Source organism: Lactuca sativa, chromosome 2, assembly GCF_002870075.4.
Source record: "Lactuca sativa cultivar Salinas chromosome 2, Lsat_Salinas_v11, whole genome shotgun sequence".
NCBI classification, from domain to species: Eukaryota; Viridiplantae; Streptophyta; class Magnoliopsida; order Asterales; family Asteraceae; genus Lactuca; species Lactuca sativa.
Genome location: NC_056624.2, coordinates 68,193,867 through 68,265,955, shown reverse-complemented (window position 1 = coordinate 68,265,955; position 72,089 = coordinate 68,193,867). Strand labels below are relative to the sequence as shown.

Below are 72,089 nucleotides of genomic sequence, written 5' to 3'. Positions count from 1 at the left end.
TGGAGGGTTGATGCATCTCAGGTATCTTGATTTGTCATATACGGATATCCGTGTTCTTCCTGATTCTATTGGTAAATTATACCACTTGCAAACTCTGAAGTTGCAAAATTGCTATTACCTTAACAAGTTTCCAGAATCCATGAGAAATTTGATAAGCCTGCGATATTGCAAGTCTTTTAGAAGCATTCCCAAGAATATATTGGGACAATTGACTTCTCTTAGAACATTAGTGCCTAATTCCTTCAGTTTGCTTAAAAATGAGGGACGCGGTATTAAAGAGCTAAGCCGGTTAAAACACCTCAGTGGAAAGCTCTGTATTTTCAATCTAGAAAATATTAGTAGCAAAGAGGATGCAGTCATGGCAGATTTATCTGGAAAAAAAAGTTTAAACGAGATTGAATTCAGTTGGAGTAGCAATCGAGGTGCTGACAGAAACAAGGATGTATTGGAAGGCTTGCAACCACCAAGAGATGTGAAAATATTGAGAATTGACTATTTTTGTGGTGATAATTTTCCAGATTGGGTAATGAAGATGGCAATCCATATTGAAGGGAAATGGATGCCTCTTGACAAGCTTGTGTCAATCAAATTATCTGACTGTAGGAGCTGCCTCTCTCTTCCGATGCTTGAGAACCTGCCACATCTTTGGGATCTTGTGTTGGAGCATATGGACAGCTTGACATGCTTAAGGAGTTCCGATGTTACTGGATCAGCGAAGCATTTGTCTCCATCATTGAGATGGCTCCGACTAGATGGTATGAAAAGACTGGAAAAGTGGATAGATGGAGCACCCAACAGCTCAAAAATGATATCTCCTGTCCTCGAGAAGTTGGAGATTTTTTATTGCCCAAAGATTATCGTGTTAGATGAATGCCATCCCCATCCTCTTGTGTCCTTAAGGATATGGTACTGCACAGGTCTGGAGTACATTAAGAGCATACAAGGCCTCACATCTCTTGAATCTTTAGTAATCGGCAGCTGTCCAAGTCTTTCGGTAATAGCCAATTTTCCCAACGAGTGTCATTCTTTGAAGACTTTGCGAATTGCCAATTGCGACAAACTGGCTTCCTTGCCACATGAAATGTTTGAGAGATTAGGATCATTGGGAGTCAATTCCTGAAGAAATACAGCACCTCACTTCACTGACTAGGTTAATCATAAGAGAATTTGGAACACGAAAACTGCCCATGTGGTTAACCAACATGTCATCTATTCGTGACATGAGTTTCGTTAGGTGCAAGTGCCTAACTAAAGAAAAGGTAAGACGGGGAGCACTGTGGGAAGCAACTAATGTCAAACTAGATTAAAAAGATGTATAAAAGTCCAACTGATGGTGTATCACTCATTCCTCCTCTGCCTCAATAATAAACTCTCTTTTCACTTTCTGAATCATATGTTGTAGGGTTCACCTCGATGGCTTGGTCCTTTTGGAATAAGGTACTCTGTCTCTAGTCATAGTCAAACTCACATAAATCCACCTGCCAATAACCATGTCACTAATATATGACTGTTTGTATGCTATGGATTCAATAAACAAACTCTGTTACATTAAAAAAAAATGCTTACAAAATAGAGCTGGTTTGTATATAAAAACAAACACTAGTAAATTTCAATCTCAATTTGAATATAAACAACTAAGAGCATAAGCGAGAATATATTGCATTTGGAAACATAATGATACCTTATAAATTACTTTTTATCTATTATTTTTTATAATTGTCATATGACATTTTATACTCTTATGTAAATAATTATGAAAAATATATTGCATTTGGAAACATAATCATATCAGATCAGGATCAATGTTTATAATTCTTAAATGATATTAGGCTGTGGTTTCCTTCTTTAATCTTAGCTTGCTCTTGCCTTACAACTCCAGCCTTCTGCAAGATAACAAATTATTACAATTGCTATGAGTGCTCAAATAAAAATTATACATTTTAGCAATTTACGAAGCCATGTTTCAAGTTATTACAATTTTATGCAACCAATTTGGTAAACTGAAGCATATCACTGATTTCAATATGAAAAATGGCTGTACAGATGGGTAAAAAAAATCAATTTTTATTGCATACATTAGAAAAAAGATGCAACTGCACTACAAAAATAAGTGTTTAACTATCATATTAAGACCAATAAGAAAAAAAAAAATCATCCGAAATAGGCATCACTGAAAAGCCATATTCTAGCAACAGTTTGGCATTGATTCAAACTTTAAAACTGCAAACTGAGAGTTAAGTTACCTTTATCATTGCCAGCATCATCTTGATCCTGTCAAAGTCGTCAAGTGAGTGCGGCTACAAGAACCTATCAATCAATAAAGAGAACTTCATAACAAGCATTCTAGACATGGTTCTTCCATATAAACAAACCCATATACCTAAAAATTAAACATAATCTGTTACTTATTAGCACATTTCTTAAGTATCCTGCTACTAATTTGAACATGGTAAAGATCAAATAACTAAATTAATCTAGCTCTGTAAAATTCAAAATGTTGGGATTTTGCTAGAGACAAAGCGCCTAAAATGAAACATGTATTTTTTGGAAAGAAGGGTCTCCCCTAACAAGGCAGTTCCGGCCTAAAAATGAAACATGGTTGCAACACCGAAGTACAAATTTCCTCCCTGAGTCATAAATTTACCCTTACCTCAACAAATATAAAACTGAACATAATCATGTGAAAATACGAATTACGGCTTAACACTATAATGAAATCACACAAGACAGAGGTATATGGTGTAAGAAGGAAATCTAATCATGCATATTTAAAAATAAATAAATAAAAATCACATCATTCAACTCCGAAATACCTTCACTCTCAATCACGAAATTAGACTCCCAAAATCAGTCACGACATCCAAATGTCAAGTAAAATTGGGAGCAGGGAGAAAGGTCTTACATGATTCTCGATGAAATCTGAAGATGAAAATGAACAATGTCTAACACATTTTTTTCGATGCTCAAATGCCTTATCTGCCTTGATATCGATTTCATTTGATTTCAGTACCCTTCTTTTAGAGGCAGCTCTCATTCGCGAGTCTGCTGGACTAACCTTCAATAAATCAAAACAAAATTCATAACGAAAACCTAGAACTAGAATATCAAATCACAAATTGGTTGCCGGCGGTGAACGCAGCACAAAGGATGAGATGGAGGATTTGGGGAATGATATTTTTCAAATTTTGGTCAGCAATTCATTGTTCCAAGATGTTGAAAGGGACGAGTATGGTCACATCACTCATTGTAGTATGCATGATCTGGTGCATGATCTTTTGTTATCACTTTCGAAACATGAAAACTTACGTCTGAAGGGTGTGAAGAATGATGACATTGCTTGTATTCCCCAGGTTAAGCATCTCATTTTTTACCAATTATATCATGAATTAGAAGGCAAGATTTGTAAGTTCATTGAAAGGGATACAGTGGCTAGAACTTTGCGCACATTGTTCATCGAGGGTGAAGTCGAGAAGAATTTTTCATTTGAACGATTCAAGTGCATGAGAATCTTAAAACTCAAAGGATACCATATAAATAAGTTACACGATTCAATTGTAGAGTTGGTGCATCTCAGGTATCTTGATTTTTCATATACGGAGATCCATGTTCTTCCAGAATCTATTGGTAACTTATATGTAACATCCTGAATTTCAGAAGTACGATTTAAGAGTTTAAAGTGTAATTTCGAAGAAGGGACTCGACGAGTAGGTACGCTTACTCGCTGAGTCGGAGCGTGTTTGGATCGCGAATTAAGTCACCAACTCGCCGAGTCGGAAGCTGGACTCGACGAGTTGGTTCTGGGATGAGAAAAACCAAAATCTTAGGGTTTGTACCCTATTTAAAGGATTTAATGTCCTCCCCTCAGCTCCCTTAGCCCCCTTTGAGATCCAGTAAACCCTAGCTCGTGTGTATAAGGCCATTGGAGGGAGATTGAAGCTTTGAGAGGTGTTCTAGTGGAAGAAACTTGAAGATCAAAAGGGTTTGCATCAAGAAAGTAGTGTAGATCCAAAATCTACTGCAGTTTTGGGCACATCTTGGAGGTAATGAGCTGTTACCTTTCCTTTGTTGCTTCTAGATTTATTCTTGAATGAGATTTGGGGCCATTTTGGTATGATTGAGGTCCACTTCGGGTTTGGAGTCCATATCTGAGGTTGCTACTTCAGATCTGGACTTGCATTGGTCTAGAAAGTCATAAAGCATCAGTTATTGAATTGTTGGTGAAGCCCTTTTGTCTAAAACCCAAGCCCTAGTGTGTTTTGGGCCTATATCTCTTTGGTTTCATGTAAAGTTTGCAACTTTATGTGAAGGATAGATTGTAGAAGGGTGGATCTACGGATTGGAGCCTCAGCATGGCTCGAAAAGCCTATGAATGGATTGAGAACTGAAGAGACTCGGCGAGTCACATGGGTGTACTCGACGAGTTGTATGAACACGTACATGGAGTCGACGAGTTGGAAGAACAACGCGGCGAGTTTGTTGAAGATTGCCTTAGACTCGGCGAGTCTGTTCTTGGACTCTGCGAGTCAGGTTGCAGAACCCCAACCTCTTTTGGTTAAATCCTTGGATTAGTGAGTCGGTTGGCGACTCAGTGAGTTGGACAGGATGGGACTCAAGGATCGTTGGACTCGGCGAGTCTTGGGGCGACTCGGTAAGTTAAGTTGTTTCATGAGAGTTTTCTAGGTAAGGGAACTCGGCGAGTCGACGGGGGACTCGGCGAGTAGAGTCAACCAGGAAGGTTGACTTTGACTGAGGACTTTGACCTTGACCAAGAGTTGACCAGTTTGACTGTGACAACCGTCAAATTCTGGTCAAGTCAAAGTCAAATAAAGTCAACAAGTCAGACCGGTCACCTCAGTTAACCATTGTATACTAGGGTTTACGTTATGTAATTTCTAAACAACTCGCTATTCTAATGAGAGATCATAAATTGAAAATTTCATACATCTAGATTTCCTTAACCAAAAACTGTGGTAAGTAACGAACCAAACCGATAAAACAATGTTGCATACTCATTGGGAGTGTGTAAGATCCTTAAACATGGCTTAATGGGGTTTACGGACCTTGCGTTGCGAAGCCGGACACTCACAAATGTCACACACGAAACCTCTCTCAATCGTTTTCACTCTATCTCTCTTTATCGAGAATCTCTCCAAGAATGAGGAATCTCTCCCAAATCTCTCTTTGTATGAGAAATCTCTCCAAGTATGTGAAATCTCTCCCAAATCTCTCTCAAAAGTTCCCGTAACTTTTTGAAAGTCTTTCGGGCCATCCTGACCCTTAACCGGGTCAAAAACCGCTTAAAACGGGGTAAAAACGGATAAAAAGGACTTAAGGACCCGAAACCCCTCTTAAGGATCCGAACCCTCTTAAGGACCCGAAACCCCTCTTAGGAACCGAACTTGTCAGAAGTGAACTTGTCAGAAGCGAAAGCATCAGAAGCGAAGGCATCAGAAGCGAACCCTCCCTTCGGACCGAACCTCGCATAAGGGACCGAACCCTCCCCTTCGGATCGAACCTTCGGTCCATTTTGCATCTTACTCCTTTCGCTCCATTTCGCCTTCGGCCCATGATCAGAAGGGACCAAACCTCGGCCAGGACCGAGAGGTCTCGCAGGGAAGCCCATTTATTCCTGGTTTTCGACTACGACTTCATTTTAGCTTCGTTTTTCATCGTTTTAACGTGGGATTTTCACCCAAAATTTTATTTTAACATATAAGGCCCCCTAATTATTGATTAATCATGTTTTTGGGAATAAAACCTTATCCAAGAAGAGTGGGTGAAGTACAAAGGTTGAGTGTTGACTTTTCTTTGTATTATGACACAAGCAACCCCCATACCCACTCCATGAATAACCCACACTCCTCCCTACCATACCTTGTCACTTCCTTGTACTTTTTACCTCTATCACAAGTTATTCCCACGTTTTTAGAGCTGGTCACTCAACCTCTCTCCTCATTTTCTTTCACTTGCTCTCATTTCACCAAAAATCAAACACAACTTATCTCTCAAACTCTTTCTCTCTATTTCAAGACTCCAAGGCTGATCTTCAAGCTTTATTCTTCTCTTGGTAAGTATAATTCATCCTCCTTGTGATTATTGCACTTCATTCTACTCAAATCATTGATTGCTTACACAAACTCCATCACTTTGATGTTAGATTCTCGAAAATCTTCAAGGCATCTTCAAGTGTTCTTGAGTTGATCACTTCTATTCTTCAACAATCATCTACTGAAATCACATCAGGTGAGTTCATACCCCTGTATTTTCATGATTTTTTAAGTTTTTAGGGTGGGAATACAAGTTAAAACACCAAGAACATAACTAAACTTTTCTAACAGCTTTTATCAGAAAAGTTGGACTCCATTCACAGACTGTTTTGGACAACTTAAACATTTTAGTTTTCAAAACTGTTTTAGGTGCAAGTAGTTCCAGTTCGTAGCTTTAAAATGACTACTTGCACATATCCACACGATTTTTCTACAATTGATGGTGATTTTTACAAAACAGCCTATCTTTTCAAACACAAATCCGGATCAGTCTGTGAATATGAGCATTTTAATACGAGTTAAAAACTTCCAAAAATCATGATAAAAATTATGAGTAAACTAGACACATTTTAGGAACTCTCAGAATTTATGGATTCAGTTTTCGACTTCGTATGATTTTTCTATGATCTTTCTAAAACAGTGCAGAAAGGTTAAGAATTAGTTAACAGCTTATAACTTTCAAAACACTTTGTAACATGTTGAGCAAGGTTTTAAATCTTTGATGACTTCATATATTACATGTATTTCTTGTAGTGGTATAATTATATAATAGAAAATACTCACTGAATTGTAAGAATCCTCCATCATTACCATTAGTACAAAACAAAGCAAGATAAACATAGCTATATTGTGCTATACATTCGACTTACATAGAAAAGGGTTCTTATACACCACAAATAAACTTACTAAACTATAATATGTATAGTTAGGTTGCATGTACATTTCAAACATTTTGAAAAACTATAATAGGTATAGTTTATGATCATTTACATTACAAAAGGTTTTCACACGAAAAGGGGTACAAACACAAAGTACCGGTTTTATACGAAAAGGGGTACAGATACAAAGTACCGGTTTTATACAAAAAGGGGTACAGATACAAAGTACCAGATTTTCATACAAAAAGGGGTACAGATACAAAGTACCAGGTTTTCATACGAAAAGGGGTACAAATACAAAGAACCAGGTTTTCATACAAAAAGGGGTACAGATACAAAGTACTAGGTTTTCATACGAAAAGGGGTACAGATACAAAGAGGTGGTTTTCATACGAAAAGGGGTACAGATACAAAGAGGAGGTTTTCATACGAAAAGGGGTACAGATACAAAGAGGAGGTTTTCATACGAAAAGGGGTACAAATACAAAGTACCGGTTTTTATACAAAAAGGTTATAAATACAAAGTACCAGTTTTTTATACAAAAAGAGGTACAAATACAAAGTACCGGTTTTTATACAAAAAGGGTACAAATACAAAGTACCAGGTTCACATAAAATAGTTATTATGATATTAAAACTATATTTCATTTAGAATTGTTAGACTTCAGCTATAATCGATGAGCATATATGCTAGAGTCGTATAAGAATTTAGTCTTGATCGGCTTAGAATTGGTGAGCCCGCCTCATCTCCTGTTCCTCGTTGGGTTGTGGACCCAGGGCAGACCCACTATATTCAACGGTTTATCTAACTTAAATCTTATATAACTTATATACGATGGACAATTATAGGAGAAATCTACGGGTCTTTCTAGGGTTCATTATCATATCATATAACAATATTCTTTTCACACTTAACTAAGAAAATATTGGATTTTCTGGAAATCAAACTCTATCGATTTTATAAGGAAAACGGTTTCTTCCTCAAACAAAACTCTTATGAACTCACCAACTTAATTGTTGACACTTTTTCAAAACTACTTGTATTCTTGGGAAATCAGTGAAACAGGAAAATTTCAGCGCTTTGAGGATGGGACGTTAAATCGTCAACAATTTATTTTGTCATCATAATGTAATTGATTTTGAAACATGTAAACATATACTTTGGTGTAACTTTTTCAATTATATTTATGATGGTTGTATTTACTTTGAGCACTATTATACACGTTGTTGTGATACTGTACATGAAGTCCGCCACCCCCGGACGTTTCCGCCATCCTTGGTTCGGGGGTGTGACAGATTGGTACCAGAGCATTGTTTATAGTGAACTAAGTATATCGAACCACATAAGATATACAAACTATACATGCATTGGGACTAAAGTCTCTGATTTAAAGTTTTCAAAACAATTATACTTTTAGAAATAAATAATTTCCTATTAAAAGTATACATGCATGCATACATACTAAGGTCAGCATCATTCTAGAACAAAACAAAAGTAATGATTGTTGGATATCACAGGTAAGCTCGAGGATGTATGGTCAGTCTTGGGGGTGGCATAGCCTGATCAACTATGCTGTTCCGAGGAGTGATTAGCACATGCCCAAGAATGGTTTTGATATGGCAACAAGTCTAAAAACTTACCAACACTACCACAATGAGAACATTAGAACCAAACATAAAATTTAAAATACTATAGGAGTATTTTGTAATATCATAACTTATATGAAAACTAAATAGATCTTAATAATAGATCAATAGTCACTAAGTGGATACTCTAAAGTTATATATAACTTAGAAATCATAGACTTAGAATTTGTGGTCATTGCCTTACTTCCTTTTCCTTGTTTGGATGTGGACTGAGGGTAGGATCACTTATTCGAAGGTCTATCATATCTTGTTATATGTAATTAGTATGCACTATGTCATTTTAGAAGTAACTAATAAGGATCACCCCTATAAGTAATTAATTATAGAATTAGACGCCTAGTAATTATCTCTTCCACTCCTATTCTCGCACGTACAACATAGCAAGATCCTACTTACCAAACGACCCCTATTTTTCCAACCCGAGAAAATGTGGATGGTTATGAGGAGAATCAGAAGCGGTAATCAACCCTCCATGCATAACAAGGGTTCCCGCGAACCGTTTCGACTACATCGAACTCGTGCCCCGTTGGGCAACCATGAGCAAGGGTTGAAGTCGACAGCAATGACAGCAACCACCATGTGGAGACCAACGAGGGTGCTATGAACCCAACCACGGGGGACCGACTGACAGGGCCCTCCCAGCAAAGACCCGGCAGATCGCGAACATCGAGGATTTAAAACAGGGAGACTGCAAACCAAGTTTGAAAGTTGCACGCTACTACAGACCCTATCGTCTCATGTACCCGAGACTCGGAATTAGACTACTATTCCCGAGACCAACTCTCTTTTTAGGACCTTATCACCGCTCATGAAGAGGAAAGAGTGTAACAGGATAGACACACGACATTCAAAGAGAGGATGATTGCAGCCAAACGTCGATTGGCAAAGCTGCAAGATGCATCGACCTCGCCTCAGGCATCACAAGAAATGGATCGTCATGAGTAGAGTTCATACCGCTTACAAGACCTGGTAAATTAGGATCATGAGTATGCGTTGGTGCTACTCTATTCTAGGCGTAAGCATGACACTGCAAATTAAGTGGTCATAATAATTGAGAAGATTGAGTTGTTATAAAAACTTTTCCTTGCATAGAGGTGAGACATACCTGCAATTAGGTCAAAAATTTCTCTGAAACCAAAATCTCTAGAATCATATTAACAAAATGGGTTTACGGCAGATCCATCAGACTCAAGGGTCTATTAAGTCTTAATCATACCACTAAGCATACATCAAATAGTCGTAAGAAAGGCCTAGCTTGGATCAAATTTCAAGGTTTCACTTGGATACAAAACCTACTAAGCTCATGAAATTCATTCATATGGACTTCCTTTATGAATTACATGCAAGACATTCTTAAATCGGAGCATAATACAGAAAAATCTAGTTCAATAACAACCGACTTGTCTTTACTATTGGGAACTTACCATCTGATCATTTTTTTTTGCAAACTTATGACAGAACTATGCCACCAAGGAAAAGACCCAGACCTTCCGGCAGCACAGCACCACCACCTCTAACGCCACCTCCATAGTTTGATCCCGCAATGTTCCAAGCTGCAGTAACAGCAGCCGTGGCAGCTGCAATGTCACAAATTGGTACAAATGTTACTGGTGGTGCTGGATCTGGAGCCACAAACTCTAACCACGGGGACAGTACAGGACGCACAAAGTAACGCACTTACAAGGACTTCACAAATGGCAAACCCGATTCTTTCAATGGAAGCGGGGGCGTCATCGCACTAATGCAATGGTTCGAGAGAACCGAAGCAGTCTTCAAAATTTGTGCTTGCCCCGAAGCGAGCAAAGTCAAGTACGCGGCATTCACCTTCATCGGAAGAGCTCTCACTTGGTGGAACGGCAGAGTTAAGTCACTTACGCTTGCAGTGGCTAACTCGTTAAGTTGGGAGGACTTAAAGAAGATGATGCTGAAAGAATATTGCTCAAGAGGCGAAGTGAAAAAGCTAGAGCAAGAACTATGGAATCTCAAAATGACAGGCTCCGACCTTACAACTTACACCAACCGATTCTGTGATCTAGCACTCCTTTGTCCCGCTATGGTCACCCCGGAAGACAAAAAGTTGGAGCGATACCTTTGGGGATTGTCCCCAAAAATTCAAGATAGCGTGTTGGCCTTAAGACCAACTACCTTCAACAGCGCCAAGGAGTTGGCACAACAACTCATCGACCATCATGCCAGCCATGACACTACGACAACCACCCTTAACCAAGCAAGAGGAGGGAACAACAAAAGAAAGTTTTGGGACAACAAGAAGGACCCACCAGCCCAAGACTTTGCTAAGAAGCAACAGATTATTGCTGTTCATGCTGCCACGACCCTCACCACGCCAACTCCCATAAAACAATATGCTGGAACCCTTCTGAAATGCAACAAGTGTAACTTCCATCACATTGGGGCTTGCCGATAGATGTATTGCAACAATTGCGACAAAGAGGGGCACATTATCCGTTTCTTTAAGGCACCAACACGACCCATCAACCAGGTCCCTGGCTTTGGAGTAAGCCCAACCTATTACAAGTGTGGAGCAACGGGACACTTTAAAAAGGACTGCCCAAGAGAAAGAAATGCCAGTGATGGTGGAAGGGTGCTTGCGATCACCGAAGGAGAGACCACCCCGGAACTGCCCGCAAATATCAGTACGTGTTTCTAACATCGACGTTTAAATTCTAAATTTCTTTATATGCTAAATCTAGCATCAATTAAAGTATATCGACCATGAATCTCAAGAACACGGCAAAACTCAAATAAGTCTTATCACGTATATAAAAACACAAGGCTTTTACTAGTGAGTTTATAATGGCTAGTGTAAACATTATGGTCATATATCATTATGATTCTATGGACTTAGAATGCGTGATTCCACCTCATTCCTTGTTCCTTGTTTGGTTGTGGGCTTAAGGCGGGGTCACCCATCCGAATGCCCTTGCAATCTTAATGATATGCGACAAGTATACACCAAGCGGTTATAAAGGAACTGGTAGGATTTATAATACAAATTTCGTCACAATTTGTGAAACATTCGTAATGATGAAACTCGCTAACTACGTTATAAAGTATTCATAGTAGTAATGCCAAGGATTAAACAGAGAGCATAAACAATGTCACACCCCCGAACCAGACGGCGGAAACGTCCGAGGGCTGTTGTGACTTAATTGAATACCATAACATGGAATATGTATGAAACATAACATCATTCGTCACCATGCATTAATATAATACAACCGGTAAAGTTTACATTGAGTACATTGTTTTAACATTACATTCCCAAAAACAAATTGTCTGATTCATAAATAAACAAACTGCAAGTCATCACTGAGTACGTTTCCTTTAATTCACTTGTTACCTGAGAATACAAGTATTTTGAAAAACGTCAACATATGAAATGTTGGTGAGTTCATAAGCGGTATTTGAAAAAGCAACGTGTTGTATTATTTTGAAAACCACCAGAAAATCCGATATTTTCTGAAAAGAGTTTCTGAAAAAGTTTGTGAAGATCCATAAGTATGCTTGTTTATTTCTATAATTGTAAAAGTGTTCGTTGAACTTGTGTACATTTCGAAACTGTATGTATTGAAAAACCCTAGGAAAACCCGATGTTTTCCTAACACTTTGAATTCCATGTAGTTGTTGTGCATTCGTGGCATGTGAGGTCATTGATTCCAGGCGACGTCGGATTATTGCGCATTGTGAATTATTATAAACACGCGTTACGCAAACGACCAGTTTACAATTATACAAACGATCCCGTGGGTGTCGTCCGTACTATTCACGTAATCCAACCGCCCTGACTTCTTGTAGTCCCGCATCCGAAGAGAAAGAGGGCACGAAGACCTCGGTAACTCCACTAGCCGGTTGGGGATAAAAAAAATGTACGAAGGGTCCTTGACCCACTCGCATGTGAATAACCGACTTTACTAGCAGTACCAAAGGACCCTTGGGGACCAATAGTAAAAAGCCATTGAAAGTCCTTTTACGCTGTGTTGGATCATGTAAGACCCAACAACTCGTAAGGTTGGAGTCTTCGGGCCTAAAGATCAGGTCATCGGGCTAGCTAGGCCCAACAAACAAGATTTTACACTTTTGGGCCCAAAGGTGGTGCGTAGACATCTGTGCACTCTCACGTGTGTATTGAATTACCAAATGTTTTCGTGTATGAGTCGAGTTATCGTCGTGTTAGTAGTTTCGGATTGTTATTGATTCGAGACCGAATCAATTCGTTTAACAACGATTTTTGGTATTGTTGTGTATTGTATTACGTCGATAGTCGCGGTGCCAATGTTTGATCACAACGGATGTATTGAATTAACATTTCAGCTTTTCTGTTACAGCCCCTCTTTTTGTTGCGAATTTACTTTTTCAACCCTTTATATTAAAAAATTACCGGTTTGGTCCTTAAACCATTTTTCTTGACATTTTAACACCAAAACTTATTGAAATTGATATTTTTCAGCATATTTTTAGTTGAAAACAGTTTGAGTCCTTGAAAATTCGGTTTTCTCGGTTATAACCCCTCTTTTTCAAGGCGAGACTTTTAACAGTACTCGATCTCCGAATTGAAATTCTAAGGGCTTTCGCCGCTTATCGGGATAGCTCTTTTGTCGGTCGCGCGACGCTTGCAATTGAGCTCTGATTTGAATGATCTTTTCCGTGGTTTCACGAATGATCTCCGGCCCCGTAAGCGCCTGATCCGACGTGAGTGCTTTTGCTAGCTGGGTGTCACCTACTTCAGCCCAACATAACGGTGATCTACACTTACGCCCGTACAATGCTTCGAAAGGAGCGACCTTAATGCTTGAATGATAACTGTTGTTATATGAGAGCTCGATTAAAGGTAGGTGGGTATCCCAAGACTTCCCAAAGTCTATCACGCATGCGCGGAGCATGTCTTCGAGCGTTTGGATGGTTCGCTCGCTTTGACCATCCGTTTGTGGATGATAAGCGGTGCTCATGTCGAGGTTTGTTCCCATCGCCTTATGAAGTGATTGCCAAAATCGTGAAGTGGACCTACTGTCCCTATCCAAGATGATAGATACTGGTATTCCGTGGAGTCTCACGATCTCTCGAATGTACAAACGTGTCAATCTTTCCATCTTGTAGGATTCTTTTATAGGTAGGAAATGGGCAGACTTCGTCAGTCGGTCGACTATTACCCATATGGTGTCCAGTCCGTCCGACGTCTTGGGTAGTTTGGTCACGAAATCCATAGAAATCCCTTCCCATTTCCACTCAGGGATTACCGGTTGCTGTAACAATCCTGAGGGTTTCTGGTACTCCACCTTTACCTTGGCGCACGTAAAGCACTTACTAACGTAGGTCGCAATTTCCGTCTTCATGTTAGGCCACCAATAGTGTTGTTTAATGTCCAAATACATCTTGTCTGAACCGGGATGAATGGAGTATCGTGTCTTGTGGGCTTCCTTCATAACAACCTCCCTAAATCCTCCGATTTTTGGGACCCAAATTCGGTTCATGAAGTAGTATACTCCATTCTCCCTTGTCTCTAGGTTCTTTTCCATTCCGTGCAGTGCTTCACTTGCTTTATTTTCCGTCTTCATGGCCTCCGACTGGACCACTGCAATTTGAGTGGTCAGGTGAGATTGAATGGTTATTGAGAGAGTTCTTGCACGACGATTAGAGTACTCCTTCCGACTTAATGCGTCAGCCACCACGTTGGCCTTGCCTGGGTGGTACTTGATCTCGCACTCATAATCGTTTAGCAATTCAACCCATCTTCGTTGCCTCATGTTCAGCTCCTTCTGGTTCAAGATGTGTTGGAGACTCTTGTGATCCGTGAAGACGGTGCACTTCGTACCGTAAAGGTAATGCCTCCAAATCTTTAGGGCAAAGACTACAGCTCCCAACTCTAGGTCATGGGTCGTATAGTTTACTTCATATGTCTTTAGTTGGCGGGATGCGTATGCTATCACCCTTCCACGTTGCATGAGAACGCAACCTAAGCCCTGATTTGACGCGTCACAGTAGACTACAAAATCTTCCGTTCCTTCAGGTAGAGATAGTACAGGAGCGCTACAGAGAGCTTGTTTCAAGGTCCGAAACGCAATCTCTTGTTTGTCTGTCCATTTGAATGGTATGCCCTTTTGCGTAAGCGAGGTAAGTGGCTTGGCGATCTTAGAGAAGTTTTGAATGAATCTCCTATAGTAGCCCGCTAGGCCTAAGAACTGACGAATTTCTGTGGGCGTCGTCGGGGTTGCCCATCCTTCAACAGCTTTGACCTTAGAGGGATCCACATGAATTCCATCTTGGCTAACTACGTGACCTAGGAAGTTCACACTCCGGAGCCAGAACTCACACTTGGAGAGTTTGGCGTAAAGCTTTTCCGATCGTAGAGTTTCTAGGACTTGTCGGAGATGTTGGCCATGCTCTTCTTTGCTTCGAGAATAGACGAGGATGTCATCGATAAAAACAATGACAAAGTTGTCGAGGAACGGTCGACAGATTCGATTCATTAGGTCCATAAATGCGGCAGGGGCATTCGTCAGACCGAAGGGCATTACGACAAATTCATAATGTCCGTAGCGAGTTTGGAAAGCGGTTTTTGGGATATCCTCTTCCCGGACTTTGAGTTGGTGGTATCCGGACCGTAGATCTATTTTTGAAAAATAACTAGCTCCTTGGAGCTGGTCGAATAGATCATCGATTCGTGGGAGTGGGTAGCGATTTTTAACAGTGAGTTTATTTAACTCTCTGTAATCGATGCACATTCTAAAAGATCCGTCCTTCTTTTTGACAAAGAGCACCGGAGCTCCCCATGGCGAGTAACTAGGTCGGATAAATCCCTTGTCCAGAAGCTCACTGAGTTGGCTAGACAATTCCTGCATTTCAGCAGGAGCCAGCCGGTAGGGTGATTTAGCGAGAGGAGTTGCTCCTGGAACGAGGTCGATTCGGAACTCAACCTGTCTCTCTGGGGGTACTCTCGGAAGATCTTCAGGAAACACGTCTGTAAATTCACACGCTACCGGAATATCTTGAATGTTAGTCTCTTCCCTGGTTTTATCCACTATGTGAGCTAGAAATGCCGAATCCTTCTTTCGTAGGTGCTTTTATGCCTTAATGCACGAGATGAGGCGAAGGTTCATGCTGGGTTTGTCTCCGTAAATTACTAGGGTTTCGTGATTTGGGAGACGAAGACGAACGGCCTTCTCGTGGCACATAATTTCAGCATGGTGGGGGCTTAACCAATCCATGCCGATGATTACGTCGAAACTCCTAATTGATACAGGCATTAGGTCTATTCGAAAGACGTGTTGGTTAAGGGTTAGGGTACATCCGATGTAGATTTCCCCAGTGGATTCGGTCTTCCCATTGGCCATTTCCACCGTATAGGTTTCATTTAGCTTTTGGGGTTGTTGTCTTAGTAAATGCTTAAACTTATCACTTACGAAACTTCGCTCCGCTCCGGTGTCAAATAGGATGCATGCATAAGTGTGATTTAGGAGAAACGTACCGGTCACAACTGTGGGGTCCTGAACCGCCTCTCCTTGGCCCATGGTCAGCATCCTTCATGTTCCTCTGTTCCCGGGATTGTTGTTGCTAGGGCAGTCTCGGCGGAAGTGCCCAGTCCTCCCACACCCGAAGCAGGTGTGGCTAGGCCCTGCATTATTGCCGCTGGCATTGGTGTTGTTGTTGCGATAGTTGTTGTTGTTTCCTAGATTTTGGTTCTGGGGAGGGTAAGTCCTGCAGTACCTCGCAGTGTCTCCCCTTCGATTGCAACTGGTGCACTGAAACTCTTTGCATTCTCCATGGTGATGGAAACCGCACTTGTTGCACTTGGGAAGATTACCAGAATAAGGTTTGAAGCATTTGAAGCAGCTGAGGCTGGAGCATGTGGGGTGGCTGGAATCGGTGCAGTGGCAGCATTAACCGCCACTATCTGCTGCTTTTTAGAGTTTTTGGGGCCCTGACGTCCCTTCCTCTTGTTGTTCTTCCCTTTCTTGCCATCACCTTCCTTTTTGCCCTCAGTCTCTGCTGGCTTCTCACCCTTCTTGGTGTTATGGTCATACAACTTCTTCGCCAATCTCTTCGCGCTGTCAAATGTTTCCGGGTTTGCAGCTATTACGTTTCCTTGAATGGGTGATGTTAGTCCCCAGATGAATCACTCAATCTTCTTTCCTTCCGAGGTGATCATACCCGGGCACAACAGAGATAGTTCACTAAATCTCGATATGTAGGCATCAATATTCGCATTCTGCACAGTGAGGTTCCATAGCTCTTGCTCCATCTTCTGTATTTCGCCTCGTGGGCAGTACTCAGCCATTAACATTTCTTTCATCTCTGCCCACGGCATAGAGTTGGCTACAGGGAGCGTCATGGCTTCTACGTGTCCGTTCCACCAAGTGAGTGCTTGGTCCACAAAAGTGCAGGCCGCGAACTTCACCTTCATCTGCTCAGGGCAATCGCATATCTCGAATACCGATTCCACCTTCTCGATCCATCGCTTCAGAGTGATCACCCCTCCAGTGCCGTTAAAAGTTCGTGGTTTGGCGTTTGTGAAGTCCTTGTAGGTACATGTTTTGGTGGGTCCTTGATTCATTCCGTTGTTCGAACTTCCGGCTCCTTGTCCATTGACTCCTCCATTGTTCTCTTGATGAATTTGTGCAATCGCTGCAGTGACCGCAGCAGATACAGCTGCCTGGAACGCGGCTGAGTCAACTTCAGGTGGAGTTGGTCCTGGGTTTCCGTGAGGTTGTGATCCTACTGACTAGGTGCATGGTACGAACTGGAACACTACTTCCCTTGGACATTCAATCGTAATTTCTCAACACATAGCAATTTGGAATATCATAACAAAGCACATAAAAGTTTATTAATATTATCCGCATTTGATACAAGAAAATTTTGCTCGTAAGAGCATACATGAGTGACACTAATTCGACAGCATAACGGCTCTATGAGTAGTGTAGTCACTTAAACATAGAGTCGGGGTACATAGCATAGTTCCTACCGATCTACTATAGTCAGTCTATCCCTAACCGCGATGATTTGCGTCCTACGTAGCGACGGGGTCATATGCCGAAATGTTGCGCTACTAACTAAGCCATCTCCGTCATGTCTTCAATAACCTCATCCCTCTCATGCTCAGCTCGCACTGCCCGAGCTTCCATCGCATACAGCTGTTGTCGCAGTGCAGCGATCTCAGCCTCGGGGGAACGGTTCTCCCTTGGGGGGTTCACTGGTGGAGCGGGGTGGTCTGGTTGCACCTCGTTCTCACGGAGGGATATGGTTCGTATCCCCGTCTTGGCCTTCCTCGACGTCGGCGTCGGTCTCTCCAAGTTCGTAGTCGTTGTCTATGTATTCGTCAGGTCTGACGTCGTGTGCTTCCTCTGGATTCCCTTCTGGTTCATCTTCAAGCATTCCGTGAGCCACTAGGACTTGATGGAACTGAATACCCAGCTGCTCTCCCTCCATGACGACTGGGGGAAAGTATAAACTATCGTCACTCTCACGACTACGATATCTAGTAAATAGACGTTCTCTTTTTGGTACTAGAAGGATATAGTTTTAGGTTCCCTAGCTATTCTGATCTCATCAAAACGTGTGTTAGTTGTACTTTGGAGAGAATGTAGTTGATCAGGCTACATCCACTCCTTGGTACCCCTAAGAACAGTCCTGAATTAACCGGGATACTAGCATTATTTTATTTGGTTCGGCGTTAAGTTCCTATTCCTACTGCAAGCAAGGGTGTTTTATTTACTTGTTTTGTTCAGATTTATGTTAGTCCCTCTTTTTGGTTTATAGTTGCATATCAATGTGTGGCTAGACATTCTAGTTCACTATAAACAAAGCTCTGATACCAACCTGTCACACCCCCGAACTAGACGGCGGAAACGTCCGAGGGCTGTTGTGACTTAATTGAATACCATAACATTGAATATGTATGAAACATAACATCATTCGTCACCTTGCATTAATATAATACAACCGGTAAAGTTTACATTGAGTACATTGTTTTAACATTACATTCCCAAAAACAAATTGTCCGATTCATAAATAAACAAACTGCAAGTCATCACTGAGTACGTTTCCTTTAATTCACTTGTTACCTGAGAATACAAGTATTTTGAAAAACGTCAACATATGAAATGTTGGTGAGTTCATAAGCGGTATTTGAAAAAGCAACGTGTTGTATTATTTTGAAAACCACCAGAAAATCCGATATTTTCTGAAAAGAGTTTCTGAAAAAGTTTGTGAAGATCCATAAGTATGCTTGTTTATTTCTATAATTGTAAAAGTGTTCGTTGAACTTGTGTACATTTCGAAACTGTATGTATTGAAAAACCCTAGGAAAACCCGATGTTTTCCTAACACTTTGAATTCCATGTAGTTGTTGTGCCATCGTGGCATGTGAAGTCATTGATTCCAGGCGACATCGGATTATTGCGCATTGTGAATTATTATAAACATGCGTTACGCAAACGACCAGTTTACAATTATACAAACGATCCCGTGGGTGTCGTCCGTACTATTCACGTAATCCAACCGCCCTGACTTCTTGTAGTCCCGCATCCGAAGAGAAAGAGGGCACGAAGACCTCGGTAACTCCACTAGCCGGTTGGGGATAAAAAAAAATGTACGAAGGGTCCTTGACCCACTCGCATGTGAATAACCGACTTTACTAGCAGTACCAAAGGACCCTTGGGGACCAATAGTAAAAAGCCATTGAAAGTCCTTTTGCGCTGTGTTGGATCATGTAAGACCCAACAACTCGTAAGGTTGGAGTCTTCGGGCCTAAAGATCAGGTCATCGGGCTAGCTAGGCCCAACAAACAAGATTTTACAATTTTGGGCCCAAAGGTGGTGCGTAGACGTCTGTGCACTCTCACGTGTGTATTGAATTACCAAATGTTTTCGTGTATGAGTCGAGTTATCGTCGTGTTAGTAGTTTCGGATTGTTATTGATTCGAGACCGAATCAATTCGTTTAACAACGATTTTTGGTATTGTTGTGTATTGTATTACGTCGGTAGTCGCGGTGCCAATGTTTGATCACAACGGATGTATTGAATTAACATTTCAGCTTTTCTGTTACAGCCCCTCTTTTTGTTGCAAATTTACTTTTCAACCCTTTATATAAAAAAATTACCGGTTTGGTCCTTAAACCATTTTTCTTGACATTTTAACACCAAAACTTATTGAAATTGATATTTTTCAGCATATTTTTAGTTGAAAACAGTTTGAGTCCATGAAAATTCGGTTTTCTCGGTTATAACCCCTCTTTTTCGTAGTTTTTACAATTTTGGCCCAAATTGGAAAATTTTTGCAACTTTGGTCCTTTTAAATTTTGAAAAGCATTTTAAACCTTAGAAAAGGACTTGGAACACTAGTAGTCCACTGTTTTATAGAAAAACACAGTTTTGGCCCTTCAAAACAGAAAATTTCGCATATTGGGCCCTATTGGGCCGAAAATGTCATTTTTAGCCCATTAAGCTTGAAATTTATGTTTTTAATCCTCCAAAAAGTATATTTTCAGAAAATACATTATGGAAACTGTTTTGACTCATCTCACCCATCAGAATTCGAAATATTTCATTTTGGGCCCTTTAACTTTATATTTTTAACATTTTATGTCCAAAAATTGAGTTTTTAGCCTTAAGAAGAAGTTATTAAGCCATTTAGCTATTTTTTTCTTGGAACACTTTGTATGTAGAAATATATTTGAGGCTAGTATCATTTAACATAAAGTATATCTCGATTTTTAGGGGTTTATGGCTAGATCCAACATTATAAACACACAAAAACACACATATAAACATAGAAATCATACAAGGCATACAAAACACATATAGATCTACACTTTCACTTGTATTCCCACCCCCCCCCCCACAAAACTTATAAAACAGAAAAATAGGGGGTATGAAGCTCACCTTAGAGTGTGGTTTTGGTTTTTGAAGAAAAGATGGAAGAAAACTTGGTGATTTTGGCCTTAGCACCCTTTTCTTGAAGATCTCGAGTTTGAGGTGGTTCTAGGATGCAAGATCACGATTTTTGCATGGATTAGGAAGAGATTTTGATAAAACAAAGAATCTAAGTCATAGATCCAAGTATAACCTTACCTTAGATGAAGAGTTTGTGGAAATATCCCCTTGAAAGCCTCCTAATTTTCGAGATTTTTGAGTGGAGAGGAAGGATGTGTTCTTGAGTGTTCTAGAGAGAATTTGTGAGATATTTGTGTATGTGTGTGTGCTTCGGCCGAGAGTGAGAGAGAGGAAAGAAGAGAGTGACTTTGATAAGATAGATGCTTGGAAGTATGAGTTGCATGCATGGAGACCTAACAAATAAAAGTGAGGTGGCAATCCAAAGTCAACTCTTCCTTTTTCCTTGGGCTTGGGCCGAGAATGGAGAGGGAAGAAAGGATTTTTGGGCTTTTTGCCCGTAAGCCCAATATTAGAGTTAGTTTGGGTGAGTTTTAACCTTAAAGAAATATAACATGATTTTTACATTTTGTTGGACTAGTTTAGGTTATTCATGGATCAAAGCTTTTAATTCATTTCATTCTAGGTCCAAAATAACCCCAAAATGTTGAATTAAATTAATGTGGGTCCAATTAGAGCCCAATTAGGGTTCTAAGCCCATGATAGTCAAATTGGAAGCTTATTGGTCCATTTGGGTCCAATAAGGAAGTCCTAGTCCAAAATGGACCTAAACAAGAACTTCTAGGGTTTCCAATTGTTTGATGACTATTTGTAGTATTTGTATGATGTATTTGATTGAAGTTTTTGATGTCATAATAATAGGTATCACACATGCTCTTAAGTTTTTGATTCAACATTTACTTGAATGTAGTGATTACAAGACACAAAATTTCTAGTTGTGACAAACAATAAGAAATTCCAAGGCCGTCATGTGACATCAGGCGGGTTTTTCCTCACCATAATCAATTTCTTGTACTACGAAAAGTTTCCCCCATCTTTCCTCCGAATTCTTGGATCCCCATTCAAAATGCAAATTTCAGGATGAAATTCCCTCTAACGGGGGGATGATATGACAACCGTCAAATTCTGGTCAAGTCAAAGTAAAATAAAGTCAACAAGTCAGACCGGTCACCTCAGTTAACCCTTGTATACTAGGGTTTACGTTATGTAATTTCTAAACAACTCACTATTCTAATGAGAGATCATAAATTGAAAAGTTCATACATTTAGATTTCCTTAACCAAAAACTGTGGTAAGTAACGAACCAAACCGATAAAACAATTTTGCATACTCATTGGGAGTGTGTAAGATCCTTAAACATGGCTTAATGGGGTTTACGGACCTTGCGTTGCGAAGCCGGACACTCACAAATGTCACACACGAAACCTCTCTCAATCGTTTTCACTCTATCTCTCTTTATCGAAAATCTCTCCCAAATCTCTCCAAGAATGAGGAATCTCTCCCAAATTTCTCTTTGTATGAGAAATCTCTCCAAGTATGTGAAATCTCTCCCAAATCTCTCTCAAAAGTTCCCGTAACGTTTTGAAGTCTTTCGGGCCATCCCGACCCTTAACCGGGTCAAAAACCGCTTAAAACGGGGTAAAAACGGATAAAAAGGACTTAAGGACCCAAAACCCCTCTTAAGGAGCCGAACCCTCTTAAGGACCCGAAACCCCTCTTAGGTACCGAACTTGTCAGAAGCGAAAACATCAGAAGCGAAGGCATCAGAAGCGAACCCTCCCTTCGGACCGAACCTCGCATAAGGGACCGAACCCACCCCTTCGGACCGAACCTTCGGTCCATTTCGCATCTTACTCCTTTCGCTCCATTTCGCCTTCGGCCCATGATCAGAAGGGACCGAACCTCGGCCAGGACCGAGAGGTCTCGCAGGGAAGCCCATTTCTTCCCGGTTTTCGACTATGACTTCATTTTAGCTTCGTTTTTCATCATTTTAACGCGGTATTTTCACCCAAAATTTTATTTTAACATATAAGGCCCCCTAATTATTGATTAATCACGTTTTTGGGGATAAAACCTTATCCAAGAAGAGTGGGTGAAGTACAAAGGTTGAGTGTTGACTTTTCTTTGTATTATGACACAAGCAACCCCCATACCCACTCCATGACTAACCCACACTCCTCCCTACCATACCTTGTCACTTCCTTGTACTTTTTACCCCTCTCACAAGTTATTTCAACGTTTTTAGAGCTGGTCACTCAACCTCTCTCCTCATTTTCTTTCACTTGCTCTCATTTCACCAAAAATCAAACACAACTTATCTCTCAAACTCTTTCTCTCTATTTCAAGACTCCAAGGCTGATCTTCAAGCTTTATTCTTCTCTTGGTAAGTATAATTCATCCTCCTTGTGATTATTGCACTTCATTCTACTCAAATCATTGATTGCTTACACAAACTCCATCACTTTGATGTTAGATTCTCGAAAATCTTCAAGGCATCTTCAAGTGTTCTTGAGTTGATCACATCTATTCTTCAACAATCATCTACTGAAATCACATAAGGTGAGTTCATACCCCTATATTTTCATGATTTTTTAAGTTTTTAGGGTGGGAATACAAGTTAAAACACCAAGAACATAACTAAACTTTTTCTAACAGCTTTTATCAGAAAAGTTGGACTCCATTCACGGACTGTTTTGGACAACTTAAACATTTTAGTTTTCAAAACTGTTTTAGGTGCAAGTAGTTCCAGTTCGTAGCTTTAAAATGACTACTTGCACATCTCCACACGATTTTTCTACAATTGATGGTGATCTTTTCAAACACAAATCCAGACCAGTCTGTGAATATGAGCATTTTAATACGAGTTAAAGACTTCCAAAAATCATGATAAAAATTATGAGTAAACTAGACACATTTTAGGAACTCTCAGAATTTACGGATTCAGTTTTCGACTTCGTATGATTTTTCTATGATCTTTCTAAAACAGTGCAGAAAGGTTAAGAATTAGTTAACAGCTTATAACTTTCAAAACACTTTGTAACATGTTGAGCAAAGTTTTAAATCTTTGATGACTTCATATATTACATGTATTTCTTGTAGTGGTATAATTATATAATAGAAAATACTCACTGAATTGTAAGAATCCTCCATCATTACCATTAGTACAAAACAAAGCAAGATAAACATAGCTATATTGTGCTATACATTCGACTTACATAGAAAAGGGTTCTTATACACCACAAATAAACTTACTAAACTATAATAGGTATAGTTAGGTTGCATGTACATTTCAAACATTTTGATAAACTATAATAGGTATAGTTTATGATCATTTACATTACAAAAGGTTTTCACACGAAAAGGGGTACAAACACAAAGTACCGGTTTTATACGAAAAGGGGTACAGATACAAAGTACCAGTTTTATACAAAAAGGGGTACAGATACAAAGTACCAAGTTTTCATACAAAAAGGGGTACAGATACAAAGTACCAGGTTTTCATACGAAAAGGGGTACAAATACAAAGTACCAGGTTTTCATACAAAAAGGGGTACAGATACAAAGTACCAGGTTTTCATACGAAAAGGGGTACATATACAAAGAGGAGGTTTTCATACGAAAAGGGGTACAAATACAAAGTACCGGTTTTTATACAAAAGGGTATAAATACAAAGTACCGGTTTTTTATACAAAAAGAGGTACAAATACAAAGTACCGGTTTTTATACAAAAAGGGTACAAATACAAAGTACCAGGTTTTTATACAAAAAGGGGTACAGATACAAAGTACCAGGTTCACATAAAATAGTTATTATGATATGAAAACTATATTTCATTTAGAATTGTTAGGCTTCAGTTATAATCGCTGAGCGTATATGCTAGAGTCGTATAAGAATTTAGTCTTGATCGGCTTAGAATTGGTGGGCCCGCCTCATTTCCTGTTCCTCGTTGGGTTGTGGACCCAGGGCAGACCCACTATATTCAACGGTTTATCTAACTTAAATCTTATATAACTTATATACGCTGGACAATTATAGGAGAAATCTACGGGTCTTTCTAGGGTTCATTATCACATCATATAGGAATATTCTTTTCACACTTAACTATGAAAATATTGGATTTTCTGGAAATCAAACTCTATCAATTTTATAAGGAAAACGGTTTCTTCCTCAAACAAAACTCTTATGAACTCATCAACTTAATTGTTGACACTTTTTCAAAACTACTTGTATTCTCAGGAAATCAATGAAACAGGAAAATTTCAGCGCTTTGAGGATGGGACGTTAAATCGTCAACAATTTATTTTGTCATCATAATGTAATTGATTTTGAAACATGTAAAAATATACTTTGGTGTAACTTTTTCAATTATATTTATGATGGTTGTAATTACTTTGAGTACTATTATACACGTTGTTGTGATATTGTATATGAAGTCCGCTACCCCCGTGGGGGTGTGACATTGACTTCCAAGGGTACTTTGGTAATATTGGTATTTATGGAATTGGTTCTTTGGTAGTGTTCAGTGGTGGCGATCGTGTCAAAGGCCGGAGCAGCTTGGTCTTATCTTTTCAGTCAACAATTTCAGGTGAGTTATCCTCACTATATCAATAGGGTCTAAGGCACCAAGGCCGACCCTTTTAGTTGTTATCTTGGCTACAGTATGCTACATGTGGTTATGATCTGTTAGATTGGTATCAGAATAGACAGTATGCTGTTATGCTCATGTGATCCGTTAGGATTGGTATGTTAGTGACCTGGTTAGGTCGATGCCTTGGTCATGAGAGATTGCTATAATCGATGATCTATGAGATAATTATATCTGATATCTGTACTTGTACTGTTGATGTGCTTATTGATCTGTTAGATCGGCGTCCTGGTAATTGGGACAGTATTATGTCAGTAACCTGGTTTAGGTCAGTATCCTGGTATATATGATGATGCTATGTTAGTGACCTGGTTTAGGTCAGTATCCTGGTATATAGGATGATGCTATGTTAGTGATCGGTTAGGTCGATATCATGGTAAGGATGATGCTATGCTTTATGATCTGCTAGATCGATTTGTTTGCCTAGGGACTGTTATGTGATTTCCTGTTATATGTACACATTGTTATTTGCTTGATGTTTGGGTTGAGGCAGTCCTGCTGTGTGCTGAAGGCGAACATACCCTACGAGCGGTCCAGATAGATTGTAGGCCCGTATGGCGGTCCAGTCATACCAAAGGCTCGGATAGATCCAGATAGACTGAAGGCCCAGTGTGGGCGGTCCAGTTATACTGTAGACTCAGAGAGTGGACTAGGTGAACTGAAGGCCTGTTGAGGGCAGACCAGTCACGCTGCAGACTTGAGAGGCATGGCTGTTCCGTATTGTGATACGATATGTTATGATTATGGTTGTATGTGGTTGGTATTTTGGGGGTAACTCACTAAGCTTTCGGGCTTACAGTTCAGTGTATTGTTTTAGGTACTTCAGGAGATTATGGCAAGGCGAAGGCGTGATCGTACCGCTCCTCATGTTTTATGATTCATGTGATATGGTTTTGGGGGATACTCTGATGTTTAAACTATTTTGAAAATAAGATGTATGAACTTAATGGTTTTTGAATGAAATAAAATGTTTAAAATTGGCTCAAATTTTTGGTTGTTACATTATACCACTTGCAAACTCTAAAGTTACCTTATGGATTTAACCAGTTTCCAAAATCCATGAGAAATTTGATAAGCCTGCGATATTTCCAGGGTCACATAAAGATTCCCGCCAATATTGTAGGACACCTAACCTCTTTTCGAAATTTGTCTTCCTTCATAGTGCTTAGTAGTATGGGACATGGTATTTAAGTGCTACGCCATCTGAATTAGCTTAGTGGAAAGCGCTGTATTTTCAATCTAGAAAATGTTAGGAGCAAAGAGGATGCTATCAAGGCAGGTTTATCTAGCAAAAAAAACATATACGATATTGAATTTAATTGGAGCGAGTATAATGAAGGTGCCAACAGAAATGACAAGGATGTATTGGAAGGCTTGCAACCCCCTGGAGATGTGAAAATATTGACAATTAACAAATTTTCTGGTGATAATTTTCCAGATTGGACGCCACTTCACAATCTCATGAAGATGTCGCAGCTGCCTCTCTCTTCCAATGCTTGTGCACCTACCACATCTTCGGAATCTTTTCTTATCTAATATGGACAATTTGACATGCTTAAGCAATTCCAATGTTACTGGATCAATGAAGCCTTTGTTTCCATCGTTGAGATCGCTCGGACTAATACATATGAAAAGACTGGAAAAGTGGATAGATGAAACACCCAACAGCTCAAAAATGATTTCTCCTGTCCTCGAGAGCTTATCCATTCGGGATTGCCCGAAGATTGTTCTCTTAGATGAATCCCATCCCCACCCTCTTAATTCCTTAGAGATTAGAGCTTGCACAGGTCTCATGTCCATTAAGAGCATACAAGGCCTTAGTAATTTCCAGGTGTGATAGTCTTTTAGGAATAACCAATTTGCCCAACCAGTGTCATTCTTTGAAGACTTTGAAAATTACCTACTGCAACAAACTGAATTCCTTGCCTCTAAAAATGTTTGATTGTTTTGCATTCTTAAATAAGTTGAAACTTGGTCTGTTTTCACAGGAGCTCGATTATCTCCCAAGTCTCAAAGGTATCGACAAGTTAAGGGACCACCTTCACTCATTGGACTTGTAGGGTTGGGATGATTGGGAATCAATGCCAGAAGAAATACAACACCTCACCTTACTGACTCGGTTACAAATACATAAATTTGGAATACAAGAGCAGCCTATGTGGTTAACCAACATGTCATCCATCCGACATACTTTTCCATGATCGCAAGGGAGAAACGGTTAAACGAGGAGCACCTCATGAAGCAAATTTTGTCAGTGTAAATTATTCGAGGGTTTCCATAAATAGAGACGTTAGTTAGTTATTTGAGTGTGTTCGTGTATAATTAAATATGTTAGCCATCCATTTGTATGAGAGATCGTTGTCATTCAACATTTAAAAGAGACAAGTAGAAAATGTTGTGTAAAAGTCCAAACTTTTTATGAATTTGCTTTTCAAACACTTTACACTAAAAATCATAACACTCGGTCTTGCCTACCACTTATATCTATAACTTCTAAATCGCAATTAGTCAACTCCAACTTTGCAAAGTTCATTTCTGCTTAATTTTCTTGTATAATTTCATCATTGGAATTTTCTTGCATGATGGCTCTCATTCATTGCAAATGATTTGTACTACACCTAAAAAATTACTAATTTAATGGATTGCAAAATGCAAATCCAAGTCTCCTATTTCTATCACCAAACTACCCATCCTTCCATATGTTGACAAACATAAACTTTCTTAGCAACATTAGTGACAGAATATCACACTAATTATTAGATCAAGTGAAATACCAAATATGACATAATTGTGAACCAAAATCACCATGTAATGTCGTGTTTAACTCAAAAGATGAAGTGGTAGCATAGATGCACAAAATAACAACACAACCTCAATTCTTCAATTTTCAAATCCTCCCAACTTTGTGACACTTTTAGCAAATGGTATTGGCTTCAATCATTACTTGGTCCATTTGGAACAAAACTTTCTTTCTCCCTTTGGATTCAAATGTCTCTTTCCTTCCAGAAATAAAATTGTTGCCATATTTTGGTTCCATGGATGCCCATTCCACATTGCAGGGCATATAATTAACTTCTATAGATGTTTTTAAAAGAATAAGTTTTGCCATGCAAAAAGGGATTGCGGCACAACTTGTTGCTTGTTTACCCTGCTACATCTATGTAAATCTTCTTATGGAATTAATAAAGTTGTTAAAATAAAAAAAAATTAAAAAAAAAAAAACCTTAGATTGTAGATCATAGTATATACAAACTGAGAAAAAAAAAAGTCAAGTAAGACGATCCACTGCAGATATGGTTTACAAAAAGCTTTGCTATTCAGCATATCCAGCCACCAAAAGATGGCATTTCCAAAACACTTGACTTCATTCTATTAGGACAGGAGCAGCATCCATCTGTCAACATTGTAAAAAATTAAAGCTATTCCCATTTTATGAATGCTGCAAAATTAAAATAAACCAGCAGAAAACAAACTTCCAATACCAATTTACAAGATATATAAATGAACTTAAAAGATAAATTTTATTACAAACAAATGTCAACACATTAATTTGGGGCTGTTTTGAAGTGAATGACGGCTTTGACAAGTAGTATGATTACAGAGCAACTCATTATTTCAGAATAAAAAGGACAGTAAATATATGTAACTGTGATTGAATGATTAGATTTTTCTGTAGCTTCATCCAACATACATCAAAGATAGCATTGTCATGAGCAAACCCAAACCACTCACATAGCCTGCTTTATCTGTTAAACAAATCAACACTTCTAAACTTCATTCTAGTATGTTGTTTGGTAATTAAATGGATATTAATCATCCTCAGCAGTAATTCGGTTGATTAGATTCATCACCAAAAATGAGAAGTGTAAGTTTGGAAAATTAAGGTTTCAAAATCGATTCTTTTTAGAATCAGATATATATACAGCCAAACACGTCAATATACATGGAAATGATCAGATTGTGAGTTAAAATAGGTAAACCTTGTAACTGAAAAACCAGTCGGTCTCATCTTAGCCTCACGAGGACACTTCAAGTCGATTGAAACATACAGCGAAGAATCAGAATAGCAGCGATTCTAATTTTGGATGTCCAGGCGTTTTGGTCGCTGCCTCACGAAATCGAATCGAAGTCGCATGGAAGGGTTAGGATCAGATGGTTGATGCACTGGTTGGTTTAAGCAGCTCGCTTGATGTTTCATCTCCGCCTTGAAGCCGCGTGAATGGCTGAGGCGAGCGGTTTGCTCGTTGCCTCTGAGACCCTACGATGAGCGATGAGGCCGCCTGAATCCCCATCAGTTTCTGCACCAAAACAGAGAGAAAGAGAGTTTTATTCAAAACCCTAGATTTCTCAATTTACCCAAATCAGCCCCTTCAGTTGTATATCTCCTTATTCATTATCTTCATTTTTCACTAGGGGATCCGTGGTCTCTTTCATCCGTGATTTTTTCTGATTTGGTTTTCCATATAAATCCAGGTGTTTGTCTCAAAATTTTATTTAATTACTTATTATTTTTGATTCAACGATTCTCATTATATATCGGTGATTATCGTTAGTTAGAAGTTTTATTCCACATTATTAAGTCACTTCGGATTATATGGGACATTACATTTGACCTAGTTCATGAATATTATAAAACTTTGTTGATTGGCAAGTGTTTATTGGTTTTGCTCATGGGTTATTATCAACTAGGGAAGTATTCCTGTTTTGCGGAGTTAATTCACTCTTTACAAAATTATAAATACATTTCTTCGACCACCTAGGCTTACATGACCTCAATTGACAATCTTACACCTAAATCAGAAAAAAAAAATCACTCATATGAAAAATTGATACGTAACACTTATAACATGTACTGCTAGTAACACGAGAATCACGCTTAAAACTTGGATCAACGAAGCAAAAGATTGCTTAGTGATTATGATGAGGTGACGTCCAAGTTTTGTCGTAGAATTGGGTCCTCAACCTTGGTATGAACTACCTTAATTAATTTTCTAAGGATAAGTTTGGTTGTAGTTTTGCAAATATGCAAATAGGTTGATTGTGCACCTTATAATTGCATTTGTTTGGACAATTAGGATATATAAGAAACTCATAATTATCTTCATACAAATTTGATTTAAAAGCTTTAGAAAAGTCAATATATTAGTATAACTTAAACTATATACCATTGAAAACATAAACAAATTAAAGAAATGCTAAGATTAATCAAAATATACACACATAAAGAAATAGAAGCAAAGTGCAAATTGACCGACATGTGATGCATCCAAACTTAATAATGTATACCCCTTTGGAAGTATTTCCAACAAAAATGAAATCAAGAAATATCGGTATTCATGCTGAAAAAAGAAAATATTCAAATAGTTATCTCTTCTTGACACATGCCACTATAATTTTAAATCAAGAGAGTAAGATGTATTACCTGCATAATCCTGTTGTGGTATTTTTAAATGATGTTATAGCCAATAGTATCAAGAACTAGGCAATTAAATCTTCCACCGCTGCACCACAAATGACAAAATTAATAACACAGGATGCATTCTTATGCTCCCATAGATTAAATAACCCAAAATTCACCAATCTGAAAATGAGGTTGTAAAATCTTGATATGTAAGAAGCATACATGATGCAGAAGATAGGCAACATGAAAAAAAATTACCAAGAAAGTTGAAATGGCTTACTCAAGTAAGTTTAGACACAAATAATCAAGTCATTAGCAACACAATTGATTTGAGGTCAACAAAACTGCCCATTTTTTAATATGCCCTACAATACAATATAGAGGTCAAGAACATTCAAGAAACCCTTAAAATCAAATACATGCGTAATGTGTATAAATTAAAGATAGAAATTATACTTGTTCCCTAAGTTGCACGAAAACGGATACAACAACAGGAAACAGATACAGAACGAAAATGGGAAAAGACAAAACTCTAAAATTCAAGATACGGATACGGAAAAGATACAATAATATAGGCATAGGGCATGGGCATAGGCATAGGCATAGGCATAGGCATTGGCATTGGCATTGGCATTGGCATGGGCATGGGCATAACCATATGCATAGGCATAGGCATTGGCATGGGCATGTGCATGGGCATAGGCATGGGCATGGTCATGGGCATGGACTTGTGCATAGGCATGGACATGGGTATGGGCATGGTCATGCGCATAGGCATAGGCATAGACATAAGCATGGGCATGGAAATGAGCATGGGCATGGGCATGGGTATGCGTATAGGCATAGGCATGGGCATAAGCATACGCATATACATAGGCATAGAAATAGGCATGAGCATGGGCATGAGCATGAGCATGAACATGGGCATATGCACAGGCATAGGTAATGTCATAGGCATAGGCATAGGCATAGGCATAGGTATAGGTATAGGCATAGGAATCAACATAGGCATAGGCATAGGCATATGCATGGGCATAAGCATAGGCACAAACATGGGCATGGGCGTGGGCGTGGGCATGGGTATTGTAACGACCCAATTTTCACATCCAAAATTTTTTGTTTAAAAACGTTACTTTAGAAAATATTAATAACTAAAAACATCGTTTGATCAACCATAACATAAAGTGAACCATGTCTGAAAACCAAAACATACAACTAATCAGAATATCAGAGTATCAATCCCAGTGAAGCTCGTAAGTGCGGAAACCGGAGAGTGTGTGTGTGACATGCTGCTACCGCGCCGGCTCCTTTCCCCTAGCTGAGGAGGTACCTGAAACCAAAACTGAAAACTGTAAGCACAAAGCTTAGTGAGTTCCCCCATAATACCCCATACCATGCATACACATAATCAACCAATGTTCAGCTATGAGTTACGGGCCTTGCCCACACTCGGGAAGATACGGGCTCTGCCCACACTTCGCTAGCCGGGAGATACGGGCCTCGCCCACACTTGTGAAGATACGGGCCCTGCCCACACTTCGCCATCTGGGAGATACGGGCCTAGCCCACACTCCAATCCTCGGAGAGATACGGGCCCTGCCCACACTCAACCGCTAACCCATAATATACAAGCATCACACAGAAAACAAGTATAAGCAACTCTATCATATTAACGCATATATCGTACTTAACTACAACAGAGATACGGGCTCGGCCCACACTCTAGTACTAGCATCTCGTCTACACGGGTCGGCCTTGGTGCCTTAGACCCGTTCCTACTGGAAAGGAAACTCACCTCGAAATAGCTGCTGGTCTGTGTGGGAACTGATCACCTACTACTGCTGTTGCTACTGCTCCGGAAACCCTCCGGCTGCAATTCCCACAATATATTCAATCAACACTTTGCTCACTGACTTTTGGGTAAAAATGACCATTTTACCCCTGACCTTGCCCTAAGTCAAAGTCAGAGTCAACTTTCAGTTGACCCGACTCGCCGAGTTGGCCTCCCAACTCGCCAAGTCCCTACTCAAGCGACTGTCCTGAATCCCGATCCTACCCGTCGAGTTAGGCGACGACTCGACGGGTTCGCCTTCATGACCAATATTCAAGTCCTTCATCCTACTCGCCGAGTTGTATGAACAACTCGTCGAGTTCATCTTCATCCGAAGAACACTCATGCTAAGACTCGCCGAGTTGTATGAACAACTCGTCGAGTATGTTCTTGATCTAAGGAGATTGCCTTGAACTCGCCGAGTCAGGGCATTGACTCGCCGAGTACCTCCATAGATGGGTTAAGCTTCCGACTCACTGAGTCACACCCTGTGACTCACTGCTCACTCGACACTACGAAAAGGGGACAAACTCGAAGACTCGCGAGCAGACTCGCCGAGTCACATGAACGACTCGCCGAGTCGTTGCCATGCATTCCTAAAATATACCGATTTGCTCGATTCCAGTCCATGCCATTCATAGATCTGGACTTCTAGGACACGAATCACAGGTAAAGTTTCCAACTTTACGTGTGGATATTCACCAATATGGATTTTAGGGCTCAAAATGTCTCAAAAGGGTAGATCTAGGGCTAACAAGCAACATGGGGCCAAAAAGCTAACAGATCTGAGCTCCTGGAGCTCAATCTTGCCTAGATCCAAAGGCCAAACATCTTATTACGACATATAATGCACATACAAACTTGGGGATTTGACCAAGAAAGACCCAAATGAAGTACCAAGCATAGAATCATGGGGAAAACGGGTTATACCTCAAAGGAACGGCTGGAAGAACACAATAATGGCCTGGATGGCTTCCTTTCTTCTGGATCTACTTCCTTCCTCCTTCAAAGCCTTCAAAAGCACACAACAAAACTTCAATCTTCAAAGAACAAGCACAAACGAGGGTTGGGGAGCTCTGGGGAGAGAATGGGGGCTGGCCTGGGGCAGATAAGTTGCTTAAATAGGGTGCAAACCCCTGAAACTTAGGGTTTCATCCAACAGCTGTGACTCGCCGAGTCCAGGATATGGACTCGTCGATTCGACAACTTAAACGCGTCCCGGGTCCCGCATCCACTCGGCAAGTCGGACCTATGACTCGCCGAGTCCAAGGCTAAAAGAAAGGAAATACATCAAATAAGATTTACATACCAGGAACCGGGTGCTACAGGTATGGACATAGGCATAGGTACAGGCACGTGCATGGGCATTGGCATGGGCATTAGCATGAGCATGGGCATAGCCATAGACATAGGCATAACTATAGGCATAGGCATAGGCATGGGCATGGGCATGGGCATGGGCATGGGCATGGGCAGGGCATGGGCATGGGTATAGGCATGGGCATAGGCATAGGCATAGGCATAGGCAAAGGCATAGGACTAGGCCTAGGAATAAGCATAGGTATAGACATAGACATAGGCATAATCATAGGCATAGGCATATGCATAATCATAGGCATTGGCATAGGCATCAGCATCGGCATCGGCATCGACATAGGCATCGGTATCGACATATGCATATGCATAGGTATCAACATAGGCATGGGCATGGCAAGGGAATGGACATTGGCATGGGCATGGGTATAGGCATAGGCATAGACATGGGCATGGGCATAGGCATTGGCATAGGTATGGGCATGGGCATGGCCATAGAGGTTGCTTCTTGTTCTTGAGAAGCCATAATAATCTATATGATTTTTGAATTGGTGAATGGTTAATTTTTTCTTGTTCTTGATCGATGACAGGCAAGGGCGCAAGGCAGTAAACGATTAGAATTAACCGAGAGGCAACGATCAGTTTAGGCTTGTAGTTGTAGGGTAATATCGATTACTATAGTCCATTATTCCATTAGCCTTTTGGACTTAGAAAGCCCATGCAAAACAAAAAAAATAGAAACTTTGTGGAAACTTACCATAAACGTTTCTTGATTTACCGATACGTCCCGGAAACGTTTCCCAAGTGTTTCCCCCAGGTTTCTGTTTCCCCCACATTTCAGATACGGATACAGCTCCCTAATTGATGTTTCCATGCATCATAGCTTGTTCCTTAAGATAGTGCTTGTTGTTTATGGAGGCAATTTCCCATTCTGAAATCATCAATCGATTAGTGAGTGGAATGAAATATATTGGGTTTATCCCCTAAATGCTACAAAGGGTGATGGATTTTCCCAGCTAATTAACAACCATTGTACTTGATTCAAATCAGTTGTAGTATTTGAAAAACACATGAAATTTAGGGTTTAAACATTGAAGAAAACTTACCCCTTGTGTTTGGAGAGATGGAGTTGGTTACATAGAACCCGAATTGTGCATCAGAATTCACATATACCAACTGGTTGGGGCATACCACCAAACACATTGAACCGATGATTGAACATCGAAGAGTTGAAGGTACCAATGGTGACCTATGAAATAAAATACATTTACAGACGAGGATGATGATGGAAGAAAGTTCACGATGACACGAGATGATGATGGAAAACGATATAAATCATAAATCGAGGACAATCACGACACTTAAAGCATAAAATAATGGACTAACCTTTTTCTCTTATGGAAATCGTGGAATCAAGGCGGTCGATGCATACTAAAAAATGGAGAAAGGAAGTGGGCAGTGTGGAAGTTTACGCAAGGCTGAGGACAATGCTTGCTGACAAAAGTACATATCATAGTACATATCAGAGAGATGGAAATGTAGTCGGTGGGAAATATGTACACGCATTTTATTGGACAAAAGAAAGGTAGAATCACAAAGAGAAACACAAAGAAGGAGAAGAACGAATAAACGTAACTCATATTGGGAATGAATAGTAACGACACCAACTCACTATCATGGAAAAATACAGATTACAACAAAGAAAAAAACAAAAGAACCCACCAATCAGAATAGGAACTGTTCAGTAGAAAAATACAGATTACAAAAAACACAAAAAAACCCACCAATCAGAACATGAACTATTCACAAAGTACCTCAGGATTAATATATCTCATTTCCCTATTCTAATAAAAGAATAGTTTTATTCGGCTTTTGACATATGTCACCCTATTAGGTATCTTAGTTAATGCATGTTTTATTTTTCTTTTGACATGTGTCACCCTATTATGTCTCTTAATTAATGCATGCCACTTGTTAACTTATTGATTCTCCATTTCAAATTTCAAAATTTTAATTTCCCACTCTAATTATATTAAATTAATATTAATAAAATTAATACAAATTCTAAAATGATATAATTTCATATATTTATTTAAATCAATGGTTAAAATTTATATAACTGAAAAAATCTCTTAATTAAAAATATATTTAAAATAATTGATTAATAATTTTGAGTTTTTACTATAAAAGTTTAATTAATTTAGTAACCGTGGTTCCCACGGGTTAGAAACTAGTATATAAATAAGTGGCATCAAAGCATTATTGTGGGTTTTCTTGATTTGATTACATCCTAGTGTTTGGGTTTCTTCACTAGTATGCCAACTATGAGATTTGACATTCCATTGTTTGGTAGAAATGCAAGGTTTCTATTATGATAAGTAAAGATGGAAGGTATTTTTAATTCAACTTTTTTTACACTTTGATGGGTTAGAAGAAGATGTTGGCTTCATGTTCTGATGAAGAAAAACAAAGGATTTAAAAGCATCCTCACAAATTCATTTGCATTTATATAATGACATTTTGCAAGATGTTTTGAAGGAGACTAGTGTAATGATTATTTGGTTAAAATTAGAGCAATTGTGTATGACCAAGAGGCACCTAAACAAGTTGCATTTAAAGAAACATTTATATTCTGACCGTCTTATTAAAGGTGGTGCCGTTTTCGACCATGCCTCCATGTTTAAAGAGACGGTCATTGTGAAGAACTCAATAAACTAAAGCCTAGAGTAAATATGTGTTACTTCGTGGATATCCCAACAAGGATTTTGGGTAGTTGTTATACAAAGTCTTTGAGAACAAAGTATTTTTTTTGCTAGACGGGAAATCTTCTGTCATACCCCCGGCCAAGGCAGAACATGCCGGGAGTACGACTAAGTTCATGGATAACTGTAGCACCTGATTCCTGGTACGCCCTTAATTCAAAGTATTTTTATGTTTTTCTCTGGGACTTGACAAGTTCGATGCCTAACTCATCGAGTAGATTTGGGACCCGCATACATTTTAAGTGACCTACTCTACGAGTCGGTAGACTGACTCGGCGAGTAGGTGTTGTTTGAGTGAAACCCTAATCTAAGGGATTGTACCCTATGTAAGCATCTCATTCAGCCTCCCTTCATCCCTATTGCTCTCAGAACTCTCCATATCAAACCCTAATCGTTTGTGTAAAGATCTAAGGCCTTTGTGGTGATCAGCACGTAGGTCTCCTAGGTAGGTTCCAGACTACTAACCTACTCTCCAGGCTCCGATCCCATATAGGGGGCCTTTTCTACTTCATTATTGGACAATGGCAAATCTAGAACGTAAAACTACATGGTTCACAATTTAAATGAAACCGATAGAAAATTAAAAAAATAATAATAAACAATACTAGTTGTGGGTTCCGGTCGAGTTGTATAAGCCAAAAAAGATTTAAAGTTCTTACAACTGTATCCAAAGTGGTCTTATATTTTGATATATTTTTAAATTTTTGTATCATTACTAATGACGAATGGACGAGCGGCGACTGCCGACGGTGGCATCGACGCACCTGAGAGTGATGTCGATTGGCAATTAAGATGGTCGATGGCTGATGAGTGATGCCTGATGGTGATCACTCGATAATTGTTAGCCTTAGATAGAAAATGTCATTTTGCCTTCGTACGATTATTATTTTAATTTTCTTTTTTAATTTAAGTTTTATTAGGCTATTTATATTGGATTGGGCTGTTAAAATATAAAGTATGGACTATAAAAATACATGTATTTTAGTTGTCTAAAATACTAAGATAGTTCACTAAAATTATTTAAGGTGGGTCAATAATTTTAATTGTATATACATTGTTATAAAATTAAAAAAACAATAGGTGGGTCAAGTGACCCACCAAACTTCAACATAGCCTCGCCACTGTTATTGGATGGGTTAACTAATGAGCATCCGATAATGTGACACGGTTCTTTAGCTAACCCGGGAGAGGGAAATGTGGAGTTCAACCTAACTAAACTGTACAAAAGGAATCCTAGCGTTTAGAAGCATTTTAGCAGCCTAATGTAACTTGATAGCTATGTATAACCAATTTCGGTCTTGCACTTGCTCTTCCTTTATTATACTTAGGTGATCAGACTATGTATAATAGGGTCTAGTAATGCACTACCCGATTTTTTTTTATACTAGATAGTATGTTTATTAACTCATTGGTTATAGTTTAGGCTTTCCCAAGGGAACCAAGGGAAAGAAAAAACTGGTATTCGCTATAACCTTTGGCTCTGATACCTAATCTGTCACACCCCGTTAAAGTGGAAACACGAAGGGTAACATGCTAAGGTCTCATAACACAAGGTAAATAGGATTACCAACCATAATCATTAAACATTTTATGTTTACATCATATTTGAAACAATATTACATTTTAGTTCCATACTACGTAATCTAGTACATAACAAGAGCACTAAACATAAATCATTGTGGCGTCTTAACCTGGTTCACTGATCGTTTCCTGAAAAGCATGCATAAACGAGGGTCAACTATAAAATAGTTGGTGAGTTCACATGTTTATAAATGTACATTTTAGTAAGAAAATATAGATTTGTTCATTGTTTTGTGATAACAATGAACAAGAGTCAAAGACTGTCGCTATCGAATTTGGGAGTTGTTTCGTAGATAATCAATGTTCACTCATTTACAGTTGTATGCGATATTGTCCAGAGTTAAAAGCATAGATAGTTTAAAAATATTAATTGTAGACAGTGACGATAAACTTAGCAATATGACATCCAATGTTGTATTTAAAGAAATTTTTGAAAGTTTGTGATTCATAACAATTATTTACAATGTGTTAATAGTTTTTTAATAGTATAAATTCAATAGCCCAATTATTCATGTTTTTATTGTATTTATTTTGAAAGTTAACTTCAAAAAACTGATTAATTTTTACACTTTGATATTCAACACGATTATTTAAAACATGTTAATAGTTTTTTATTAGTATATTGAATTATTTATTTATTCATCACTTTGTTTGTATTTATTTTAAAAAATATTTAATTTTACACGTTATATTTAATATTTTTGTATAATTAATTTATATAGTATATGGGTTGCATTCCTAACGTCATATCAATTGAAAATTTCAATTAATTGATCGAACATGATCTCATGAAAATTCATATCACTTTTTGAAATTGATCCCCCTTAGCGTTTTCCGGCCACCGTCCTCGCCTCCTCACATGTGAAATTGATCGGACATAATCTCTAGTGAACATTCATTTGACTTTTTGAAGTATCACTAACTCTCTTTCTTTTTGCGGCTCTATGCTTGAGCCATGAGCCACCCTGAAGCTTAGCATTCTTTCCTCACCGGTAATCTTATCAGGTGAACTTCTAAACCCTAGTTTATTCATTTAGGTAATTTTAGTTTTCTTGATCATGCTTACTAAACTTCCTTGTATGTCATTATTCTTTGCTTAATTTGGTAATGTTTTGTAATAACAATTTGATTAGGCAAGTATGTTACTGGTCAACCCTCTCTATTTTATGAACACCAAGTGTTTGACAAAATCTTCAACGAGAAAAGACCTCCACAGATTTTAGACACGTCTTGTAGTGTTTAATTAGGAGAACATGTTGTGATGAATTTATTAATTTTTTTTTACCATCATTACTTTCATTTTCCTTCCCCATATTTATAAAGATTACTTTTCATTTTGTATTCAGTAGGTGAACATATTCCGATCAATAGATTACTTTTCATTGAAAGTCACATTTTTTTTATAAAGTTACTATATCCATATGTGATATGCCATCTATATACCGACAAATCCACAGGCATAAAGATACCTAAATGATAATGTCTCCGTCTAAAGTCAAAACAACATATATATATATATATATATATATATATATATATATATATATATATATATATATATATATATATATATATATATATATATATAGGGTAAAGTGAATATACCTAACAACCTTATATAAGCTTAGGTACCTAACCTTATCAAACTACGTCATTTTGCATTAAATTTTCATTGCAATCATCCAAGGTGCTTAAACTTTATCCCTAAACTTGATTTACTTCAAAAAACTTTGGAAATTCATCATTATATTTCTCCTACATCCTTCCATTTGTAGCGGTATGATATGAACCCCATCAGGTGGTATTCGATAAAAAGACGTGATGTAAAAGAAAGATATTGGTGAAAGTCCAAAGATTTTGGAAATAATCAAGTTATGTGGTTGAAGTTTAAGAACCTTAGGCAATTACAATGTAAATATGATACAAACTGATGTACTATTATGAAGTTAGGTACCTAAGCTTATATAAGGTTGTTAGGTATATTCACTTTACCCATATATATATATATATATATATATATATATATATATATATATATATATATATATATATATATATATTGTCTGTCAACCTTAATTTCTCCATTTATAACTTTTAGTATCTTTCTTGAAAAAAATCTCAATTTACATTCAATAAAACAACGTATTAGAAATCCGAATGCTACTGTATTTTAATATCCAAATAAAAAGTAATGAATGAATGAATCGTATGAATTTACATTCGGTAATCTGTTTTTCCTTCATTGATATAATCGTAATGAATGAATCATATGAATTTAAGATAAGATGATAACCTCGAAAGAAATCAATGACGAATCGTATGAATTTTGCTTTGGAATCGATCTCGAATTTGCGTTAACAACGACAACTATTCGATGGATGTAGATTTTATATGATTTCGTCGTTGATTTTGATAATTTTGAAGGTTAGAAGATGATATTTTGGAAAGAAAATCGTACAGATGTTGCAGTTACGTAATTAAAGTAATAAAAAAGTGTAAAAGACAATCTTACCGTTATGATCTTAAATCCAATCCAATGGTCCACTTTTAGTTTTCGGGAAACTATGATTTCTCAACCGATCTCAACTATATATATATATATATATATATATATATATATATATATATATATATATATATATATATATATATATATATATATATATATATATATATATATATATATAATAAGATTTTTTTAAAAAATAAAACAGAAAGGATAAAATAGTCATTAAAAGCTAATTCTAAATAAATTGGACCAAACTCGCAACAAAATTAAAGTTTTAGACCGGTGATGCTTGTTCAACTTTTTGGACGAAAGTGAAAATTTTCGACATGCCATACGAACCATTTTGCAATTTAATCTTCTGGAAAAAACCAACTGGAAATCTAAATTCGTAAAGCCAAAACCAATAGGGGAGACCAAAAGAATAATCGAAAGTGGCCTGAAGAACCTTTTACACATATAATATCAATCTTCTCAACATGGAGTAAAAAACCCACTGGGAATCCAAATTCGTAAAGCCAAAACCAATAGGGGAGACCAAAAGAACAATCGAAAGTTGCCTCAAGAACCTTGTACACGTATAATATCAATCTTCTCGACATGGAGTAAATAATGTTCTGATACATACAAAAACACTAATCACTAAGAATAATCTTCATGGGCTTCAATGGTGCAATGTTATAGATTAAAGTAGACATGCTTAATGACTTTCAAACAAAAAAAAAAATCATTTCAACAAAATATAGGAAATTCGTAAATATGTAATTTTGTGGATAAAACGTGTTCGCTTCATCTTCACCGTGAGGTCCATTTCATTACCATAAAATATGGACAATCAAATCATTTCCAAACAATCATAAAGACCATGTTTGAGCTAAAAAAAATCATCCGAATGTTTGTCAAGTCAATGATGACTTAGCTCAACTTTTGTTGGAGCTTTTAGTTTTGAAAAATGGGTCTTTGGAACAACTCATGAGTGTTTTGAAAATCGGACTGGATTGACCGGTTTGACCGGTTCAACTGCGAATCAGTTCTTAAAGGCCAAAAAACCGTTGCGTATGAATCGATAAAAACCGGTTCATATGCATACCGGTTTTTTGGCCTTTAAGAACTGGTTCGCGGTTGAACCAGTAAAACCGGTCAAGACCGAGAATTTTAAAAATATATATATTTTTTCATTTTTTGTATTTTTATATAATTAAAATTAATTATAATGAAATTATAATATCATCCGATTGTTCGGTTTTTCAGATTGGTTGGACCAGTTGAACCATCGAACGGTAAGAGTGTCGGTCCGATCTCCGATCCAATTTTCAAAACCTTGCTCATGAGAAATAGGGGAAAAGTTTATTGGAGGTGGCTACAGCTTGTATCGATAGAAAATTTAAAATCTAAGGCCCTGTTTGATATGACATCTGACTGAGTCAGGTCAGACATTTTTGCTAACTCGGTCAGACAAAAGGTGTTTGATAGACAAAATCTTGGCGTCTGACTCGGAAAGCAATGTCTGACTGAAAAAGAAGTTGGGAGTTGACATCTGACTGAGTCAGGTCAGACATTTTTGCTGACTCGGTCAGACAAAAGGTGTTTGATAGACAAAATTTTGGCGTCTGACTCGGAAAGCAATGTCTGACTGAGAAAGAAGTTGGGAGTTGGCTGACTGAGAAAGAAAACAAAGCTTTCCAATAGTACCCTTGGCTTGGATAAAAATTCGCAACTAATGAAGGCTACAAAAATAGAACTTGGGTCTCCCTTATAGAAGGAATGGTGTTTACCAGCAAGCTGAAGGGTTTTTTGTGTTTTATGTTTAAAATAATATATTTAATATCTATTATGGTGGAGGTTTTTGTAAAAATTATTATTATTATTACTATTATTAATGTCTATTATTATTATTATTATTATTATTAATGTCTATTATTATTATTATTATTATTATTAATGTCTATTATTATTATTATTATTATTATTATTATTATTATTATTATTATTATTACTATTACTATTATTATTATTATTATTATTATTATTATTATTATTAATGTCTATTATTATTATTATTATTATTATTATTATTATTATTATTATTATTATTATTATTATTAATGTCTATTATTATTATTATTATAATTGTAATATTGCATAGAAACGTGTATAGCATCAGGGTAAAATGATCATTTTACACCAATCAGCACATTCGGTCAGATTTTCAATCAAACAACATGATTTCTTATTCAGTCAGAATTTCTTGTTCAGACAGATCTTTCTCAGTCAGCAACTATCAAACGGGGCCTAAATCTATCGAATGAAAGATATCTTAGCTAACAGTTTAGAGTTTATACTTTTTTTGGACTTCGGTTAAACGAATCTATCAATCTAACAATTGAAAGATTAGATTTAATGACCGAAAGACTATATAAAACAATGAATACTTTTTGTATCAATAATATAAATTTGGATTAAAACAGGAGAAAATATCAATCACCAAGGACCAAATAGTATATGATTTGTTTACTACCGTCCATATAACTACAAATCTTGTCTTAAATGCTTTAAGATAAAATTAATACTGAATATTTAATAGTTTTTTTTTTAATTATTTTGAACAACGGGTCTGTACTCCTGTTCTCCATACCCCTTTAGTGGGTTCTGAGTTGTGACTCGTGGTTTCGTTTCGGGTATTTCACCCCCTCTCTCTCTCTCTCTCTCTCTCTCTCTCTCTCTCTCCAGTGAACATGGCCGACGCTTTAGTTACTGTTGCTGCTGAGGCGATCCTAAAAAAGGTGGCATCCATAGCTGCCAACGAAATCGCCCTTGCTTGGGGTTACAAAGAGAAGTTGTACACACTTGAAGGGACCTTGAAAATGATTCGTGCCAAGTTACAGGATGCCGAGATTCAGAAAGGTCAAAAACATGGTGTGATGGAGTGGCTGAAACAGCTAAAAGATGTGGTTGCTGAAGCTGATGATGTGGTGGATGAGGTTCACTATGAAATGTTGAGGCGTGAGGTAAAGAAGCGAGATCGAGTGGCAATAAAGGTACCCTCTCTCCCAAGCTTGAAAAAGCTTAAATTTCGTAATTTCGTAGAGAAATGGGTCATAAAATCAAAAACATCAACGAAAAGTTGTCTCAAATCAATAAGGATGCTAACGACTTGGGACTACAAAATGAACAGCCTGGCCCTGTTGTTCCATATCGTCCCTACCCGGAGACAGATCCAAATCTAGGCGAATTCAAAATTGTTGGGAGGGGGGATGATGAAGGGCGCATCATACACCTTTTAACCGAGTCAAGAAAAGAAGAAAAGCTTACGATTGTTCCCATTGTGGGAATGGGCGGGATGGGGAAAACCACTCTGGCCCAGTGTGTATACAATAATCCAAAAATCCAGCAACATTTTGATGTTAAAGCTTGGTTGTGTGTGTCAGTTAAGGTTGACATCAACACACTTCTTGCAAAGATTTATGAATCTCTTGCACGAGAGAAACCTAAGTCGGAAACTATTGTCAATTTAGTTAGCGATCTTGAAGAGAAGTTGGCGTCAAAAAGATATTTGCTAGTCCTAGATGATGTTTGGGACGAAGAGAGATTATATTGGGAAGATTTTAGGAGTGTTATGATAAATGTAAAGTCGCAAATTGGAAGTAGCATTCTTGTCACTACCCGGAAACTTAACATCGGAACAAAGGCAATGGCAATGGATTCATGTCCTTTAAAAGGTCTTTCTGATGATTATTGTTGGCACATTTTTAAAGATAGGGCATTTCTACCAGGACAGTCACCACAACCTGAATTGGAGGAGATAGGGCGTGATATTGTGAAAAAATGTTGTGGTTTGCCTTTGCTAGTAAAGGTAATAGGAGGCATGTTGCAAAATTACATCGACCCAGAGAAGTGGTTGTCCATAAAAAATAGCAAAGTCTGGGATCTAGAAGATGAAAGGGATAGAGTTGAAAAAAGCTTGCAACTAAGCTTTGATAATCTTCCTAATTCTATGGCTAAGCAATGCTTTGCGTATTGTTCCATCTTTGAGAAAGATACACTCATGGAAAGGGAAGAACTGGTTCAACTTTGGATGGCTTTAGGGTTGGTTCAAGCAGATTATACAAGAGGCAAGGAGATGGAGGATGTCGGAAATGATATTTTTCAGATTTTGGTAAGCAATTCGTTGTTCCAAGATGTTCAAAGGGATGAGTATGGTCACATCACTCATTGTAGGATGCATGATCTGATGCATGATCTTTCATTATCACTTTCCAAACATGAAAGTTTATGTCATGTGGTGGGTGCGGCGAATGATGATATGTCTCGTATTTATCATATCGATCATGTTAAGCATCTAGCCTTTTACAAAAAACGTGAGGACGATGAATTTGAAGCCGAGGCTTCTATGTTCATTGAAAGGGATATGATGGCTAGAACTTTGCATACATTGTTTCTCATTGGATTATATGAGAAGAATTTATCATTTCAACGATTCAAATGCATGCGAATCCTAAAACTCGAAGATTATAAAATTGAGAAGTTAGGCGATTCAATTGGAGAGTTGGTGCATCTAAGGTATCTAGATTTGTTGTATACCTATATCACTGCTCTTCCAGAATCTATTGGTAAATTATACCACTTGCAAACTCTGAAGTTGCCTGATATCATTGAGCAGCTTCCAGAATCCATGAGAAATTTGATAAGCCTGCGATATTTCATTTATGAGGGAAACATTCCCTCCAATATTGTGGGACAATGGATTCTTATCCGAAATTTGCCTTCCTTCATAGTGCTTAGAAGGAAGGGACATGGTATTGAAGAGCTACGCCATTTGAATAACCTTGGTGGAAAGCTTCGTATTGGTGGTCTTGAAAATGTTAGGAGCAAAGAGGATGCTGTTAAAGCAGACTTATCTCGAAAGAAAAATTTATATGATATTGAATTCAATTGGACTTTGAAGGATGAAGCTGCCAAAAGAAACAATGAGGATGTATTGGAAGGCTTGCAACCTCCACAAGATGTGAAAATATTGAGAATCAACAATTTTTGTGGCGATAGCTTTCCAGATTGGGTAACGAAGATGGCAATCCATATCGAACCGAAATGGACGCCGCTTGACAAGATCGTGTCAATCAGATTAGAGGGATGTAGGAATTGCCTCTCTCTTCCAACGCTTGAGCACCTACCACATCTTCGGGATCTTGTGTTAAGGGAAATGGACAGCTTGACGTGCTTAAGGAGTTCTGTTGTTAGCGGATCAACAAATCCTTTGTCTCCATCGTTGAGAACACTACGACTAAGAAGTATGAAAAGACTGGAAAAGTGGATAGATGGAGCAACCAACAGCTCAAAAATGATATCGCCTGTCCTCGAGAAGTTGGGGATTACTCATTGCCCAAAGATTATACTCATAGATGAATGCCATCCCCATCCTCTTGTTTCCTTGGATATATTTGACTGTAGTGGTCTGGTGTCCATTAAGAGCATACAAGGACTAACATGTCTCTTAACTTTAAAAATTTCCAGGTGTGATAGTCTTTTAGGAATAACCAATTTGCCCAATGAGTGTCATTCTTTGAAGACTTTGTTTATTAACCATTGCAACAAGCTGACTTCCTTGCCTCATGAAATGTTTGACTGTTTTGCCTTCTTAAACGAGTTGAGAGTTGGTCCGTTTTCGAAGGCGCTCGATTCTTTCCCAAGTCTCCAAGGCATTGAGAAATTAAGGAACCACCTTCACTCGTTAACATTGACAGGTTGGGATCATTGGGAGTCGGTGCCAGAAGAAATACAACATTTCACCTCACTGATGCGGTTACGCATAGTTGGATTCGGAATACAAGAACTGCCTATGTGGTTGACCAACATGTCATCTATCCGACATTTACTTTTCAATGATTGCAAAGGGCTAAATAAAGCAAAGGTTAGACAGGGAGCGCCAAAGAAAGCAAATATTGTCGAACTAGATAATGTAGAGTGTTAATTTGTTAGTTATTTGAGTGTGTTGGTTTATGGATATATTGTATCGGTCATTCCTCCTCTTGCTTAATAATAAACTTTCTTCTAACTTTCTCCTCCCTTGCAATCCAATTTTACTGAGACATTTGTCTTGTTCAAGTATAAGAGACAAATACAAAAGATGGGTAAAAAGTCCAATCATTTTATAAATTTGATGCTAAATATCCCAAAACTCTTCTCACTTATAACTTACCGTTGACTTTTAATTGCAATTGATAACAATCGACCAATTTTGCAACTTTTACATGTGCTTAATATTCTTTCATAATTCATCATATGTCCAATTCATTGCATGATGGATCTCGTTCATTGTAACTGATTTGTACTATACTACTAATTTGTTGTTACCCTGTAATGAATGCAATCTTAACAATTATTAAATGTCCATTTTATTTGCGTTATTAACTTAGAAAGGTTTCCTGGAAGTTAATTAATATAGGTTTTAGTAGTTGTATTGGTCATAAAGCTAAAGTTAAAGGACTGGACCTGTTAATCTAAAGAACTTGAGGGCTACAGAATAAAGTAGGAGGGTTGATGCTATAAAGTGCTAAACGTTTGAGGTGGCTGAGGATATCAAAACGGTAATGATATTTCTTAGCAATTTTATCCTTCCACTCAAAAATAAGTGTTTGGACCCTTTTACCCTTAAGTTTAATATTGGAAAGTGAGAGAGAGAGATCCTCTATTTTAATATTGAAGAGAGGAAAGAGAGGAAGATTTTGTCAACAAAAAAACATGATTATTTTTATTAAAAAAACACTGTTTATTTTATTTTATGAAGAAAAAAAATTATTTGCGTTTTTTTCTATTAAAACCATGCATTAAGATTTACGTTCATAGAATTTTATTAAGAAAAAGTATTCGCCATTTTTTCCAAGTAAACACAGGAAACAAAAAAAATAAAAATCAATTAAACCATTCTATTTTGTATTATATTGTATTTTATGAGCGTGTTTGGTACGGAACTTTTGGAAGCGTTTAAGAGCTTCTAGCTTTTAGCTTTTGACAAAACGCTTTAGTTTAAATAAAAAGTTTCGTTTGGCAGTACGAGCTTTTAGCTTTAGTTTAAACAAAACGCTCCAATTCTAAAAGCTACTTCATGTAGCGTTTAACAAAACGCTACGGAGCTTTTGAAATCAATTTCCATAATTACCCTTATTTATTTTTAATCAATTGTCGTTTTATATAATTTTATATATTTCAAAAGCTTTCAGCTACTTTTGCCAAACATTCATATAACAAATAAAAGTTATAGCTTCCCGCTACCCGCTACACGCTACTAGCTACCCGCTACATGCTTCCAACTAACAACTATTTTTCCCAAACACACCCTATATGTTTTTGACACATAATTTGTCATTATTGTAGTTTAACATATAATTTGTCAATTTTGTATAATGTGGAAATTAAAACCTTTTACTTTAAACTCATCTCAGCAAAATGAACTCAAAATGTGTGTGTAGCCCCACCTATAATCCCTGCACCAGAGAAAGGAATTACACTAAAAAGATTTTTTCCAACCAAATCTAGTTGTACTTGGTTGGTTGAAAAAACATATATATATATATATATATATATATATATATATATATATATATATATATATATATATATATATATATATGCATACAACCATATCTATTCATTTAGGTCAATATACTGTTGTGAAATGGCTGAACTGATTTGATACAAATGGGACAAAGCTGGCAGTGGGGTTCATTAAATCCTGAAATGCCATTGGAATGGAAAATATGATTACACGATAAATAAAGTTCTTTATTTTGTATCATATTATTTGATGAATCCATTCTCATTTGTTGAAGCAATTGTAACAAAACCTTAAATCACATAAAAAGGACAAAAAGAAAAAGAAAAAAAGATTATGTTTACTACAGCCCCTGTGCGTGAAATCAAAAGAAAAGAAAGAAAAGAAGGAAATAAATAGAAATAAGTGTGTGTGTGTGTGTAACGGATTGGAAAACTTCTAGCCTGTCAAGATTATCAGTTTTCGTTTCATTTACAGACCATGGTTCGGTCGTTTGGGCATCCCGTGTTCGTTGATGACAGGCAGTTAAACATGTCTTTGACAACTAGCAGTAGTTAGGTGAATAATGGGGATAGTTCTAAATCAAATTAAATAAAATTAAAAAGAAACGAAAAAAGAAGCAAAACAATGTTCATGTGCTTGTCATTGAGCTGTTGGGGTCTCTAAACGTACCAGATATCAATAGCTGGGGGATGTTTGAGATTACTTTTTGAAGGGAAAATTCCTTTTTGTAAAAGGACTTTTTCTAAAAGACATTTTTCCAAAAGATTTTGTTTAAAAAGTGTTTGGGATTTCTTTTTGCTTTTTCAGCCTCAAATCTTCAAAAAGACAAAAAGTCACGTGAGTGTGACTTTTGAAAATGATATTTTTTGTACTTTGCTAAAAGTTGGTTTTAAAAGTCCTTTTTCATTTACAAAACAACTTTTGGACTTTTCTAACTTGTTGGAAAAGTTAAAAGTCAAAAAGTTGATTTAAAAGGAAAAACAAACACCCTCCAGATTAGTGATGAAGAAGGAGCCAATCTTTCTCTCGATGAAGAAGCCGCGGCGTACAACGATGAAGCAATGAGGAAGCCGTAAAAGTAGGGATTTCTCTCTGTCTGTTGCAACATTACTTTGACTAAGGGCTAAAAAGGTCCAAACACTTGTTTCTTAAGTGGGTGGACAAAATTAACCAGTGGAAATGTAACACCCAGTTTCCCAGGTATATTGATTTATGTTGCAATTCTTTATTTATGTAGGGTGACTCGACGAGTTGGTGCTCAGACTCGTCGAGTCTGGTCGCGACTGGATGATGTGGTTAATGAGGGGACTAGTCGAGTCAGGGGAGTGACTCACCGAGTCAGAGCTGACGAAAGAAACCCTAATTTCTCGGGTTTGACACCTATTTAAAGGCCCTTATGGCCTTCATTTGCGGCTACCAGTCCATAGAGAGAAACCCTAGAGTGTTTGAGCGTTTTGAGAGAGAAAGGAAGCCATTCTTGACCTTTGTGGTGTTGTTTAGCAAGAAAAAGGAAGTTCTAGTCAAGAGGAAGCAAAGGAGGTTGCTATTCTGTGGATTTGAAGCTGAGATCATCGCATTTGAGGAATTAAACTCGGCTCATCTCCTGTTTTATGAAGTATATATGGATTTAGGGTTTCTTGTGCCCTTTGTTAGGTTGATTTGATGTCCAATAGTCCCTTTCTGGTGATGAGGCTTTGGATCTGGATCCATAGAGGTCCAGAGAGCCTCACTCATCAAGCTTTATAGAGAGCAATGGAGGTTTTGGCCTTGGGTTGTGGTATTTGGGGCTAAATCATCATATATGGCCATATAGTTGTTGCATGTACATCAAGATAGAGACTTTACTTGATTAGTGAGCATGGGAAGGTTAGATCTAAGGATTAGAGGAATAGATCTGACCTACAGAAGGTCGTTTGAGGTTGTGCATGAAACGAACTCGCCGAGTCCATGAGCAGACACGACGAGTCGGAGCGGGTTGTCCCGTGATTTAGATCAGCGGATGACTCGCCGAGTTGGGTGAGTGACTCGGTGAGTCAGAAGGGATTCAAAGGACTCGAGTTCACATATGGACTCGATGAGTCTATGCAAGACTCGTCGAGTCGGGTCAAAGGTTGACCGTTGACCAGGGTTGACTAGAGTTGACTTAATAGGGTTAGTCAAAGTAAGTCAGGAAGGTATTAATTAGAGATGTACTTATAATATAGGAGGCGATACATCGAGGAATTGAGCTCGAGTGATTATCCGACATCAGCGAGGTGAGTCTTCTCACTATGCCATACCCGATGGGGTAGCTAGGTGACCGGAAGGTCTTATGTGTATGATGTTTATGTGATGCATGTTATATATGTGATATGTTATGATATGAGTATGATGATATGGACCAGAAGGTCAACAGAGTTATGGGATGGAAATCCCCAGAGACACTTGGGTCGGAAGATCCTATGGAGTTATGGCCTGGAAAGGTGTATGTGTTGTATGTGGTATTTTGGGGAACTCACTAATCATTTAGGCTTACCGTTTGTCTGTTATGTTTTTCAGGTACCAGTGATGATCGCGGGAAGGCGCCAGCATGATCAGTACACACTTGCAGATGACATGTTTCTTTTTGAGATCTTGGGATATGGATTTTGTACTATGTTTTATTTTTGGTGAAAATATTGGATATATGATTTTGGGATGATTTGTAAATGAAACTTTTTATTAAAATTAAATGAAAAATTGTTTGAAATTTTAACGGTGTTACAAATTGGTATCAGAGCCTTGGTTTGAGGGATTCGGATTCACCTTTGGGTGTATTTGAACTCAAACTGAGGATTTGAGAAAGATTTTCATAAAATAAACAATTTTTCTAAAGAGTAAAAGAATTTGGACGATGCGCAAGGAAACAGTGTGTACAATCAGCCAGCGCCCGAATGGTGATTTCCCAAATTACCCTTACATTATGTGTTATGATATATATATATATATATATATATATATATATATATATATATATATATATATATATATATTGAAATGTATTATGCATGCTAGAGTAGGCTACGTATTCATATTAGGACTAGGGCGGCCTGATTTGTGATGTCTTAGCCTAGGAAGATTTCTTCTGCCATGGGATGCTTTAGAATGAGTAAGTAGCAGTGAGGTGCTATGAGAGTCTACCGAAGGGTAGTTTATGTGTGGAAAGAGATAGAGTACTTGTGACTTGGAATCCTTGGAGGATGACTTGGGATGAATACTGGTGCGGTGTGGAAGGTAGTATTGGGCCCGTAATACTGGAAACATTAGGTCAGTGTGTAGCCCAAGTAGGAATCCTTAGGGTACTAGGAATCAAGAAGGGTTGGGTTATCGAGTGCGAGTATACTCGAGTGAGTCCTTGATATTTTTATGTTGTATTTCAGAGACATCATGGTTGGGACGCGCCACAGACCAAAGACCAGCGATGGAGGTGTGAGCGATGAGGAGCTCCGCCAGATGTTTCATGAGGAGGTGGTTGCTGCCGTCCGGGCTGAGGTTCCAGAGATGTTCGGGTTTATTAAGACCACACTGATTGAGACCATTGATGAGCGGTACGCTGCTCTTACTAAGGCTGCTGTTGCTGCCGCCAGGCCACAGGGGGGTGACTCATTGCTGTACCGGGAGTTCAGCAACACGAAGCCACCAGAGTTTTACGGGACTCAGGACCCGATTGCTGTGATGAGATGGATATCTGACATTGAGGGATGTTTTTACACTTGTTCGTGTCCAGAGCATCTGAGGGTTCGGTTTGCGCTGAGCCAGCTTCGCTTGGGAGCAAAGGACTGATGGAAGTTTGTGACTGCGTATCTTAGTTCTGCAGAGATTTCAGCGGTGACCTGGGAGAGGTTCACCGCCATGTTCAGAGACGAGTACGTTCCCCCGGTGGAAAGGGAACAATTGGCCTAGGAGTTCTTGACCCTTAAGCAGGGTACGAAGTCAGTTACTGTGATTACCAGGATGTTTCATGAGAGGGCGATGTTCTGCCCTGAGCACGTATCGACCGAGCAGGCATGCATGAGCCGATATCTGAGCGTTCTGAGGAGAGACATTCGTGAGTTTGCGGCGAACTCATCATACCGGACATTTGCTGAGCTCTAGGAAAATGCCCGAAAGAGGGAGATTAAGTTGCAGACTCAGGCTACGGAGGAGGCCGAGTCTCAGAGCAGGGATCGCCGTCTAGCATAGTCTCAGCCGGCGGCCAAGCGGGGAAAGCCCACCGATTCAAGATCTGGGGGACTGAAGGGCCGCACTTGCGAGAAGTGCGACAAGGGTCATGAGGGGGTTTGTAGGTCTGGTGCTTGCTACAAGTGTGGCAAGGAGGGGCATATCGTCAAGGATTTCCCCAAGGGGTTCATGTAGGGGTGCAAACGAGCCGAGCCGAGCCCGAGCCTGGCCAGGCTCGGCTCGGGCTCGTTTAAGTTATATGGGGCTCGAGCTCGAGCTCGGTTCGATTCGAGCTTTCTTTTACTGAGCTCGGCTCGAGCTCGTAAAGAGTTATACAAGCTCGGCTCGGGCTCGGGCTCGACTCATTTTTATCGGGAGTGCCTAAATAAGCTTAAGCTCGGCTCGAGCTCGTTAAAAATCTCGTTTACTAATACCTGAAATTCATAATTCCCCTAATATGTTTTTATTTTAATATATATAAATAATAATAAATAATATTATATAAAGGCTTGTTTAGGCTCGCGAGCCTAATCGAGCTTTGTGACATAGGCTTGAGCTCGAGCTCGGCTCGGGCTCGTTTAAAATCGGTTTCGAGTCGAGCTTTTAACGATCCGATCTCGAGTAGATCGCGAGTAGCTTGGCTCGTTTGCACCCCTAGGTTCATGGTTTGCTTTCATTGCAACCAGACCGGACATCGGAAGGCTGAATGTCCGAAGTTGAGGGGGACAGCACAAGGGACACTGCAGGGGTCTGCCCCTGCTGCTACGCGAGCTATCGAGGGTCAGCCGATGAAGGCCTAACTGCCAAAGGCGCGAGCGAGAGCGTTCCAGCTGACAACAGAGGAGGTCCGCGCAGCACCCGACGTCGTGGCTGGTATGTATTTTGTTCATATTTATTTATGTTGTAATAAGATCTTGTGTTTTATATTATGTTATGCATAGGTACTTTTCTTGTGAATTCTGTACCTGCCTTGGTGTTATTTGACTCGGGTGCGAGTCGGTCTTTTGTGTCATTAGCATTCAGTAAGCACATTAGTATCCAGGGAGAGGCGATGAGTAGACCTTTGCGTGTTTCTATAGCTAACGAGCGAGCAGTGTATGCCACAGATGTGATTTGAGGGTGTGTACTTGAGATCTTCGGTGCTGGGCTTCCGATAGATCTGGTCCCGATTGCAATGGGGGACGTATGTGTTATCGTGGGTATGGATTGGTTGAGCCGATTTAGGGCAGTAATAGACTGGGAGCAGCATCTGGTGATGATCCGAGATCCTAGTGGGGGAGTGCTGACAGTTTATGGTGAGGGGACTCGTAGTGGGTCAGCAATCTGTTCGGCTGCCAGGACGATGCAGAGTTTGCAGCGGGGCTGCAATGGGTTCGTAGCCTATGTGATGGATGTACGGGAGGCCTCTGGGAGGCCAAGTTTTCTAGAAGATGTCCCGATAGTGCGAGAGTTCCCGGACGTATTTCCCGAGGAGTTGCTGGGTGTGCCTCCCGAGAGGCAGGTGGAGTTTCGCATCGATTTGATTCTCGGGGCCGCACCTATCGCTAAGGCGCCTTATCGTTTGGCAGCACCGGATATGCAGGAGTTATCCTCACAACTGCATGAGTTGTTGGGGAAGGGGTTTATTCGTCCGAGCAGCTCACCGTGGGGAGCGTCGATCCTATTCGTTAAGAAGAAGGATGGTTCACACCGGATGTGTATTCATTACCGGGAGTTGAACAAATTAACAGTTAAGAACCGTTATCCGTTGCCGAGGATTGATGACTTATTTGATCAGCTGCAGGGGGCATCTTGGTTCTCCAAGATTGATCTGAGGTCCGGATATCATCAGATGAGGGTGCGTGATGAGGACATCCAGAAGATGACATTCAGGACGCGTTATGGGCACTATGAGTTCGTGGTGATGCCTTTCGGGCTCACCAATGCGCCAGCAGCATTCATGGATCTCATGAACAAAGTATGTAGGCCAATGTTGGATCGATCGGTGATCGTGTTCATTGATGACATTCTAGTGTATTCTAGATCCCAGGAGCAGCATTAGGAGCACTTGAGAGAGGTTCTTGGGGTGTTGAGATCAGAGAGGCTTTATGCCAAATTCTCCAAGTGTCATTTCTGGCGACGGGAGGTCCAGTTCCTAGGGCATCTCATTAATCAGAATGGGATATTGGTTGATCCAGCCAAGATTGAGGCAGTGATGAGTTGGGAAGTGCCAAAGTCCACTACCGAGATCAGGAGTTTTTTGGGGTTGGCCGGTTCTTATAAGAGATTCATTCAGGATTTCTCTAAGATTACAGTTCCACTCACTAGGTTGACCAGGAAGGGTGTTTCATTCTCATGGGGTCCGGAGCAGTAGATCTCGTTTGAGACTCTTCGCCAGAAGTTGTGTGAAGCCTCGGTGTTATCCCTTCCAGAGGGAGTTGATGATTTTGTGGTTTATTGCGATGCATCGATATATGGGTTAGGCGCAGTGCTTATATAGATCGGGCATGTGATAGTGTATGCATCGAGGCAGTTGAAGCCTCATGAGGTGAGATATCCCACTCATGATCTAGAGTTGGGGGCAGTAGTGTTCACACTTAAGATCTGGGGCCACTATCTGTATGGGGTTCGGTGTACCATATTCACGGACCACAAGAGTTTGAAATATTTGATGGATCAACCCAACTTGAACATGCGGCAGAGGAGATGGTTGGATGTGGTAAAGGATTATGATTGTGAGATCCTGTATCACCCGGGCAAGGCGAATGTGGTAGCTGATGCCCTGAGTCGGAAGGCAGAGAGTGCCCCGATCCGAGGTATGTGTATGAGGATGATTGTGATGACTCCGGTGTTGATTGCCATCCGAGAGGCTCAGAACGAGGCAGTCAGGCCGAAGAACCGTAAGAAAGAGCGGGTGATTGGGCAAGTATCTGAGTTTGTGACTGATAGCCGAGGGCTTATGACATTTCAGGGTCGTATTTGGGTGCGGTTTATTGGTGGGGCACGTAACATCTTGATGGAGGAGGCACATCGATCGAGGTTCTCGATCCATCCCGGGGCAACCATGATGTACTTGGATCTGAAGAAAGATTATTGGTGGCCATGCATGAAGAGGGATGTAGCGTGGGTTATAGAGAGGCGCTTGACCTATTGTCAGGTTAAGGCTGAGCACCAACGTCCGTATGGTAAATTGCAGCCACTCGAGGTTCCCCAGTGGAAGTGGGAACAGATCTCTATGGATTTCATCACCAAGTTACCCAGAACTCCAAGGGGGTGCCGATGCGATTTGGGTGATAGTGGATCGACTGACAAAGAGTGCTCACTTTCTTTCTATCAGTGAGACCTCTTCTGTGGAGAAGTTGGTAGATATGTATGTGAGGGAGATAGTGTCTCGGCATGGGGTACCGATCTCGATTGTGTTGGATCGGGATGTACGTTTTACTTCCAGGTTCTGGAAGAAGTTCCATGAGGAGTTGGGTACGAGATTGCATTTCAGCACTGCCTATCACCCTCAGACCGATGGTCATAGTGAGTGGACTATTCATACTCTTGAGGATATGCTTCATGCATGTGTATTGGATTTTGGAGGGACTTGGGACACGTACCTGCCCTTGGCTGAGTTCTCCTATAACAACAGCCATCATTCGAGCATCGGTATGCCTCCTTTTGAGTTGTTATATGGGAGGAGGTGTCAGACTCCCATTTGCTGGGGAGAAGTAGGGCAGCGGGTGATGGGTATCACATAGATAGTACTTCAGACCACCGAGCAGATTCAACAGGTCAGACAAAGGTTGATGACAGCCTAGGGCCGTCAGAAGAGTTATGCGGATAGAGAACGGTCAGAGCTCGAGTTTCAGATGGGTGATTTCGTTCTCCTGAAAGTCTCACCTTGGAAAGGTGTGATCCGATTAAGGAAGAGAGGCAAGTTGGGGCCTCGGTATATTGGTCCTTTCAGGGTGACCGCCAGGGTAGGCAGGGTAGCGTATCGTTTGGAGCTACCTACAGAGTTGAGTCAGATTCATGATACTTTCCACGTATCTCAATAGTTATAGTGGTAGTGAACATGAAGTATGCATATTATAGTTTATCAAATGTGATGGTGATGGTGAACATAAACTATACATATCACAATTCATCAAATAGTGATAGTGGTAGTGAACATGAACTATGCATATTATAGCTTATCAAAAGTGGTGGTGATAGTGAAATCCCTTCTTGTAATAAGTTCGTAGTGTAGATGAAACATAACCTATACCTATTATAGTTTATCATATTGTTTGTAATGTATATGCAACCTAATTACGTAGTTTTAATATCATAAAAACCATTTTATGAGAACCCGGTACTTTGTATTTGTACTCCTTTTGTGAAAACCCGGTACTGTATGGCCGTACCTCGCTTAGTGTATAACCTGGTACCGTATGGCCGTACCTCGCTTAACGTGAAAACCTGGTACTTTGTATTCGTACCCCATTTATATGTAATGAAAACCTCTTGTAATGAGTTCAAAATGTAATGTAACATAAACTATACATGTTATAGTTTATCATAATGTTTGTAATGTATATGCAACCTAACTAGATCTATTATAGTCTAGCATACTTATTTGTGGTGCATAATAGGCTTACTTATACTTATCATAACTAAGTATAATTATTTGTATTGGTAGTAATCCCTTGTATAAGATTCCTACTTCCGAGCTAAGTTAAATAATACGTAATATCAACCACATGTATTTCAATTAGTACTTTACTTATCATAGATTTCCGAATGTTTGTACGTGATGGACGTAAACTTTGTTTATGACAATTTATTATTTCACCATACTTAATATAGTAAAAATCCATTTGTTTTCTGATGTATGTCTATATAACAAGACAAAATGACATATATGGTAATAACATATCATCACATGAAGATATACACCTTGCTCAACATGTTATAAGGTGAAATAAAATTGATAGCATTTTTCTGTTGTTAACGTTTTCTGATACTGTTCTTAGAAAATTTGTAGAAAAATCATCAAAGGTTCAAATCAAAATCCGTAAATTCTGAGAGTTTTAAAATTGAGTCTAGTTTCTTCATAAATTTTCCAATGATTTTTAGTGATCTCCAACATGTGTGAAAAAGTCCATAATCACAGACTGGTCCGGATTGGTTCTTGAAATGATAGACAGTTTTGTAAAAATCACCATAAATTGTAGAAAAATAGTATGGAGATGTGCAAGTATCCATTTTAAAGCTACGAACCTGAAATACTTTCACCTAATACAGTTTTGAAAACTAAAGTGCTTAAGTTGTCCAAAACAGTTCGTGATTGGAGTTCAAACTTTCCGATGAAAGCTGTTTGAAAAGTTTAGTTGTGTTCTTGGTGTTTTAACTTATATCCCCCCCCCCCCCTAAAACTTAAGAAACCATGAAAAGATAGGGGTATGAACTCACCTGGTGTGTTTTCAATGGATGGATGTTGAAGGAGAGAAGTGTTCAACTCAAGAACACTTGAAGGATTGCTTGAAGATTCGAGAATCTAACACCCTAATGATGGAGTTTGTGTAAGGAATCAATGATTTGAGTAAAAGGAAATGTAATAGCCATAAGGAGGGTGATGATACTTACCAAATGAAGGAGAAAAGCTGGAAAATGCCTTGGAAATCTTGAATTTGTGTGAGAGAATTTGAGAGAAAAGTGGGTTTGATCTTTGGTGGAAATGAGAGAAGTGAGTGATAATGAGAAGAGAGAGAGAGGGAGTTGTTCCAGCTCTAAAATGTGGAAATGGCTGGAAAAATGATGAGAAAGTACCTTGACATGACCAAGGTATGGTGGGAGGAGTGGCTGGCCATAGAGTGGGTGAGGGGGGTGGTTTCTTGTGTCATAAAGTAAAGCAAGGTCAACACTCCACCTTAATTACCCCAACCACTAAATCTTGGATAAGATTTGCATTAAAAACGTGATTAATTAAGACCTATGGGTCTTAATATGTTAAAATAAAGTTTTGGGTGAAAATCCCGCTTTAAAATGATGAAAAACGGGCTTAAAACGAGTCGTGGTTGAAAACCGGGTAAAAAGATGGAAAATCCGAAGTCTGGGCGAGGTCTCGGTATCAGCAGTCTAAAACTGGAGTGGCTTGGTTGCATGACTGCGGTCCGAGGAGAAGGGGACTGCGGTCCGAAGGCGAGGCTCGGATGCGGGGCTTGGTGGCTCCGGGCTTGGTGGCTGCGGGCTTGACGGCTGCGGCTCTGGGCTTCGGCTCGGTGGCTGCGGCCGGATGGCTGCGGCTACCCAAGGGACTCGGTTCATGCTGCTTTTGGTCCAAGAGGGTTCGGCCCTAGGAGGCTTCGGCCCTATAAAGGGGTTTCAGGTCTTATAGGGTATTTTACTCATTCTAACCCCATTTTAAGCGATTGTTGACCCGGTTAAGGGTCGGGATGACCCGAATGATTTCAAAAAGTTACGGGAACTTTTGAGAGTGATTTGGGAGAGATAGAGTGAAAACGATTGAGAGAGGTTTCGCTTGTGATATTTTTGAGTGTCTGGCTTCACAACGCAAGGTCCGTAAACCCCGTTAAGCCATGTTTTAGTGTCCTACACACTCCCAATGAGTGTGCAACAGTGTTTTATCGCTTTGGTTCATTGTTTAGCACTATTAAGGCTAAGGAAATTCAAACATACGAATTTTCCAAATGATGTTTTCTCATTAGAATAGTGAATTGTATAGTGATTACATAACGTAAACCCTAACGTACCTGGGTTAATTGAGTTGACCGATTTGACTCGTTGACTTTATTTGACTTTGACTTGACCAGAATGTGACGATCGTCACACAGCATTTCGAAACCGAAAGACCCTTTTTCTCAGGACTCCGGGAGCCTTGGGGCAACCTTTGGGTGCTAGGGATTTTATCTAGGGTTTAGGGGGGTTTGGAGAGTTAGAGAAAGAAAGAATCTAGAGAGAGAATGAAGAAATGTGTGAAAAACTCGGAAAGGCTCGCGTGCTATTTATAGCCTCAGCAGCCTCGGACTACGTTGCGCGTTCAACAGCATTACGCTGCGCGTAGCTTCGGATAAGATGCGAGGTGTCAGTCTCCGGGTGGTGCGACGTGAAGCTTGCTGGGCCGAGGAGTACGAGGCGTATGCGGCGTGTTCCGAGCTTCGTACGCGGTGCGTAATGTGAGGGCTACGTGTCGCGATCCGAAGCGAGTTCTGTCATCAACATCGGACGGCTGGAAATCGGCCACATCATCATCATTGCATCAGGCTTCGCAAATTCGAGTGCAAACTTTAAAAATTCATATCTTTCACGTACGAGCTCCGTTTTCGACGTTCTTTATATCCACGCGAAGGCGGGAACGTATTCTACAACTTTCGTTTAGATTTTTCGGCTAATTTTGACTTTATTTTAAAAGTTATATTGTTTAACAGGCCGGGGCATGATTGGTCTGTTAAAAATTCATAACTTCTTCATCTGACGTCCGTTTTCGTCTGTCTTTTTATCGTTACGCTACTATTAATGAGATCTTCGATTCTCGTTTAGGTTGTGTCGGCTAAAAACCGCTCGATCTAATATTCGAATTTCGGGCTGTACACTGCTAAGCCGAAACTTCAAAAAATATAACTTCCTCATACGAAGTTAGATTTCGGCGTTCTTTTTATGGACTCTCTCGATTTAACATATTCTACGACTTTCATTTAGATCGCTAAGGCTGAATGATACTCTATTGTAAATTCACTTTTTACGCTTCCCGGTGTCGTGCCAGTTCCGTCGCGAAACTTCGACGGATCATAACTTCTTCGTTATAACTCGGATTTCGGCGTTCTTTATATGTACGGAACCCTTGAGACGTATTCTACAACTTAGTTAAGATTATTTATTAAATAATCTTTTGTCGAAAAGTCGTTTTCAACCCTTTTATCTCTTAATTGACTAGCCCGGATCTACGAGTGTTACATCACCTCTGCAGGCAAAATACAGGTCGATGCAGCAGCTTTTCAGACTTTGCGCCGCTGAGAATATGAGATAAAGGAGACCAAAAAATGTACACATTGTGGGAAACTATACCACACGATTGATGAGTGTTATGAGCTCAAGGATACCCCAAGCCAGGAGAGAAGGGATATAGTGATATGGGTAAGAAGGAAGAACCATGGAAGAAACAAAAAAGCATAACCAAAGGAGATCACACGGCTGCCACTAATTCCCCTGTTCTAGGAGTTGCCCCTAAACAATTCTTAGCTTGCCAAGACTACTTCAAAATCCCAATGCTAATATGGATGGTAAGATAAATAACTTAAGAACATGGATAATCGATTCCGGAGCCACCGAGCACATAACTTGGGATGATGGGATTCTTATTAACCAAACAAAAGTTGGTACATAAACTCATGTAAGAATCCCAAATGGAGAAAATACCCCAGTTGTGAGTGTTGGTGATACTAGTTTGCTAAATGGTTCGAAACTAATTGGAGTTTTGAACATTCCTAAATTTGAATGCAACTTTTTATCTGTTAGCTGCCTTATGAGTGACTTAAGTTGTTTTCTCACATTTTTCCCTGATTATTGTGCTATGCAGTATTTGTAGATATGATTGTATTTATATTCGGTAGTTATATTTTCCCCAATTATAGGGATTTTTGTATTGTATAACTATACACATTGTGATTAATGAGAAGGCAGGTAAATTCACTCTATATTATGGTATCAGAGCTCCATACATAACCCTATTTCTTTAGCCGCCTTCTCTTCTCCTCTTCGTCCCATCATGCCTGATACAGTAGAATCCTCACAAAAATCTCTCTTTCACCCTGCTTTTGGTGATAACATCAAAAAATCCATCCCCCTTTTTCTTGATCATATAGATGATCAACATACATCCTGGAAGGAGCTATTCAACATCCATGTATATGCATATAACGTCATGGATCACATCAAACCCAAGTACCCTAGACCTGATGATATAGACGAGACAACTTGGCTTCATCTTGATGTCATTGTGAAACAATGGATCTTTGCTACTGTCTCTACCGACCTTCGTTCAGCCTGGTGCCACCGCTCAAGAACTATGGGATCAACTTGAAGAAAATTTTCAAGACAACAAGGCCACTCGCTCCATTTATACTGAAGAAGAATTCAATTCCACTCATTTGGAATCTTTCTCCAACATTTATGACTACTCTTCTCGTCTCAAAAGTATTTCTGATCAACTGGAAAATATAGGTAATCCCGTCTCTGAAACTAAGATGGTACTTCAACTAATTTCTAGTTTGTCAAAAAGTGAATACGATACTGTGGCAACCCTCATACAACAAACTGAACCATTGCCTAGCTTTAACAAAGCCACTTCTCAACTGATACTTGAAGAAACCTGGCATAAGAATCAATCGTCCCGCATCCCTCATGCCTTCATCACCCAGAAATCCACAGAGTCTTCCTCTGATGCGAAACCTCCAACATCAGACTCCAATCTTGTCGGTCCTAACACAACTACTCGTGGTGGTCGGTGTACTTATCGGAGACGAGGTGGACACGACAACAATCGTGGAAGTGGCAGGTGTAGAGGGCGTTTCAACAACTCGGGTCCCTTTTCCTATCAGTGGCCTTACAAGTGGTAGAGGGCATTTCAACAACTCTTGGTCCCTCTTCCTTTCAGTTGTAGGGGTAGAGGGCATTTCAACAACTCTGGTCCCTCTTCCCATCATGGGTTGTACCCCCTGTCCTTATCCTACTGCAGCCTATGGCACACAGTTAGGCCTTCTCGGTCCAGCTCCACGATCACCGGTCCAACAACAGCAGCTCGCCGGATCCCAAGCTTATTACACCGGTGAACATGGTGTACCCATGACTCCTACTCAGATTGAGTCTGCTTTCCACACTAAGCATTTACGTCCACCGGAGAATTCTTGGTATATGGAAATGGATCTACGTCTCACCTCACGAATGATGTACATACTCTATTTCCATTTTCTCCCTTAAGTAAATAACATTCAATCTTGGTTGGAAATGACACTAATATTCCTAGTTTTATTCAAGGCTCCACCAAACTCACTTTTCATAATCGTTCTTATTATTTTCGTAACGTTTTCCATGTTCCCAAAATCATCAAAAATCTTGTCTCGGTAAGACAATTTACTCATGGCAACCTTGTTTCTATCGAATTTGACCCTTTCGGTTTTTTTTTGTGAAGGATCGTATCACGAAGAAAATTCTAACGAGACACAACAGTACCGGTGATCTTTACCCCTTCTCCTCCAAAACTACCAAGTCTTCTTCCGTTGCTCTTCATGTTGTGTCTCCCTTCACCTGGCATAATCGTTTTGGTCATCCTGACATATCTGTTTTTATTTTGCTTAAACCTTATGTTTCTAGTTCTAGTTCTCAATTTGATCATCATTGTAATGCATGCTCTCTAAGGAAATATTTTCATTTACCATTCTCGTTGTCTCACACTGTTACTTTTGCTCCATTTGATATAATTCAAGCTGATTTATGGACCTCTCCGGTTGAATCTAAACTTCGTCATAAATATTATTTAGTTTTACTTGATGATTTTTCACAATTCATCTGGACATTCCCATTACAAAGTAAATCTCAAGTATTTACTATCTACCAACAATTCCACACACAAAACCAAACCCAATTTAATCGAAAAATCAAAACCTTACAATGTGATAATGGTAGAAAGTTTAATAACTTCCCGCTCCAAAAATTTTTCCTTAAAACCGGTACTAAATTTTGTTTTACGTGCCCTTATACTTCACCACAAAATGGCAAAGCTGAAAGAATAATTAGCACTATTAACAATATGATTCGTATTAGCCTTTTACAAGCATATCTACCCCTATTTTTTGGCATACGCTCTATCATTAGCTACATATCTTGTTAATATATTAACTTCCACTGCCATTCATAACAAAACACCAACCAAAATTCTATGTGACACCCAAAAAATTAAGCCAATTTAAACTTTTAAAAACATTTTAATCCATTAAGTCATTACATAGTTTGTTTTCAAAATACAGTTATCAGAGTATCCTAGTTTGAAATCATAAAAGTCATAACAGCGACAGGAGCGGTACGATCATGCCTTCGCTTTCCCGCGATCACCAGAGGTACCTGAAACAACAACTGAAACTGTAAGTCTGAAAGCTTAGTGAGCTATCCCCCAAAATACCAACCACATAACCATGCCATATAAATATATATACAAACAGCAAACATAACGAGCCTTCAGCCTGATTGGTCCGCCTCGTAGGCCTTCAGTCTATCTGGACCGCTCTCCTAGCCTTCGGTACGTCTGGACCACCTCGCGAGGCCTCCAGCCTATCCGGACCGCTCGTCGGGCCTTCAGTCTGACTAACATACCCTCTTGGGTTTTGTAGTCTATCCGGACCGCCTTGGGTATGTTGGCCTTCAGCACAAAGCAGGACCGCCTCAACCCAACACCCAAATCAAACAACATGTGCACATACATTCATAGTCTATCATAATAACAAACAACCGATCTAACAGATCAAACATCATAACAACGTCCTAAACCAGGACACCAACCTACCCAGGTCATATCATAGCATAATCCTATAACTAGGATATCGACCGAACCCGATCACTAAGCATAAGCATATCACCATCCTAACTAACAGGATGCAAAACAATGCACATATTACATAATAATTAAAATACAAATCCATAAGGGCCGGCCTTGGTGCCTTAGACCCTGTTGATAGATAACTCACCTTGCAACTGACGTCTGAAACTAGAAAGCTCAACTCCCGGATCACCAACACGAACTCCACACCTATAGTTACCATAAAACCCTTTTTCATAAATCTCTGAATTACCAGAATACCCTCAGAAGTCAACTGGTCAACCCTTGGTCCAATTCAAAGTCCACAATCAAAGTCAACAGTCCGTGTTGACTCGACTCGTCGAGTGCAGTTCACCGACTCGTAGAGTCCTTCCTGAACTTGAGAAGTCATGAAATCCTTGATTGGCTCGTCGAGTTCCCCTTTAACTCGCCGAGTTCATACGTGTCCAAGAATTGGGAGAAACCCTAGTCGACTCGCCGAGTCTTCGAACGACTCGCCGAGTTCAAGGCAATCTACAACAGACTCGCCGAGTTGTTCATCAACTCGTTGAGTTCATGACCATCTTCAATGGGCTCGCCGAGTTGTTCATCCAACTCACCGAGTCCTTGCAGACCATTATCCATGCAGACACTTTTTAAGCCATGGCAAGGTTCCACATTACAGATCCAAGCTTCTAAGGCACGTTTATCACGTAAAGTTGCAAACTTTACGCACATGCAAGGCTCTAAAGGCCCTAAATGACCGATCTAAGCTTCCAATGGAGCTTTACACCTTGAGAGAGTCTCATCCTTGCACAAGCTGGAAACTTTATGGACTAAGAAGCCCAAGGGAGCTCAGTTCTGAAGTTACAACTTCAGATCTTAGCTTGCACAAAAGAATAACTTCCAATCATACCATAAATGTCACACCCCCGAACCAGACGGCGAAAACGTCCGGGGGCTGTCGTGACTCAATTGAATACCATAACATTGAATATATGAAACATAACAACATTCGTCACCATGCATTAATATAGTACAACCAATAGAGTTTACATGAAGTACATTGTTTAAACATTACATTCCCAAAAATAAATCGTTCGATTCGTACATAAATAAACTGCAACCATCACAGAATATGATTTCCTTCGATTCACTGGTTACCTGAGAATACAAGTATTTTGAAAAACGTCAACATTTGAAATGTTGGTGAGTTCATAAGCGGTATTTAAAAAAAAACAATGTTTCGTGTCGTTTGAAAACCACCAGAAAATCCGATATTTTCTGAAAAGAAAAACTTTTGAAAACGTTTGTGAAGATCCATAGGTATGCTTGTTTGTTTCTATACTTGTAAAAATTGTTCATTGAAGTTGTATGCATTTCGAATCTGTATGTATTGAAAAACCCTAGGAAAACCCGATGTTTTCCTAATTCTTTGAATTCCATAAATTTACATTGAAACCATTGCAACGCGTGAAGTTATCAATACCAGGCGACGTTGGGTTATTTTTGAGCATGATTATTTGCTACAAACACGCGTTACACAAATGACTAGTCTATAGCTATACTAACGATCCCGTAGGCGTCGTCCGTACTAATCATGTTATCCAACCGCCCTGACTACGTGTAGTCCCACATCCGAAGAGAAAGAGGACACGAAAACCTCGATGACTCCATTAACCGGTTGGGGATAAAAAGGTACGAGGGGTCCCAGACCCGCCTCGCATGAAATGTAGACTTTACTAGCATTACCAAAGGACCCTTGGGGACCAGTAGTATACAAGCCATTGAAAGTCCTTTTACGTTGTGTCAGATCGGTAAAACCCAACACTTCGTAAGATAGAGGTCTTCGGGCCTTAAGATCAGGTCATTGGGCTAGCTAGGCCCAACAAACAAGATTTTACACTTTTGGGGCCCAAAGATGGTGCGTAGACGTCTGTGCACACTCGCATGTATATTGAATTCCCAAACGTTATTTGTATGAATCGTAGTGTCGTCGTGTTAGTAGTTTCGGATTTTATTGGGTCGAGACCGAACCAATTCGTTTAACAACGACTTTTGGTATTGTTGTGTATTGTATTTCGTCGATAGTCGTGGTGCCATTATTTGATCAAATTGCGTGTATTGAATTAGCCTTGGAAGTTTTCTGTTTTCAGCCCCTCATTGTTTGTAAAATTTACTTTTTCAACCCTTTATTTAAATACTTTCCGGTTTGGTCCTTAAATCAATTTTCTTGACATTTTAACACCAAAAATTATTGAAATTAATATTTTTCAGCATATTTTTCATAGAAAACAGTTTTAGTCCCTGAAATTGCAGTTTTCTCGGTAATAGCCCTTCTTTTTCGCAACTTTGACATTTTTGGCCCAAATTGTAAAATTTTTGCAACTTTGGTCCTTTTTAAATTTAGAAAGCATTTTAAACCTTTGAAAAGGACTTGGAACACCTATAGTCCACTGTTTTACAGAAAAACACAGTTTTGGCCCTCCAAAACAGAAAATCTCGCATAATGGGCCTCATTGGGCCGAAAATGTCATTTTTAGCCCATTAAGCTTGAAATTTATGTTTTTAATCCTCCAAATGAGTATATTTCCAGAAATTGTTTTATTGAAACTGTTTTGACGCACCTCATCCATCAGAATTCGTGATATGTCAATTTGGGCCCTTAACTTTGTGTTTTTCACATTTTAGGTCCAAAAATTGTGTTTTTAGCCCAAAGAAAATGTTACTAAGCCATTTAGCTATTTTTCAAGAAACACTTTGTATGTAGAAATATATTTGATGCTAGAATCATTTAACATAAAGTATATCTCGGTTTTGAGGGGTTTTATGGCTAAATCCAACATTTTAACACACAAAAGCACACATATAAGCATGGAAATCATACAAAGCATACAATACACATATAGATCTACACTTTCACTTGTATTCCCCCCCCCCCACAAAACTCATAAAAACAGAAAATAGGGGGTATGAAGCTCACCTTGGGTGTGGGGGTTCGGTTTTGCAAAGAAAATGGAAGGAAAATGAAGTGATTTTCGGCCTTAGCACCCTTCCTTGGTAGATCTCGAGTTTGATGACTTCTAAGGTGTATGATCACAAGTTGGAATAGATTTAGAAGAGGTTTTTGATGGAATGAAATAGCTAGATCATATATATAAGTAAATACTTACCTAAGATGGTGATTAGCTTGAATGATCCCCTTGAAAGCTTCTAAAAATCTCGAAATTATGAGGAGGAAAGGAGAGAGTTTTCTTGCATGTTCTTTGAGAGAATTTGTGAAATGTGTGTGTGTTTGAGATGTGGCCAAGAGTGAGAGAGATAGGAAGAAGAGATGACCCTTGAAGTGATATGCATGGAGATATGGACTAAGGTGCATGGATATCCAAGGGACAATAATGAGGTGGCAACCCAAAGTCAACTCTCTTCCTTATCATCTTGGATTTGGGCCTTGGGCCGAGATTTTTGGGAGGGAAAGAAAAAAAATTGGGCCTTTGCCCCTAAGCCCACTATTAGAGTTAGTTTGGGTGTTTATTGGCCTTATAAAATAAAATTGTGATTTTTATGCTTTAATAAGCTAGATTAGGTTAATCATGGATCAAAGCTTTTAATTTATTTCATTCTAGGCCCAATATGGCCCATAATATTGAAATAAATGAATGTGGATCCAATTAGAGCCCAATTAGGGTTCCAAGCCCATGATAGTCTGATTGTAAGCTTATTGGTCCATGTGGATCCAATATGGGAGTCCTAGTCCAAAATGGACTTAAATAAGAACTTCTAGGGTTTCCAATTGTTTGATGACTACTTGTAGTACTTGTATGATGTACTTGATTGAAGTTTTTGATGTCATAATCATAGGTGTTACACATGTTCTTAAGTTTTTGATTCACATTAGCTTGGATGTATAGATTACATGACACAAAATTTCCAGTTGTGACAATAAAAACCCTAGGATTTGTCCAAAGAGGGGATCTAGAATGAAATGAGGTCATGGTAATGATTTATACCTTCCAGAAGATGCCTAATATGGTAGATTTCAGATCCCACAAGCTCCTTGCTTCCGAATACTTGCTCTCAAAGTCCTTTCTCCACAAAATCCTCTTCCAAGCTCAAAATACACAAATGGAACACACACACTCGATTGAGAAGGACAAGAAGCAGTAAAAGGGAGGCTGGGGGAGGCCAATGACCCTTTAAATAAGGTGCAAAACCCCGAGATTTAGGGTTTCATCTGCCAGCTCCTACTCATCGAGTCCCTTATTGGACTCGACGAGTAGGTCATTAAAATACGTGGACCAACCCGCTGCTACTCGACGAGTAACGCAATCAACTCGTCGAGTAGCCCTTGAAATCAATAAACTCACACATTAAATCAATACCTGAGAAACGGGGGGTTACATTCTATACCTACGCAAAGCCACCTGCACTCACCTACGCACCTTTAGGTGTCTATGTTACCCGAATATCTCCGCCACCACTCAAAATAAACTCACTCCTAAATCCATTCCATCCATTTTTCTTGGTTCCTCGAACAATCACCGTGGTTATCTATGCAACACTGTCTCAACTGACAAACCAATCATATCCCGTCATGTTACATTTGATGAGAATACACTTCCTCACCAAAATCGTTTCTCATATCCTTCCTCCTCTTATAACTTTCTCGATAATCCACCGCCCTCCCCTTTTCTAAATCCTCTTTATCACATGTCAAATAATATCACTCCACCTTCACAATCGAGTCACACTTCATCTCTTGTTACTTCGTCAAAAAGTTCTATCCCAAACAACCATGTTTGAGTTTCAACCAACCCTCCTGTTGGTTCATCCAATTCATCACCCCACCAACTAACTCCATGACTGTTCCTCCTGTCCACTCTCCAATCGTTCCTACAAATCCCGTATTGCCAACATCCCCAAGAAGTACTATCCACACCTGTTCCTATAGTGGTATTACTAAACCCAATCCTAAATATGCTTTATCCTCTCAATCTATTTCTCTTCTTCCTACCAGTCCTAAGTCCACTCTCCTTGACCATAATTGGAATTGTGCTATGAAAACTGAGTTTAATGCTTTACTTCACCAAAACAAATGAGATTTAGTACCTAGCCCACTAATGCTAATGTCATTGGTTGACACTAGATTTATTGACACAAGTTCAAATCAGACGGTTCTCTTGAAAGATATAAGGAACAACTAGTTTTTAATGGTAAGTCTCAGGAGGTTGGTGTTGATTCTGGTGAAACATTCAGTCCCGTAGTCAAACCTACCACTATTAGAATGCCACTATTAGAACAATTCCCAGTCTGGCCTTGAGCAAAAATTGGTCAATTAATCAACTTGATGTTAAAAACGCTTTTCTTCATGTCACTCTCAAAGAAACAGTTTTCATGCATCAACCACATGGCTTTGCTGATCCCTCATATCCGAGTCATGTTTGCAAAATATGTAAGTCTTTGTATGGTTTAAAACAGGCACCACGTGCCTGGTATCAACGGTTCTCACACTACCTCCTCAGCATTATGTTTGTTTGTAGCAAAAGTGATAACTCTCTGTTCATTTTACGCAGAAACAATGAGTATGCGTATTTATTGGTTTATGTGGACAATATCATTCTTACAGCCTCCTCCCTCACACTCAAGGCTGCCATTATCTCTTCTCTTAAGTTGGAGTTTGACATGAATGATTTGGAAAAACCAACATATTTTTTTAGGTGTTTCGGTTACTTACTTCAAAGGTGGTATGTTCCTTTCACAACATAAATGTGCTACTAAAATCATCAAACGAGCCAAAATGGAGAATTGTAAGCCTGTTGCTACCCCCGCTGACACGGATTTAAACTCAATGCTTCTATGGGTGAACCAGTTGCCGACCCCTCTTCCTATCGTCAACTTGATGGTGCTTTGCAATATTTAACCTTCATGCAACCCGACTTATCTTACGCGGTTCAACAAATCTTCCTCTTCATGCATGCGCCTAGAGAGCCACATCTTAATGCATTAAAACACATTATACGCTATTTGCAGGGAACTAAAGCTCTCAGATTACACTTAGACTCATCGAAACCATCTAAACTCGTTGCTTATACTAATGCATATTAGGGTGGTTGACCCGACACTAGACGTTCTACTTTTGGTTATTGCGTGTGACAATCTGGTATCTTGGTCTGCCAAACGTCAACCCATATTATCTTGTTCAAGTGCCGAGGCGAAATATAGGGGTGTTGCTAATGTAGTTGCTAAAGCTTGTTGGCTACACAATCTACTTCTTAAACTTCAAACCCCTATCAAGATGGCTACCTTAGTTTATTGTGATAATGCCTCTGCCGTTTATCTTTCTAGTAACCCGGTGCAGCATCAACGGACAAAGCACATTGGTCGTATTAGAGTTCTTCATGTCCCTTCTTCTTACCAATATGTTGATATCTTCACCAAGGGATTACCACGACAATTATTCAGGGATTTTAGATCCAATTTAAGCATTCTTCCTCCTCCAACTCCAATTAAGGGATGCTATTCGTAGATATGATTATATTTATATTTGGTAGTTATATTTTCCCCAATTATAGAGATTGCTTGTATTGTATAAACTTACACATTGTAATTAATGAGAAGTCAGACAAATTCACTCTATATTATGCAGGACTTACCTTCAAGGACGCTGATTGAGATGGGTAGATACTGTGATGGTATGTATTGCTTGGAGTCGATTAGCAAAGAAGGTATAGCCATATCAGTTAGTGCGGACTCAAAGATTTGGCATAAGAGATTAGGTCATTCTTCAAGTTTGAAATAATCACATTTTAATTTTTTAGGATCAAATAATGAACATTGCGACTCTTGTATGAGGGCTAAGTTGACTAGACTTCCTTTTTCTAAAAGTGGTATAAACACTACGACTTGTTTTGAACTAATCCACTGTGATATATGGAGTAGTTATCATACTCCATCTTCGATAGGGGTATATTATTTCTTATCTGTTGCTGTTGATTTTAGTAGGGGTGTGTCGGTATTCCTAATAAACAATAAATCTAAAGTCGAATTTTCCTCGAAAACATATTGCACGGACACACCCCAACAAAATGGGGTAGTCAAGCGAAAACATACGCATATTTTAGAGGTAGCTAGGGCCTTACGTTTTGAAGTAGGACTACCGACTAACTTTTGGGGTGAGTGTGTTCTAACTGCAACTTATATTATAATTCGCCTACCTTCTTGAGTTCTTAAACATAAAACTTCATATAAAATTTTATTTGGTAAGATGCCAACTTTTTAACATTTTCACATTTTTTGGGTTTTTGGCATATGCCAAGGATAATCGAAAAGAAAGGGACAAGTTTGATGTGAGGGGGAGACGGTGTATATTTGTTGGCTACCCTTATTCTCGGAAGGGGTATTGAGTTTTTACTTAGAAAGTGAACAAATTTACACGTCTCGTGATGTCAAATTTGTTGAGACTGTTTTTTCTTTTAAAAATAAGACATTAGAAGGCACATTCGAGAGACTAAGTTCTACTAGACAACATGAGTGTACCACCGATGACAGCCCAACACCTGATTCGATCACTAATTCGGTCATTGAACTTACTGAACCACCACCTACTAATGGTGTCCCTAGAGAAAATGGTCCAAACGATATAGGGATAGAAGTTGAGGCTCAAATCAATAAAGAAATGGGTCACACATCTATAGAGCCTATTGAAAACAATAATGATCACCAACAAAACAATGTCTTGCGAAGAAGTGAACGAGCTAAGAAGCAACCCAAACATTTTGAGTCTTATGAAAAGAACCACGTGAATCCATTTACCATGGACAATCTACACCCAATTCATGAACCTTAGAGGTATACCCTTTATCTCATTACAATAAATTTTCTCCTAATTATAGGGCTTTTCTTGTGTCCATCACTTCCCATGATGAGCCTAAGTTTTTTCCTTCATTTCGTAAAGGATGAGCATTGGCATGAGGCAATGAAAAAGGAGATTGAGGCATTGGAACAAAATGGTACGTGGACCCTTGAACCACTACCACGGGAAAGAAGGTTGTTGAGTCAAAATGGGTTTATAAAATAAAGTATAAAGCAAATGGGGATATTGAGCGCTACAAGGCACGCTTCGTGGCAAAGGGTTTCACCCAACTTTGGGGGAATCGATTTTCACATCACTTTTGCACCTGTCACTAAACTTGTCACCATGAGAACCCTTCTTTCCGTAATAGCAAAGAAACATTAGGCAAAATATCAATTGGATATGAATAACGCCTTTTTACATGGCAATCTAATGGAGGATTTATACATG

At 39.1% G+C, this 72,089-nt stretch overlaps 4 protein-coding genes and 1 long non-coding RNA gene across 5 annotated transcripts in view; 3 read left to right on the top strand and 2 right to left on the bottom strand.

Annotated features, from left to right (window-relative positions):
• The window catches only part of LOC111875948 (putative disease resistance protein RGA4), a 3,354-nt gene extending 1,782 nt beyond the window's left edge, over positions 1-1,572 (top strand). The window contains exon 1 of the mRNA XM_023872474.3: positions 1-1,572. This exon is cut by the window's left edge and continues 1,782 nt beyond it. Coding sequence (XP_023728242.1) covers positions 1-1,120 — 1,120 coding nt within the window. The 3' untranslated portion in view covers positions 1,121-1,572.
• Positions 1,573-27,926: 26,354 nt separating this feature from the next.
• On the bottom strand, positions 27,927-29,682 carry LOC111875947 (uncharacterized). Its single transcript, XR_002844852.3, has 2 exons — positions 29,106-29,682; positions 27,927-28,519 (listed from the first exon to the last, which is right to left on the bottom strand). It is a non-coding gene; the product is annotated as an uncharacterized LOC111875947 (long non-coding RNA).
• Positions 29,683-31,058: 1,376 nt separating this feature from the next.
• LOC111875926 (uncharacterized) lies at positions 31,059-31,586 on the bottom strand. The gene has a single exon (XM_023872453.1). It carries the CDS (start codon positions 31,584-31,586, stop codon positions 31,059-31,061), a length of 528 nt encoding a protein of 175 aa, XP_023728221.1.
• Positions 31,587-43,610: 12,024 nt separating this feature from the next.
• LOC111875946 (putative disease resistance protein RGA3) lies at positions 43,611-46,572 on the top strand. Its single transcript, XM_023872472.3, has one exon. The coding sequence runs from the start codon at positions 43,612-43,614 to the stop codon at positions 46,486-46,488; it is 2,877 nt and encodes a 958-aa protein (XP_023728240.1). The 5' UTR covers position 43,611; the 3' UTR covers positions 46,489-46,572.
• A 14,413-nt stretch (positions 46,573-60,985) lies between these two features.
• LOC111875925 (uncharacterized) lies at positions 60,986-61,835 on the top strand. The gene is made up of 2 exons (XM_023872452.1): positions 60,986-61,216; positions 61,263-61,835. The coding sequence occupies exons 1-2, from the start codon at positions 60,986-60,988 to the stop codon at positions 61,833-61,835; spliced, it is 804 nt and encodes a 267-aa protein (XP_023728220.1).
• Positions 61,836-72,089: the final 10,254 nt, after the last annotated feature.

Coding starts and splice junctions, on each gene's coding strand:
- LOC111875926 (XM_023872453.1), bottom strand. CDS start 31,586: ATGCCCATGTTTGTGCCTATGCTTATGCCCATGCATATGCCTATGCCT.
- LOC111875946 (XM_023872472.3), top strand. CDS start 43,612: ATGGGTCATAAAATCAAAAACATCAACGAAAAGTTGTCTCAAATCAAT.
- LOC111875925 (XM_023872452.1), top strand. CDS start 60,986: ATGCCTGATACAGTAGAATCCTCACAAAAATCTCTCTTTCACCCTGCT. Junction 61,217..61,262: donor GGCTTCATCTTGATGTCATT/GTGAAACAATGG, acceptor ACCTTCGTTCAG/CCTGGTGCCACCGCTCAAGA.